Source organism: Nicotiana tabacum, chromosome 12, assembly GCF_000715075.1.
Source record: "Nicotiana tabacum cultivar K326 chromosome 12, ASM71507v2, whole genome shotgun sequence".
NCBI lineage: Eukaryota > Viridiplantae > Streptophyta > Magnoliopsida > Solanales > Solanaceae > Nicotiana > Nicotiana tabacum.
The window spans coordinates 116016624-116088712 of record NC_134091.1 but is presented as its reverse complement, the minus strand read 5'-3'; the positions used below and the strand labels follow the sequence as shown (position 1 = coordinate 116088712).

The 72089-nt window shown below is 36.6% G+C and overlaps 4 protein-coding genes and 1 long non-coding RNA gene across 5 annotated transcripts in view; 3 read left to right on the top strand and 2 right to left on the bottom strand.

Moving 5' to 3' along the window:
- Positions 1 to 16845: 16845 nt before the first annotated feature.
- Positions 16846 to 19268, bottom strand: LOC142166948 (uncharacterized). The gene is made up of 2 exons (XR_012697462.1): positions 17430 to 19268; positions 16846 to 17083 (listed from the first exon to the last, which is right to left on the bottom strand). It is a non-coding gene; the product is annotated as an uncharacterized LOC142166948 (long non-coding RNA).
- A 2177-nt stretch (positions 19269 to 21445) lies between these two features.
- Positions 21446 to 23796, top strand: LOC107808957 (protein BASIC PENTACYSTEINE2-like). Its single transcript, NM_001325832.1, is given in 2 exon segments — positions 21446 to 21511; positions 22675 to 23796. A coding segment is annotated over 1 exon segment (849 nt). The 5' UTR covers positions 21446 to 21511; positions 22675 to 22681; the 3' UTR covers positions 23531 to 23796.
- Positions 23797 to 51353: 27557 nt separating this feature from the next.
- Positions 51354 to 53037, top strand: LOC107808954 (putative clathrin assembly protein At1g25240). The gene has a single exon (XM_016633512.2). The coding sequence runs from the start codon at positions 51436 to 51438 to the stop codon at positions 52609 to 52611; it is 1176 nt and encodes a 391-aa protein (XP_016488998.1). The 5' UTR covers positions 51354 to 51435; the 3' UTR covers positions 52612 to 53037.
- A 1383-nt stretch (positions 53038 to 54420) lies between these two features.
- Positions 54421 to 63000, top strand: LOC107808960 (IAA-alanine resistance protein 1). Its single transcript, XM_016633524.2, has 11 exons — positions 54421 to 55155; positions 56751 to 56834; positions 56935 to 56984; positions 58432 to 58483; positions 59449 to 59565; positions 60634 to 60911; positions 61626 to 61772; positions 61880 to 61987; positions 62367 to 62468; positions 62552 to 62596; positions 62688 to 63000. The coding sequence occupies exons 1-11, from the start codon at positions 54534 to 54536 to the stop codon at positions 62841 to 62843; spliced, it is 1761 nt and encodes a 586-aa protein (XP_016489010.1). The 5' UTR covers positions 54421 to 54533; the 3' UTR covers positions 62844 to 63000.
- Positions 63001 to 70066: 7066 nt separating this feature from the next.
- The window catches only part of LOC107808961 (uncharacterized), a 2940-nt gene continuing 917 nt past the window's right edge, over positions 70067 to 72089 (bottom strand). Inside the window, exon 2 of the mRNA XM_016633525.2 lies at positions 70067 to 71470. Coding sequence (XP_016489011.1) covers positions 70280 to 71470 — 1191 coding nt within the window. The 3' untranslated portion in view covers positions 70067 to 70279. The remainder of the gene's footprint in view (positions 71471 to 72089) is intronic.

The following is a 72089-nucleotide window of genomic DNA, read 5'->3' as shown; positions in this document are numbered from 1 at the left end:
AAACCGAGCTCTCTAAGTCCCAAAATGAATTATGAATCAAAACCCTCGAATCTCATATTTCTGCCTAGCGATCCATGCATCTATGGCCTTTGTGCCGCTTCTGCGATGCCGCACCTGCCGAAAAACCATCGCAGGTGCGGAAAACACTTAAGTCCACAATTTCCTCTTTTGCGGACCATGGCTCGCACCAGCGAGCCCGCTTCTGCGGAGAACCTCACCACTTCTGCGACCATAGCCTAGGCCAGCCTTGCCCGCATCTACGATCTTCTCTCCGCACCTGCGGACTCGCAGATGCAGATAACTCCTGAAACCTGCGCTCCCAGCTAGGCTAAGCCAAATCCGCTTCTGCGACCAGTTGCTCGCTTTTGCTAGCCCGCACCTACGGCCAAACCTTTTGCAGGTGCGATGACACCAGAACAGCCCAGCTTTAGCAGAATTCAACAAGTCCAAATTGTTTCGGATTATATCCGAATCATACCTAGGGGCCCCCGGACCCCATTCGAGTGTACCAACAAGTTCCAAAACACATAACGGACCTAATCGAGGCCTAAAATCACATCAAACAACGTCAATTCTACGAATCGCAACCCAAATTCAAGTCTTTGAACTATGATCTTTCAAATTCTGAATCTAATGCTGATTCATACCAAATCAACTCCGATTGATTTCAAAATTCACAGAGAGGTCATAAAATGACATTACGGACCTATTCCAACTTTGGAAATCGGGATTCGACCCCGATATCAATAAAGTCAACTCCCAGTCAAACTTTCCAAAATTTTCCAACTTTCGTCAAATCACGCTGAAACGGCCTACGAACCTCCAAATCAACATCCGGACACGCTCCTAAGACAAAAATCACCATACGGAGCTATTAGAACCATCAAAACTTCATTCCGGAGTCATCTTCACACAAGTCAAACTATGGTCAACTCCTACGACTTAAACCTCCAACTTAGGGACTATGTATCCTATTTCACTTCAAAACTCACCTGAAACCAAAACCAAACACCCCGGAAAGTTACATAACCACAACATAACATAGAAAAAGCATAAATTAGGGAATCGGGACTAAAATAATAGAAATGATCGGTTGGGTCGTTACATCCTCCCCCACATAAAATAAATGTTTGTCCTCGAACGAGTATAGAGACATACCTGAAGTGGTGAAAAGATGAGGATACCGACTATACATATCATGCTTAGTCTCCCAAGTCTCCTCATCGACCGACTGACCCCTCCATTGAATCAATGTTCTTCGACCTCAACTTTCGAACTCGCCTGTCCAAAATGGCCACCGACTCTTCAACATAAGACAAATCCTTGTCCAACTGGACTGAGATGAAATCCAACATATGAGACGGATCGCCATGATACTTTCGGAGCATAGAAACATGGAATACTGGATGAACTGCATCTAGACTGGGTGGTAATGCAAGTCTGTAAGCCATCTCTCCAATCCTTTCAAGAATCTCAAAGGGTCCGCTATACATAGGGCTCAGCTTGCCCTTCTTCCCAAACCTCATAACACCCTTCATGGGAGAAACCCGGAGCATGACCCGCTCCCTAACCATGAATGCAACATCGCGAACCTTCCGATCCTCATAACTCTTATGTCTGGATTGGGCTGTGCGAAGCCGATCTTGAATCAATTTAACCTTTTTCAAAGCATCCTGAACCAAGTCTGTACCCAATAGTCTAGCCTCACCCGGTTCAAACCAACCCACCGGAGACTGACACCATCTCCCATACAAAGCCTCATATGGAGCCACCTGAATGATCAATTGGTAACTGTTGTCGTAGGCAAACCCTGTGAGTGGCAAGAACTGATCCCAAAACCCCTGAACTCCATCCCACACTCACGAAGCATATCCTCCAATATCTAAATAGTGCGCTCGGACTGTCCGTCCGTCTGAGGGTGAAATATTGTACTCAACTCCACCTGCTTGCCTAACTCATATTGAATAGCTCTCCAAAACCGCGATGTAAACTACGTACCCCGATCAGAGATGATGGATATCGGCACAAAATAAAGCCTGACAATCTCGCGAATATAAACCTGAACCAGTTGCTCTGAAGAATAAGTAGTCGACACTGGAATGAAATGAGCCAACTTGGTCAACCTATCCACAATCACCCATACTGCATCGAACTTCCTCCGAGTTTATGGGAGCCCAACAACAAAATTCATAGTGATCCGCTCTCATTTCCACTCTAGAATCTCTAACCTCTAAAGCAATCCACCTGGCCGCTGATGCTCATAATTCACCTACTGACAGTTTAGGCACCGAGCTACATATTCCACTATGTCCTTCTTCATCTGCCTCCATCAATAGTGCTGCCTCAAGTCCTGATACATCTTCGCGGCACTAGGATGAATGGAGTACCGTGAACTGTGAGCCTCCTGGAGGATCAACTCACGCAAACCATCCACATTGGGCACATAAAGCCTGCCCTGCATCTGCATTACACTGTCATCCCCAATAGTGATCTCCTTGGCATCGCCGTGCTGAAATGTGTCCTTGAGGACAAGCAGATGGGGGTCGTCAAACTGACGCTTTCTGATACGATCATAAAGAGAAGATCAAGAAACAACACAAGCTAAAACTCGGCTCAGCTCTGAAATATCCAATCTAACAAACTTGTTGGCCAAGGCCTGAACATCCAAGGCTAATGGCCTCTCTGCTACCGGTAGATATGCTAAACTGCCTAAGCTCTCCGCCTTGCGACTCAAGGCATCGACCACCATATTGGCCTTCCCGAGATGATATAGACTGGTGATATCATAGTCATTAAGTAACTCTAACCACCTACGCCGCCTCAAGTTAAGATCCTTCTGTTTGAACATATGTTGTAGACTCCGATGGTCGGTGTAGACCTCACAAGGAACACCGTACAAATAGTGCCACCAAATCTTCAGGGCATGAACAATAACTGCTAACTCAAGGTCATGGACAAGATAGTTCTTCTCATGGGCCTTCAGCTGTCTAGACACGTAGGCAATCACCTTACCGTCCTGCATCAACACCATGCCGAGATCGATACGCGACGCATCACAGTACACAGTATAAGGTCCTTAACTCGAAGGCAACACCAACACTGGGGCTTTAGTCAAAGCTATCTTGAGCTTTTGAAATCTCTCCTCACACTCCTCATTCCACCTGAACGGCTCACCCTTCTGGGTCAATCTGGTTATAGGTGCAGCAATAGATGAGAAACCCTCTACAAATTGACGGTAATACCCTGCCAAACCAAGAAACATTCGGATCTCAGTAGCTGAAGACGGTATGGGCTAACTCTGCACTGCTTAATCTTCTTCAGATCTACCTTGATCCCCTCACTCGACACTACATAACCCAAAAATGCCACCGAATCAAGCTAGAATTCACACTTTTAAAATTTTGAACTTCTTTTCTCTTAAGGTCTGAAACACGGTCCTCGGGTGCTGCTCATTATCCTCTCGGCTCCGGGAGTACACCAGAATGTCATCAATAAACACAATGAAGAATGAGTCGAGATAAGGCCGAAATACACCATTCATCAAGTGCATGAATGTTGGTGGGGCATTGGTCAGCCCAAAAGACATCACAAGGAACTTGTAATGACCATACCGAGTCCTGAAGGCAGTCTTCGGGATATCTGGCTCCCGAATCTTCAACTGATGATAGCCTGAATGTAAGTCAATCTTGAAAAACACTCTGGAACCCTGTAGCTGATCAAATAGGTCATCAATATGTGGCAATGGATACATGTTCTTCATTGTAACCTTGTTCAACTGACGATAATCAATGCACATGCGCATAGAACCATCCTTCTTCTTTACAAACAAGACCGTAGCACCCCAAGGTGATACACTAGGCCGAATGAAACCCTTATCAAGCAACTCTTGCAACTGCTCCTATAACTCCTTCAACTCTGGTGGGGCCATACGATATGGAGGAATAGAAATGGGCTGAGTGCCCGGTAACAAATCAATACTAAAATCGATATCCCTGTCGGGCGGCATGCCCGGAAGGTCTGCCGGGAATACATCCGGATAATCCCTCACTATCGAAACTTACTCAATGGTAGGAGTATCAACACTGACATCTCTTATATATGCTAGATACGCATCACATCCCTTCTTAACCATTCGCCGAGCCTTTAGAAATGAGATAACCCTGCTAGGAACATAATCTAAAGTACCTCTCCACTCTAACCATGGCAACCGGGCATAGCCAACATCACGGTCTTGGCATGACAGTCAAGAATAGCATGATAGGGCGACATCCAATCCATACCTAAAATAACATAAAAATCTACCATACTGAGCAATAATAGATCAGCTTGGGTCTCAAAACTACTAAGAACAACTAAACATGACTGATACACATGATCAACAATAAGGGAATCTCCCACAGGTGTGGACACACAGACAGGAGAACTCAAAAAATCACGGTATACACCCAAATATGGAGTAAAGTAAGATGACACATAGGAATAAGTGGAGCTTGGATCAAATAAGACTGATGCATCTCTATGACAAATCAGAATAATACATGTGATGACTGAGTCGGATGCAACTGCCTCCATCCTAGCAGGAAGAGCATAATATCTGGCCTGGACTCCCCCTTAGGGCGACCTCTACCTGCCCAACCCCCACCTCTAGTTGGCTCCGCTGGTGGAGTGGCAACTGGTGCGGTAATCATGGCTTGAGAAGTCTAAGGACGCGGTGGAATACTTGGAGCCTGAGTAGTATGTGGAGGTGCACCCCTCCTGAGTCTGGGGAAATCCCTCACCATATGACGAGTGTTACCACACTCAAAACAAGCTCGGCGTGGCTGTTGTGGCTAGTTCGGGCCTGATCGGCTGGACTGACCGCTGAAAGCACCCCGTGCAGGAGGTGCACTAAATAATGGCGGTTCATAATAGGGAGTCTGTGGCCTAGAAGTGGCCTAAACACCGCTGAAAGTTGGAAGTTCTGAATGAACAGGGCGACTTACATAGCCCCTACCATGACGAGCTACAACTGGGGCACGGGTACCACTATATGTGCCAGAATCTTGAGGCCTCTTGTCCTCCCTGCACTCTCTCTCTCTCCCGGGACCATATACCCTCCAACCTCCTAGAGATCTCCACTACCTGCTGGTATGCGATGTCCATCTCCAACTCTCAGTGTCACGCCCCAAAATCGGGGAGCGCAACCGGCGCTTAACCGAGTGAACCCGGCCGAGCAAGCCTATTAGATTTTCTTCTACCCAAACTCATCCATGAATGGAGATAATACATATTTTTGATAATTAGACAAAAGGGTGTTCCTGTCTACAATGCCAATTCACTTACCAATAGTTTCATCATTTTTAGAGTCTCAAATGGAACAAGTAATACAACCACAACATAGCATAGTTTGACTTTTCTAGCACCAATCCACAACCCACACTATGTATGCGGAGCCTCTAATAGATACAAAAGAGTACAATGATAATGTCGGCAACAAGGCCCCGGCTATACCTCAAATAGAATACACAAAGTACAAAAGATACATGACCCCGAGATAAAGTGGGGCTCACCAAGTCAGCTGGGAAGAAGGTGTACTGCTATCACTAATCAGTGTCTCCTGCTGTGGAACTACTTGCATCCATTGAAGATGCAGCGCCCCCAAAAAAAGGGACGTTAGTACATATGGAATAGTACTAGTATGAATGACAAAACACCCTTTCAATAGAATGATAAATAATATAAACAAGAATATCATAATATCAATTGAAGCCTTAAACAACATCAAACCTCAGTTTAGGATCAAGACAGTGTTCAAATTAATTTCCATATCTCACATTGAGAGATTTTTAGTATCGATATACCATTGTTCACAATACTATTATTCACAATACCAATACCACCGTACTCTCAGCACGGAGTCCGATCATGACCTGATCGTCTAGGTTATCTCATTAAAGACATTAACCACAATTACTCTCAATATCAATACCACCGTATTTAACACGGAGTCCGATCACGACCTGATCGGCTAGGCTATCCATTAGGGACATCAACCACAATCATAATTTTAATTACAATTTCCCGCACAATCACCACCATGTGTACGGCCTGGTGTCCGATCACGACCCGATCGGCTAGGCTGTCTTATTCGAGACATCAACCTTTTTATATCAATCATCGCATTTAATACTTCTTTCACATCTTTTCAGTTCATTGGCACTAGTGGCCACAATTATAAAATCATTATTGGCACGTTAGCCGTATTTAGTATTCTATGCTCGCATTTTCAATTTCAAACATCATCATCATCAACAACAACAAATACAATTCAATTCAAGGTTTTGTAGTACACATGTGAGCAATTAAGAGTCTTAGGCACATAAAGATACTTCACAAAATTTGGCATAATAGCCTTCGTTTGAACTTGACTTGAAGTCGAAACATTATTAAAACGCAACCCATAATTTGAACACACTCTCAATTGATAACATAACATGAATAAAGTATTTGGGATACTTATTGAACATATATCTTTCGACACAAACTTACTCGGAATATCCAATTTATAATAATCCGCTCGGGTCTTACATAATTTACATGAATACTGTGGGATTCAATTCTAAGAGAAGAGTTTAGCCAACACACCTCAATTGAGCTTCCTTAACTCTAAAATTTTTCGGAATTCTTAGCAACTTCAACCTATTTTAGAAATATAACAAATTGACCCAAAATTAGGAAGATGATCATGGTTTTAGCTCATTTGAGCATTTTATCAAACACTAGGTGTGTATTAAGGTTTCAAGGTTCTTTTATGGAGGATCCCATCATCCCACAACCCATTCTTTACCATTCTTAGCTCAACAATCTTCTTACACCCTTTGATAACACATGCATGCAAAATAAACAACTCTCATGCCCAAAAATTATCTTGTTAATTACCCTTTTTCAGAAAATTTTGAAATTAGGGGTTAGGGTGTAGAATTTTACCTCTAGGATGAAGACCTTGTGGGTTATCCTTTTTAATCTTTCAAGATTCGAGCAAGAATTGAAGAACAATTATTGAGGAACACCTTGTCACTCTAGGGCACTCTCTCTCACTCTAAAATGTCAAATTTTAGCTCAAAAATTGCCCAAAGCGTGTATTTAACGAAGTAGGGTTGGGTTTTAAAAACCCAAAAATGGAGCTCCGGAACAAGGTCTGCGATCGCATAATTGATATACGGTACGCATATCGGCCGCATAATTGATGTCCAAAACTGGCAAATATTTGCCTGGGTCTGCGGTCACTATACCGCCCGCAGACCTGTTCTACGGTCGCATAATGAACCGCAGAACAGTTCTACGGTCGCATAGTCGACCGTAGAATGGCGTCCAAAATTGACCCGTACCTGCCTCACTCTGCGGCCATTATGCGGTCCGCAGAGTGATTCTGCGATCGCATAATGGACCGCAGAGATGCATTTCTCTGCCAAAAAGTTTCTTTTACTTTTCAGTACATTGTTCAACCCAATAATGCTAAATCTGATAACCATCAGCACCACGAAACATTATTTTTTTGTAAAAATTTTACGGGGCCTGACACTTGGGCCATGCTAAATCTGATACCAGGGTTGAGCCCCTCGATAAATTGACGGAATCACTCTCTAATAGTAGCAACCAAAGTTGGTGCATGCCTGTATAAATCACTGAACCAGACCGCATACTTCGATACGGTCATAGAACCCTAGCGCAACTGCTTTAACTACGCGCGCCATGCATCTCTGAGACTCTGGGGAACAAACTCCTCAAGAACATATCCGAGAACTTAGCCCAAGTGAGTGAAGCTGCCTCGGCCGGACTACCCAACTCATATGCTCACCACCACTGATAAGCCGATCCCTTAAGCTTGAACGTTGTGAAAACAACCCTACTAGACTCCACAATACCCATAGTACAGAGGATACAATGTCACTCCTCAAGATAACCCCGGACATCCTCTGATGCCAAACCGCTGAAAGTAGGAGGGTGGTACTTCTTGTACCTCTTGAGCCTGAGTTACTCCCCCTCAAGTTGCTGCCCTAACCTCGGGCTGAACTGGAGTGACCGACTGCACTGGTATGACCTCTAGGACCTAGTCAACCTGGACCCGCTACTCTAGGGTACGGGCGGCGGGAGTCTGTGCTCCTCCCTCGACCTGAGATATGGCAGGAGCAAGTGGGATCAACCCTGCCTGAGCTAAAGTGCCGAACATACTCAGAAACTAGGCGAGAGTCTCCTGGAGTGCTGGGGCAGTAACAGGCGTCTCAGATTCCTGCTCTCCAACTGGAGCTACTAGTGGCTCCTCTATAGCAGCTCGTGCAGGTACTCTGGCTGCACCACGTGGACGTCCCCGGCCTCTACCCCGGCCCCAGCCTCTCGCGGCTGTAGTAGGGGGTGCGGGTGTCTGGTCATCCGATCCGATTGTGCTTCTCCTCACCATCTATGAGAGAATAAAAAGACAAAAGTTTAGAATCTCAAAGTCAACAATTTCGCACGATAAGGAATCAAAGAAGTGAAGATTTTCCCAACAGTTCTATAGCCTCCCGAAGATAAGTATAAATGTCTCAGTACCGATCCGCGAGACTTTACTAAACCTACTTGTGACTCATAATACCTAAGAACCTAGAGCTCTGATACCAACTTTTCACGGCCTCAAGTTACCTCACGGCCCCAAGTTACCTCCGTAGGATATCGTGATGACACCTAGTCTCTAGGACTAGGTAAGCCTATCAACATGCAGAATAAATTAAATAATAATTTAGAGTCTCAAAACTTCATCAACTACATAAATAAAATCTGTAACTCAATATGTACAACTCCCAAAACCTGGGATAGAAGCTCTAAGTAACAATACCGAACTAATCCTATACATCACTGTCTATAATAGGGTAATAAAATAAGGAAAACAAGATAGAAGGAGACTCTAAATCCTGCGGACGCGGGCAGGTGTACCTTGAAGTCTCGAAAGCAAACTCAGCTCACTAGTGCCGGGACTGATAGGAAGTACCTGTATCTTCACAAAAAGATGTGCAGAAGTGTAGTATGAGTACACCATAACGGTACCTATTAAGTGCCAAGCCTAACCTCGGTAGAGTAGTGACGAGATCAGGTCAAGGCCCTACTGGAGATAATAAAAAATAAGACGAAAGATATAACGATATAATGATAATGAAAATGGAAGTGAAACAATAAGGAATTTACCAAAAGTTAACAACATAAAATCAAGGCAGTTAATACAACATGGAAGGAAACAAGGATTAGCATGTTAAGGAAAACAAATAACCAAGACAAATACAGCGAATAGAAAAAGATCAACAAGGGCCACTACCGAGGTACTCCCTCGTAGTCCCAAATCATAAAAAGTAACTCACAGTCTTTCCTTAAATCACTGCGGGAGCCTTTACATTTAGTTTTGAAAATTAATTTTTCCCAAATATCATCCAGTGTTTTAGCCCACCTTATTACATCGCATGGCTTCTAGTAGTTCCCCTACTAGCCACGCATATCAAGCCCACCTTATCTCACCGTATGTGTTTCAATACCCAGATCTTATACCACCATATACGTATCAATATCACAACGTATCACAAATCGCACCTTAAATGCCCGATATCATAATTTGCTAGAGTAACCAAACAATAACAGAATTTCACAATATAGAGCCTGCGACTCAACCACAATGTACACAAAGTCTCAACAATAATAACCGGAAGAATAAATCAATAGAATGATATTTCACAACTTAATACTTTGCCTCAATAGGAATTACGGCATTTGCAACTCAATACTAGTTTAAACAACAAGATGTTTCAAGGAATAGCAATTTCAAGTAAAAATTCAATAGTTAAATAGTGAATATGGAATAAGGAAACAAGAATTTTAACTAAACAAGTATAGCAATTAGCAAGTAAGAGATAGGACAAGTAGACATGTGAAATTAGACTAAATATGATGACTATAACATGTTAAAGTAATTCAATTAAAGTATGATAGGAATCTACATAGCTAAAAACCGAAAATTTCAACATTTAGCCCGTGTACACACTCATCACCTTGCGTACACGGCTTTCACATATCACAATTATCACAACAATAACAAATCCTAAGGGAAAATTCTCCCACACAAGGTTAGACAAGTCACTTACCTCAAACCATGCTAAATCAATCAACTAGAAAGCCTTTCCCTCAATTTTCCAACTCTGAACGGCTCAAATCTAGACAAAATAATTATATACTATATATATAACTATAGGAAACTAATTTAAACAATGAAATTACGATCTTTGCAAAGAATTGAAAATTTATCCCAAAAAGTCAACTCGAGCCCGCGTCTCCGAACCCGACCAAAATTATAAAATTCAAATACCCATTCGATATCGAGTCCAACCCTACAAGAATTACTCAAATCTGACCTCAATTTGCTTTTCAAAACTCAAAATTTTAGCCTAAGGAGTTTATACCATTTTTCACGAATTTTCAACTCCAAAGCACTAATTAAATGAAGAAATTATCAATAAATTCATGTGAATTAATCAAAAATGAGTAAAAATTCCTTACCCCAAAGTTCTCTATGAAAATCCCTCAAACGTTCGCCTCAAACCGAGCTCTCTAAGTCCCAAAATGAATTATGAATCAAAACCCTCGAATCTCATATTTCTGCCTAGCGATCCACGCATCTGCGACGCCGCACCTGCGGAAAAACCATCGCAGGTGCAAAAAACACTTAAGTCCACAATTTCCGCTTCTACGGACCATGGCTCGCACCTGCGAGCCCGCTTATGCGGAGAACCCCTCCGCTTCTGCGACCATAGCCCAGACCAGTCTTGTCCGCATATGCGATCTCCTCTCCGCACCTGCGCTCCCAGCTGGGCTAAGACAAATTCGCTTCTGCGACCAGTTACTCGATTTTGTGAGCCCGCACCTGCGGCCAAATCTTCCGCAGGTGCGATGACACTAGTACAACCCAGCTTCAGCACAATTTAACAAGTCCAAATTATTCTAGATTCGATCTGAGACCCCATCCGAGCATACAAACAAGTTCCAAAACACACAACGGACCTTTTCGAGGCCTAAAATCACATCAAACAACGTAAATTCTATGAATCGCAACACAAATTCAAGCTTACAAATTATGAACTTCCAAATTCCGAGTTTGATGCCGATTCATACCAAATCAACTCTGATTGACTTCAAAATTCGTACACAAGTCATAAATAATATTATGGACCTATTTCAACTTTCGAAATTAGGACCCGACCCCGATATCAATAAAGTCAACTCCCGGTCATACTTTCCAAAATCTTCCAACTTTTCAACTTTCGCCAAATCACGCCGAAATGACCTACGGACCTCCAAATGAACATCCAGACACGTTTCTAAGATCAAAATTATCATACGGAGCTATAGGATCCATAAAAACTTCATTCTAGAGTCATCTTCACATAAGTCAAACTACGGTCAACTCTTACGACTTAAACCTCTAACTTAGAGACTTTATGTCCCATTTTACTCCGAAACTCACCCGAAACCAAAAGCAAATACCCCGGTAAGTTACATAAGTACAACATAACATAAAAGAAGCATAAATTAGGGGGTCGGAGCTAAAATACTTGAAATGACCGGCCAGGTCGTTGCAATAAGAAAGGAAAATCAGACCGACAAGAAATTGTTGCCTCAGGAAATGATAGTCGAGCTCAACATGTTTCATTCATTCATAAAACACAGGGTTTTTGGCGATGTGTATTGCATCCTGACTATCATAATGAAGTGGTATTGGAAGGGATATAGGGACAAAGAGATCGTTGAAGAGACAAACTAACTAGGTGAGTTGTGCCACCACTTGTCTCATAGATCTTTATCCCGCTTCGGCTGAGCTAAATGAAATTGATGTCCGTTTTTTTGATTTTCAGGAAATGGGAGAAGAACCAAGTGAAATATAGAAGCCCTTGACAAATTTGCGTGAGTCTGGGCAAGACCCCCAATCAGAATCACAAAATGCTAGTAGTTTAAAGGAGGAAGAGGAAGACATAAGAGGCCCAGATCTGGATCTTTCAACAAATATATAAGCACACTAAGTGCAGCTCGAAGGTGTGGCTAGCAAGGGTCTGGCTCAAGTGCTGGATTGTGAAGAAGGGATCGGGTCTGGTATGTGTTAAATAGTTGAGCTTCCCTAGAAGATGACATTACAAAGTGAGATCAGCAATAGAGTCACCTGTTTTAGCAAGAAGCTTCATTGTATGATATAGGGGACAGGAAACAAGAGGCAAGTGAGAGGGATCAAATTCTTGCAAAAGGTCCAAGGAGAACTACTGCTGGCAAAGGATTAAACCTTGAGCTTCTCTGATAGCTTTCATACCAAAAAAAAAATGTAAATCACCTAGATCTTTAATTATGAATTCTTGATGAAGAAAATCTTTCAATGTATTTAATATAGCATTGTCATTGCCTGTTAACAAAATATCATCTACATAGACTGCAACTACATAAATAGATGAGTATGTCTTCTTAAAAAATAGTGAATAATCGTTTAAGAGAGTGAGTGAAACTCTTGAAATTGAGATCAGTTATGAGCTTGGCATACCATTGTCTGGATGCCTGTCGAAGTCCATAAAGTGACTTCTTCAGTTTGCATACATGATTATGAGTAGGACTAACCTCGGTTGAAAATTTTATATAGACCTCCTCATTTAAATCTCCATGTAAAAATACATTGCTTACATCTAACAGATAAAGTCCATACCCTTTATTTACTGATGTAGCCAAGATACACCTGATAATGGTCATTTTGACCACCGGTGAAAATGTTTTAGTAAAATTTATCTCTTCTTATTGTATGTCACCTCTAATGACCAATCTAGCCTTCAGTCTTTTTATTCTTCCATCTGAGTATTGCTTTGTTACATCCCGTACCTTAGCATAAGGATGTGCCGTAGTAAATCCACATGAGTTCGAAGGGATTATGTCTATTAGGAGGTTATAGAGGGTTTAAGACATTATTATTATGAGACCCTGTAAGTTTACAACCTTGATACCGTTAGATGTTATGTTAGTGTGATATTTTCTTTTAAGTGGAGTATTTTAGTAAAAGTTTTATAAGTATAATTTTGGATAGTTACCATTATTACTACTTTCGGATATGGTAAATTATACACATAATATGAGAAAGTTTATAAATAAGATTTTCTTTATTGTAAAAAAATAGAAGTTATTTTCTCACAAAAGAAGGTTATGTTTTTACCATTTTTAGAATTAAGCGTACGAAAATTTGTACTCTTTATACGAGATTAGCAAAATTAAAAGTTAAAAAAATATATGTATTTTTACATGGATGTTTTAACGAAATAATAGTATATGTATTGATTTTATATGGTACCATGATTTATTATTTTAATATTATAATAGTAGTACTTTAAGACGAGGGCAAGACTATCTTTGAAGTTATAAGTGCTTATGATATTTATAACAAGTGATAAGTAAAGTCACGAAGGTAAGAGGGTAAACGAGTTGAAAAAAATGAGGTTGGTCGAAGTTTGACATTTGGAGATAAAATACGGTTCAAGCTGTAATACCCCGTATTTATGGACTAGTAATACACCACATGACCATGATAGCAAGATGTATAAAATGTGTTAAAAATAAGTAGTATGATAAGTAGTTTGAGATAATTCTTAATTATATGGATAATTGGATAATTATTAATTTTAGTGGGAGATTAACTAATTAATTAATATATTTGGATAAGAACTTCAACGTGGCAGTAACATATGATCCACTAAGTGACTATTAAATCACTTTGCAAGGTGGCAAAGTTACCTTTATCTCATTTTGATTGAGAAATGTTATCAAAAAAGGCAAAAAGAGATGTACAGCCTTTGATCTCTTTTCTTGTAGTAAGAAACATCTATTTCGTTAGTCCGTTCTTCCTTCTAGATACTTTCACATACTTTTTGTTTTCTGCTTTGTTATATTTAGTTGATCGATTATTCACAAAAAAGTATGCTTCTGTATGTTCTTCATTTTTCAAAGTTTCTTCATTACTTGCTGACATTCCAAGAGAATGGAATAGTAGAGGACTAGGAATATGTGACACATAAAACAATAATAAGTTGGTGAAATGGCGGAGTGCTACAGGATTGATATAAGACCAGCATTCTTAGATTGGAGTAAATGTTGAGACTCTAAGCTCCACAAGATTAGCCTAGATTAGAACTGATCGCATTCTATTAAGAACTAAGAACCAAAGTACATTTCATTGTAAAGATAGCACTGTTGCTAGAGGGAACTCAAAACTGACGAGATTGAGAGTTCAAATTCTATCTACTTGGCAAGTTAGACACTTCCTAACTAGTCAGGATCAAGACATTGGATTGGGATTCAAGCAACTACACTCGAAGACCTTACCAAGTGCATTTTCTTTGGATAATATCGCAATAATGATACGTAAACGTAATGATATTCCATAAGTGGTTTTACTCTTAACAGTTAAGGATGTCTATGTTATTCCCGTAAAGTAATATTCAAGCATGTCTAAATTTGTATCTAGTTCCCTATTGAGGTATTTGATAGAGATGTTAATGTTTATAATACAGAGATACATGTACATGCATCTTCATGAATTTACTATCGTGTTACGGCCGGTCGAGCAGTTACTACCGGTTGGGCAGTCATGCATATTCATTTACCACCGAGCTACGGCCGGTCGGACAATTATATATTTACCACCGGGCTACGGCCAGTCGGGCAGTTACACATTTACCACTGAGCTACGGCCAGTTGTGCAGTCATGCATTTACCACCGTGCGAAGGTCGGTCGAGCAGTTACCGCTGATTAATTGGGTAGTCATGCATCATACGATATGGATAATAGTCTCAAAGAGAAGCATTGTATATATGTAAATATAATAAGTATGCATATACGGTGGCACTTTAGAGATTCAGGTTGATTCTTATATGTTTTTAATTAATGTTGACTTACTGTTATGTTTCAGTTCTGCCTTACATACTCAGTACATTATTCGTACTGACGTCCTTTTGTTGGGAACGCTGTATTCATGCTTGCAGGTATATATAATCAGTTTGACGAGCCCTCATAGTAGACGAGATTGGCATTCAGCAAAGGATCGGTAAGACTCCACCTCATTCGAAGTGCAGTCGAGTCGATGAGTCATCGTGTCAGAGTTTTTCTACAAACTTATGGGTAGGCCGATACCCTGTCCCATTTGATGTCAAATAATCTTAGAGGCTTTGTAGACAGAGGTTCATTTTGTACAGTATGTCATAGGCCTTGACGGCCCAAATGTATTCATATTTTATGAAAGATGGTTCATTGATACAGCGTTTGCCCACTTATAGTTATACATTATGAGTTGTGGCCATGTTGGCCCTTGATAGTTACAGAAGAAAAAACAAATGAGTTATAGAGAAGTTCGCTCGAGCTAGTACGGCACCGGGTGCCAGCCATGCCTCCCCAGGTTGGGGCGTGACATGCTTGATCTTATACAGGCATTTACATGGCAATGCCTTTCTACCTGGGGGTAATTCAACTACATCCCGGATTTTATTGAGCTCAAGAGCCTCAGTTTTCTTTGCCATTGCTTCCTACCAACCTGGATGATGAGCAGCATGTGCATAACTGATAGGCTCTTAGATATTAGACAAAGAATTAAGCATATGTTGGTTAGAAGAGGTTAGACCACTAAAGGACACACATTTAGGAGTGACTGGAGCTAGGAAACATGACTTAGTCACATATATAAGATAAAGTGCATTACAAACCTAGTCCTTTAGATAGGCACGTGTTATATGGCTCTGGTGGATTTCCTGATAAGAGATTCCATCATAAGTTCTGAAATATGAGTAGGGGAACAAAAGCTAGGAAGGGTAGACTGTAACTAAATATGAACCTGGGGAAGAATTGATAGACAAAGGAGTATGTGGATGAGAGGAAGAGATATGAAACATAGAAGAGTAGGTAGTAGTAAATGGTGTAGAGGATATAACAGGGAAAATATGAGGTGGAGGAATGATAGGTGAGGAATCATAAAAAGGATTAATGGTGGTAACTTTAGCAAAGGGCATATAAGGATTAGGAGAAGAAGTAGAGTTCACATAAGCAAATGGAAAAAATTCTTCATGAAAAATGACATCCCTAGAGACAAATTTCTTAAGAGTCCTCATATTGATCACCTTATATCCTTTCTTCCTATGTGGAACCTTAAGAATACACAAGGTATAGCCCTTGGCCCAAACTTTGGTATATTATGTGATATAGTGGAGACAAAACATAATCAACAAAAATACTTAAGGTTTGTATAGCCGGGTTTGGTTTTGAACATAACTTCATAAGGGATTTTGAAGTGTAATATCTTTGAAAGCAACCTGTTAATTAAGTAAGTTGATGTTAATAAATAGTCTCCCCAATATGTGATAGGTAAATGTGATTGGTATATTAAGAGTCTGAATGTTTCTAGTAAGTGTCTATGTTTTCTTTCCATGACTTTATTTTATTGTGGTGTATAAATACGTGAGGTTTGGTGTATGATCCCTTATGAGTAAAAATAATCCCACTATCCAATTCAAGGGCATTATCTCACCTTATAATCTTCACTTTGGTGTGAAACTGTCTCTCTACCGTGTTTAAATAAGATTTCAAAACTGTGAAAGCATTAGACTTAGTGCTTAATAAATAAGTCCAGGTACCTATGCTAAAGTCATCAACAATGGTGACAAAATATTTATAACTCAAATATTGATTTTGTTGAAATAGAACTTGAGGGAAAAGGGAGTTTAGATTGTATTTTCATAGGACAAATAACACATGGAGTAGAAAATTTAGAACAAGAAGGCATTGAAACTGAATAAATATTTCCCATATTACTCAAAGGCATGTGGCCTAACCTATAGTGCCACAACTTTTCTTTTACATTGGAATCAGAAAGACTAAAACACTTAAAATAGGAATAGAACTAGATTTCTATCTAGATACAAAGGTATTTCTAGACTTAGGTAAACTCCTAGAAGCTGCAGCTAAAACTCCTGGCTTGAGGATGTAGAGACCTCCATTTTTTTTACCAATCTCTAGAGGGCTCTTCAATGAAGGGACATGCAGCAGAAAATAAGAAAATGAGTGAAAATGACATACTTATAAAGTTGTGTACACAACGTGTGTATAGATAACAGATTAAACCTGAAAGAGGGCACATACAAGACATTATGTAGTACTACATTAGGTAAAATTGATACTGAACCTGAGTGTGTAACTTTAGCTCAATATGAATTAGGAAGTTTAACTGTGAGAGGTTTAGGTAAAACCTTATATTCTGTGAGAAATTGTTTGTTGAAAGTCATATGCTCAATTGATCCAGTATCTAATATCCAAGACTCATTATCAATTTGAATGAAACAGATATGAGAGTTGAAAATTTTGGCTATACCGGCACAACTGAGGTTTGCAGAAGCATCAGAAGTGGAAGCTGGTTGTTGTCCTATATTTGCCTGATGGAGAAGCTGCAGAGCTGAGTTACATTTTCCTGTGTAAGTGTCTGAATCCCTACATTGTGTGGTGTTACTTGATCTGCTTCTTCACTTGAGTTGAATGTAACATTTGCCTGCACAACTCCCTGAAATTTTCTTTGTTTTGTGAACTTAAAGTCTGTGGGAAATTCATGAATCTTGTAGCACTTTTCAATATTGTAGCCTGGTTTCTTGCAATAAGCACAGATCAATGAGTTTCTCTTTGCATCAAAACCTTCCTTGTTACCTCTCTACTCATTGTATGTCTTACCCCCTGCCTGATTAAGAGCAATGGAGGAGGCTGAGTCTCCTGGGTAAGTATGGCTAGCTTGGATTTTCCTATGTTTTTCATCCTGCATTACTAATGCATATGCCTGTCCAATGAAAGGGAGTGGAGAGGACATCAATATGTTGCTCCTAACTCCTATGAAAGACTCATTCAATCCCATAAAGAATTGCAAAAGTCTTTCATTCTGATGAGCCTTCTAGTTCTTTGCCTTGGCTCTACAGTCACATTCACACACACATGCAGAGAAGGTATTGAGAGCATCTAGCTCATCCTATGAGCTCTTCATTTTAGTGAAGTAAGTAGACACACTTGAACTTCCTTGCACCACATAACTTAGTTCCTTCTGTAGTTGGAAGAGCTTAGCTGCATTAGTTTGACCAAATCTATGTTTCAGGTCACTCCAAAGGTCTTTTACACTCTGGAGATATAGCACACTCTCTACTATTTCCTTTGAAAGTGAATTAAGAAGCCATAAAAGCACCATGTCATTGATCTGGCCCAAGCCTTTTGAAAACCTGAGTCTGCAACTGGAACAGCTAGGGATCCATCAATGAACTCTTAGCTTGTTCTTTGCTGATTAGGCTATCACCACAGCTCTTCTTCAGTCTTCATAGCCCTTGCCATCAAACTGAAGAAATTAGATTCATGCCTGGATAATCTGAAGGGTGAAGATAGTAAGAGTATGTTGAATCAACAACACCACTAGCCATATAACCTGCTGGGACAAATCCAACTCCAACATGAGTGGAAGAAACAAACTTAAGGATTGCTATGAGATTCAGTGCCCATTGCAGAGAAGAACAGGAGAATAGAGATCTAAAGGATTTGTAAAAGATGAAAGAAAATGTAGGTCGCAAGTAATTCAAACATGCTCTTATATCATGATAAAATAGAAGAAAGATTGAGAGAAATTTTCTATATTTTCTGATGATTAACGCCTGTGCAAGCTATTATATAAATATGCATAAATGAATCTATTGTATAACTACATAGCCAACTGTACATTCTTATTAGCCGTATTGTAACTGACTAAAGGATAAGTCAAAGAATAATTTAATTTATATATACAGAAATTAAAATATGTAGCTTATGTTCCCTTCTACTTCCTTCTAGTAGGTCCAAAGAATATTGTTCCAATTTGGGTTTAAAGTTGTCAAGACCAAAATGAGAAGAGAAGCCTGAACCCAAACATCTGATGATCCGATAGATCCATTTCTTCGTAGCCGTCATATTATCCCATTCAATTGCATCTCTTCCGTTCATTGACATTAAAACCTAACTTCTTTCTTTCAGACACAAACCTTCAAACTCGACCTAAATAAGAGAACTATCCAGAATCATCGTCAATGAACCTTTGCTTCTCCATCGATACACCTTCATTTCTACTAGTATCAACTCCAAAATTTGTATCATCACCAACAGTTTCTATCTTACTTAGTATACATCTCCTCCTTCAAATTTTGTATTTTTTTTCTTTTGTTTATCGATCTATATTATAAATATAAAGTTGGGAATTAGCAAGGTGATGTGGCACCTTTATTTCCACAACAATTATAATTATCCTTTTTTTTTTTTTTTTGCATTTTAACTGCCTTTCTCATTCAGTTATTACTTTTAAAAAGTCTAAAATTCTGTATTAAATAATAAACAATTGTTATGTCTTTTACCGGGGAGTCCAAAACGTTACATCAAAGCCCGATAAAAGAGCTGTCCCTGGGATCTCTCTTTTCTTCACCACACTACTTTCCCCCAAATAGAAGACGGCAAATCCCAATAATGTTATTCCTTGGGAGTAATCTTTTTTGATTTTATATATTTTTACTGAATGTCTTTCCATTTGCTTTACCATTTTAGTTAATGTGGGTTCACCACTCATACTCAATTTTTTTGTCCATTTAAATAGTTTAATGCAATTGCAGGTACAATAAAGAAATTAAGTGTGCCACTATTATTCAAGGTGCTTATTTTGACGTCCAATGGGATGCTTCATTCTTTTCATCTTTGCTTATATTATTGACGTTAATCAGCTATTTATGATATAAATATGTAAGTAAAGGTGGTATATATCATGTTATGTAACTGCTGCCTTTTGCTATTGATGCCCATAATGCAAGGGTTTAACTTTAATATATGTTGGAAGAGCTCAAATGGAACAATCATAAACATTCTAAATGGTGATTTTAAAATATTTGCTTTATTTTTCCTGGTTGATGGCATCTCTAAACTATGGCTTACCTGAAAATAGTATCTGACCAAACATGCATCAACATGTCCGAGGTATTGTTGAGTCTTATACTTACTGTTGTCATCCTTTATTTAGTTTATTTGAACATATATGATAAGTTGTATAATTGGCTTTTTTCATCTTTTCTATCAGGTTGGTCTGAACATTTATATGGACATATTTATGGAGATCAATATCGGCAACTGAAATAGTTTTTCTCAGAATTAGCTTTGACAAAGTTAATCCTTTAATTGTTTTGTACCTATTTGATCGTAATGCTACATGTTTATTTGTATTCTACTCTGATTTTGTTATGATTAGGAATATTGTCCTAATCCAATTAGAAAATATTTTTTTCTTAAACGCAATCCTTTCTGCAATGCCGGTCGAGTAGATGTATCCATGTATAACAGAGATGAGGGTTTGTTTAGATAATAGATGTTATTCATTAAAGTTAACTAACGAAATTTCTTAGACTTCTACACACTATTCTGGTATCACTTTTTTTCTATTAGTGTTAAAATAGCCATTTTCCCATTTTATTTGATGTAAAACATTTGAATCATACTACCAAAAGATATAAAAAAGAAAAAGATATTTTATCTTTTGTTCTCATTTTTTTTCTTTTGCTTTGACAATCATTTTCCCACTGATGTGCTATATTGCATGCATTCACGATGGAATTTAAAAAGATTAAACTAATTCATAACATAGATGTTTGAACTAATTATATATATTTTTTATCTCACACCACGCGAAGCGCGATTAATTCACAAGGTTGACTTCTTGGTATTTGAATAAAATCATCCATAATTAAGGTGTTTGTAATCTTCTAGGATAATTATTACTGAAGGTAAAAAAGAAAAAAATATAATCAATTTTGTCTTGAATTTCTAAAATGACAAATAATTTGAAACAACTATTTTTAATAATTACGACTGTTAATATGAGACAGAGGGAGTACTAAAATGGCAAACCCCACAATGTTGGGAACAAAACTTTGGGACATTAGCTTCTCTTATTTTTTAATTTTTCATTTGGTATTCGATATTCGCTTTAAATTGTTTTTAGGAAAATAGAAAATATTCAATCCAAACACAAGTATTTCCAAAACAAAGAAAGAAAACAATTATAAAAAAAAGAATGTATTGACAAAAAAATTATTTACTGAAAAATGGCTCATAAAAGTATATCGAAATCATTGCTTGCGATAGGATAAGAATTGGGATTCCGAGTTTTATTAATTTATATAAATTACACTTCAAGGTATCAAGTAGTAAACGTAAAGATAATATTCGGCTGTTTTTATTTTACTAATTTTATTAATTAATGCCTTCATTGGAAGTTTTAGAAAAAAAATCATAGAAGGGTCTCTCTCTCTGCTCTCTTTCTTAAAAGGGTTTCTGTCATCTCTCTCCTCTCCCCTCTTCTCTCTCTCTTCCTTTCTCTCTCCTGAAGGAAAAAAAAACCTAAGAACTGTTTACCAACAAGTAAGTTTCTCTCTCTCCTCTCTCCTCTCTCCATCTCTCTCTATTTCTCTTTCTCTCTCTCTCTCCCTTTCTTTAAAAATCTGAACTTTTCTCTCTGTCTCTCTCTTTCCTCATTTGATTTTTAAAAAAAAATAGAAATACTGTCTTTTTGCATGCCATTTTCATTCTGATAGTTTATTTTGAGCTTTCTGTTTATAATTTTTGGATCTGGTTTTTGTGCCTCTATTTTCTTATCAGATCTATGTTGAAAACCACAAAGATTCAATTTTTATTTATGGGTTTGCTAGTGGATTCTATGTTGAGGAATTTTGAGTACCCATTTTCTTTTTCTTTTTTTCCCTTCAAATATTCGTGTTGGAAACCATAAAGATTTAATTTTTATTGGTGGATTTTATATTGATGAATTTTGAATACCCAATTTTGGTATTTTCCAAATATTTGTGACCGAAAAGTTTCTATTTTTATTTGTGGGTTTTTATTTCTAGTGGATTTGATCCTATGTTGATGATTTTTGAGTACCCATTTTTGAGTTTATCGAATCTTGTATTTAATTGTTTGATAGTTGATTTGGAGATCCCTAAAGATTCTAACTTTATTTGTGGGTTTTCATTTCTAGTGATTGCAATGTTGAATTTGATGAGTTTTGAGTGCCTAATTTGTTTTGGGTTCAAATATTTGAGTTGGGGTTATCAAGATCTGTTAAATTTTCCAATTAGTAATTTCATTGCTGTTGAAATGGTGATGAAATGTATGTTGCCGGACTCTTTAAAATGCTGCCGTGCCCGTGTCGGATCCTCCAAAAATGCACTACTTTGGAGGATCTGACACACACCCGGCAATATTTTCGGAGAGTCTGAGCAAAATAGGATGAAATTGTGTCTGAATTGGAATGTTGACCAGGGGTATGGCTAGATTTCCCATTTGCTACTGGCATTGACTGGTTTACTTTAGGCTTGAGTTTCTGGATCTGCTCATATTGTGTTTTGGCTTTGTATGCTATTTCCTGTTTTATTTCAATCTTGATGGTTCTCTTATGTTTGATATGTTGCTGTTGTGTGTATTTGAAGTATATGGAGATTAGAAGGTTAATGCACTTCTGTTTGGAATTTCTAATTGTGGCAACAAAATTAATGTTAAGTGGTGTTGTTTGCATTCATCTGTAGCTTATTGATGGATGACGACGGTTTGAACATGAGGAACTGGGGTTATTATGAACCTTCCCTTAAAGGGCATCTAGGTCTTCAGCTGATGTCCTCGGTGGTTGATCGAGATACGAAACCTTTCCTAACTAGGCGTGAGAATCCAATTATGCTTGGCGCTAATGGGATGTACCATTCTCGGGATTCCATCGTTCCAGAAGCACCTTTATCTCACATAGATTATGTAAGGGACAGTTGGATAAATCACAGAGACAAATTTCTTCATATGTTTCCGGGGAACCCTTACACTACAGTTCTCCCCGAAACTTCTGCGAGTCATTCCATGCAAATGGTACAGCAACCTGACGTAACTGAGGATGTGAGGGTGAATGCAGAGGAACCAAGTGTCAAGAACGAAAGTGGTCCTTCAAAGAGGAAGACAGGTGGTGCCACTCCTAAAGCTCCTAAAGCGAAGAAGTTAAAGAAAGGCTCATCCGTACCTAAGGAAAATGGGAACCCCCGTGTTCAACGAGCAAAACCAGCAAAGAAGAGCATGGACATTGTAATAAATGGAATTGACATGGACATTTCTGGCATTCCTATACCAGTTTGTTCCTGCACTGGTGCTCCTCAGCAATGTTATCGATGGGGATGTGGGGGCTGGCAGTCAGCTTGTTGCACCACTAGTATATCAATGTATCCGCTGCCAATGAGTACTAAAAGACGCGGAGCAAGGATTGCTGGAAGAAAGATGAGCCAGGGTGCATTCAAGAAGGTTTTAGAGAAACTTGCTGCAGAAGGATACAGTTTTGCTAATCCAATTGATCTGAGGACTCACTGGGCTAAACATGGTACCAACAAGTTTGTGACAATCAGGTAGAATTGCATAAAGGGTACCACCACAAACCGCCAATGCATCTTGTTTGTTTACTTGTATATCCCTGGGGCCGTTTGCAGAGGTTTACTTGGTACCTTTTTGTATTCCGTGACAACACATGTTTAGACTCTGATATTTAAATTCCCAGCAACAGTTGTTTAATCTTTCATTTTGTTGGTTTGGTGGCTGGCACTCTGTTCTGGCCACCAACAGTAGGATGTTGAAAATTTCTTTTCTTGTTCGGATGTTTTTTAAGATGAGCACGTTCAATCCATTTATTTTTACTCTTATCAGTTATCTTTTTCGAATACCTGCTTATCCATAAAGGAAAAAGATTCTCTTTTGAAGACATTTCACTCTGTTTGATTTTCTTTTCTTTTTTCCTTTAATCTTATAATTATAATAGTTTTCTGTCATGAGTGATTTATTCAGATGAATTTCTTTAATTGCTTTTGCAACATTCTGCTGAAGATCTTCTATAGATGACTTGCCCAATCCTCTTGAAATGTCATGGATTATTTTTTCCTCCCGTGGTTTGCGGTTCATGGTTGGGGGATTGGATGGTGGTGATTTGCTGATTTGTGGCTAGATTGTTTGGCTCTAATGTTGCTCTTTCTGTGAAATATATATCAGTTAAGTTCTTTATCTCTTCGGAATTCTTATCGCAGATGTTCTTGGTCTAGCATTTTGATAGTCTGAGATGCATAAATGACAGGCTGTTGGTGACAATTTGTAGTGTTACTCCTGTGCCTTCTCTTATTAGGCTTTGTGTGGACTATACTGTTCTTTCCTTATCATTCTGTCTTAATTCTATAAAGCTTATTACTCACCCTAAAGTTTAAGCAGTAAATTTTACTCATAAAGGTCGCATTTTTTTTTTATAAATGCTGATGAATCTAAATTTTACAATTTCAAAAATATTACTCACCACCTTTTAATTCATGGGTAGTATAAGGTTTCTTAATTAGAGGAGACTGGAGTCTGCAAACTCCAACTTTCCAAACATGAATTCAGGTTTAGGCTGTCTAGCTTCTCTTTTGGTGGAAGTTAATCATTTCCTCTGCCTGTTAGAGGCTTGATTACCTTTTGCAATCAACTTTCATGTATATGTTTTCTAGTTTTCATGTGCATTTTCCGTTATGGTAAGCTTCATGATGTCTGAAACAAGCCTAGCAATTAGGTATTTAAATGTTGTACAATATTCTGATGTTGTTCCAAATTATCTTCTTATTAAACTGTTGTTGCCTTTTTGGGAAAGACTTCTGTTTTCTTTATATCCAATCCAAGTGAAGACTGTGAGTCATAATCATTTCATAGTAAATCTTTGAACAGTTGGTGTTGGAGCTGTCTTGTATTCTTTAAGGCTTGTCTGAAAATTATTCATAGTTCGAAAGAGAATGCAGCCATTGTGTGTAGATAAGATTCAAGATGTGCAATTCTTGCCTGCCAACTCAGGGGTCGTTTAGTTGGGAAACAAGTTAATTATGTTATCCCACCCTCTCATAGGGATAAAAATAACATTACAATCTATCCCGGGATCCGCAATTTTATCCTCAACCAAACGTAGGATAAACTCATCTCAAATTTAATTTCGAAATAAACTCATCTCAAATTTAATTTCGGGATTAATTACAGTTCTTGGCACTGAGCTATATGTTTGCTCTTCAGCTCATATATAGTACTTACTAGTTTATAAAGGTTATCTCATTGCAGATGTTCTTGGTTTAGCATTTTGGTAGCCTGAGATGCATAAATGATAGGTACTAGTTTATAAAGGTTATCTCATTGCAGATGTTCTTGGTTTAGCATTTGGTAGCCTGAGATGCATAAATGATAGGTTGCTGGCAAGTCTGAGTACTTTTTCGGTACAGAGCGCTTTACCTCTGTTAGTAGGCTTACCTAGTGCAAATTCGAATTAATTGTACTAGTAGTCTAGCTAGGAATACCGGATGGATACACCGAAATTTGAAAGAAAAAAAAATAATAATAATAATAAAGATAAGACTATTGGTGGCAATTTGTGGTTATAGTCCAGTAAAAGCTTATTCGCACCCGTTATTTACACCAAATTAGTGAATGCAAGACATATATATTTCTTATCACTTAGCCATGATTAAATGATATGTTTTCTCAATTTCAATTTTAACTTTTCAAGTTAAATTGCTTGGTTTGGTGTAAATATGGAATTCTTCCTGCTGTTTATACAAGCCAATGGATGTAAGACATGTATTTTCATACAACTTTTTCACTTAACCAATGATTAAATGACCTATTTTTTTCTCACTTTAATTTTGGACTGTTCAAGTTAAATTACTTGGTTTGTTATAAATATCATATGCGATTAAATATAATTAGAAGGAGAAATTGAAGATATTTTTGGTTCCTTGAGCAGTTCTTTTTTTCAAGAGACTCTTATCAATAATTTTATAGTTAAACATCTTTATTGAATTTTATTACTTAGCTAATAAAGGGAGTCGCAATTACTCATGTATATAAGGGCATTATTTTTGGAGTCAATTGTTATTACACGTTAACTAAATTCTTCAAAATACGGATAAATTTGCATTTCCATTACCTCAAGGTGTATTTTACCTATTTTGGATAGATTAGTCAATTAGTGAGTGTAAATTATCTTTGTACATATTTCAAATGAATCATTTGTCTCTAGATTACACTTTAAGGCTCTTTTCAAGAATAATTAAAAAAAGTTTATCCTACTAATTAAAACCGTGTACATATGGATAATGTTTAACTGTCAATCGAGAACTTTTCTTCTTCTTTTTTCCCATTAAGCTGAGGGTTTGGCAAAGACAATTTTAACCTTTATAATAAATAATAATTTTTAAGGAAAATAAAGTATATATTTTTTGGACGAATCAGGACCATTTACTATGCCAAACCTATAATATCCAATATTATAACATATACCTCGAATTAGATTCCTGTAAAAAGAAAAGAAAAACTTACCTTTCTTTAATTTAATTTTGCCCTGTATTTGGGTTCCATTATCAGCCAACTTCATTTCCCTCTATTTTCTAAGTACTTCCCAAAATGTTTGACTGGTATAGCAAAAATAGGAAAATAAATATTCCTTCGATTTATGTGGTATGATAATGTCTACCTGAACAAAATTGAAATTTTAATTTTGTTGATAAAGTTAATTTATTTCAAAAGATATTTTGGACTAGTACGTGGCTTCTTGCATAAAGTCATATGTTCATGTGACAATATCTTCAAGAAAAGGCTAGACCCTTAAACTTGTCTATTATTTTCATCTAGACCCTTAAAGTAACCTCATGACCCATTAGGCACTCCATCTTTACACAAAGTGTGCCTATCAGACACAAGAAGCTAAAGTAGTACAGGAAGGAATATGCGTGTCGTTCAACCTTATGTGACATGGCAAAAAACCAATGAAAAACCGACGTGTGGCTCTTACCCAGAAAAAACTTTGAAGCAATGTCCTTTTTAACTGTTGAGCATTAAAAAGGAGAGCAATTATGTATTTGTTTTTTTCAACTCTATTCCCCTGTTCATCTTCTTCCTTAGTTGCTCTCAAATCTCAAATTAGTTTATAGCTTATTCTGTTAGCTTATAATTTTTTTCTCTATCGTCATCTTTCTCACACAAATTTCTTTCCCTTTTTAAGACTTTCCTCTATTAAACCAGATTGAAGATTATCTCCGCCGGGATCGTCGTGTGTTATTCACCAAATTATGATCAAGTTCTATATATTCTGGCCAAAGTTTCATCCTCTAACTCAATTAACAATACCATGTTATGGAATAACAAACAACTAACTAAGAGAAACACTTTTGGGAGTTAGTTTTTTGGGAATAAACCAATAAACCTCACATCACTAGCCCCAAAGAGAACAACAAGAATTTGTCAACAATTGTGAAAGTAAAACGAAAATTTAAAAGTGTGATTAGCTAAAAAAAATTCTTTCTTTATTGCTAGGTATATACTTCGCATTCTCTGTGCAACTTTGTGTGCTGGGCTTCTGTTTGTGTGTTTGTTTTGGTGAAGTTATGGTATTGTTGAGTGATGACTCATGGTCATACTTATGTTGGTTTGTAAGTTTTGAGAGAAATTTTCTGTTTTGAGGAAAATAAAATGAGTGCAAGAAGAGAAAAATCAATGGGACTAGTCGTGCTTCTTAACAGAAATTGAGATGAGGGAATCTGGTTGTGAAAAAGAATATCAGGAGGGTGACTAGGCTCGTTTTATGGATGAAGAAATGGAGTTTTCCTGTAAACAATGAGGGAGAGTACAGTGAGGTATGAGGTAATGGCGGTAGCTTCATTGGTGAAGAAGAAAACCATTTTAGTTTTTTTTTAAACTGGTTGACGCGCTCAAAATAGGTGAGATTCACCTTCTATGCCATGTCAGTTTCTTATGTCTGATAGGCACAATTTGTGTAAAGATGGAGTGCCTAATGGGTCATGAGGTTAGTTTAATTGTCTAGATGAAAAAAAGAGACAAATTTAAGGGATGTCTATGTATTTAGCCTCAAGAAAACTTAGCCAATTGTCATACTAAATAACAAGTGGCTTCTTGCTTGAAGCCTTGTGGCCAGTGCCGTCGTAGGTAGGATTAATGCTAAGGGGTTCAAAAGAAAAGAAATGTGGCCAGTGGGATTTGAACAAATGACCTTACAAAGGTTTTAAACCCCCTTGACCACTAAACTATACTTTTGGGATGTGTTAAGGGGATTCAAAATATAATATATAGAGATACAAAATAAATTTTACCTTATATGCACAATATAATTTTTTGACAAAGGAGTTCGGGTGAACCCCTTCCGCCCTTCTAGATCCGCCCCTACTTCTTGCCAAATACTCTTAGAAGATTGTTGCATGGCAAGATTTTTACAAGTGGAAAGAAGACAACATGCACTCTTGAACAAATGACAAAGCTCAAAATACTTGGCATACAACCTTGGACAAGTATCAAGTGGCTACTTCCCTTAAGGCTATCATTATCACCCGTAAATAGTCATTTCTTATAGTGATTCTTATTTGTACATTCTTTGGTTACATGACTTACTGGTGTATTATTTAACTTTGTTGATTCTTGTATCATCTAAATAAATAGAGGTATGATTGTTTAATCTTAAAAAAATATTTTACATTGCTGAAATAGTTTATTAGGACAGTGGCCAGCACGAATTAAGTCAATTCGTGTATTTCTGCTCATAAATAATATTATTACAGTATTATTATTTTTATTTTCCCGTACTCATTTTCTTACAATCTAAGAAACTATATCAAGTAACACCACTACAAAATTTTTTGAAAATGCTACCAATTTTGATGTTGTCCCCGCACCTACTGTTCTAGTTGTCTAACCAGATATCCATGGTGTTGTAAATCCGTTATTGCATTTACAACTTGAACAGACACTGATATCAAAATACATACCTCAATGCAAGAGAACAGTTGGGATAAATGACAATCTCGTTAAGTCAAAATTAAATTTAACTAAAGCAGATAATATAATTATTGCGGTCATTTTTCAAATAAATAATGTGGCAAATGTGAGAGATTGGATGATAGACTCTGGTTCTATTAGGCACGTTTGTGCAAACAAAATAATTTTTTGTCTTACATCCAAATTGAGGAAGGAGAAGAAACTATTTATCTTGCTAACTCAAGAAAGACTCGCGTTCTTGGAAAGGGAAAAATTCTTCACAAACTCACATCTGGTAAAACTCTAACATTGAGTAATGTGTTCCATGTTCCTAATATCTAAACTAATTTTGTTTATGTGGGATTATTAGGAAAAGTTGGAGTGAAGGTCTCTTTCGAGAATGATGAGGTCGTATTGACCAAAAATAAAATTTTGGTGGGCAATGGATATTGTAACCATGGTTTATTTGTGCTTAATATTTCCGATACTAGCAATAAAAATGTATCTTCTTCTGCTTATATGGATGAGTCAATTTCTTTGTGGCATGCTAGACTAGGACATGTTAATGCCGCGTATATAAAGAAAACGCAATCACTAGGATTAATATATGATTTAGACTCAAATAATATTGACAAGTGTAAAATATGTGTTGAAGCTAAAAGTATTAAAAGGACTTATTTTTCGGTAAATAGAGAAACTGAATTATTATCCTTGATTCACACTAATTTAGGCAATTTAAAGCAGATTATGGAGATGGTAAAAGATATTATATGACTTTTATTGATGATTTTTCTAGATTTACTAAGTTGTATATGCTTAGAAATAAAGATGATGTCTTTAATATTTTTATTTCTTATAAAACTGAGGTTGAAAATCAACTTAGTAGAAAAATCAAGAGATTAGATATGATAGAGGTGGAGAATATTTATCTTTAAATGATTATTGTAAAAAGAATAAAATTATTCATGAAGTAAGTTTGCCTTATTCACCCGAGTCTAGTGGATTAGCTGAAAGGAAAAATAGAATATTGAAAGAGATGATGAACTCCATGTTAGTTATCTCTAATGCTCTTGATAATTTGTGGGGTGAAACTATATATCTGTATGTCACTTACAAAATAGAATACCATATAGAAGAACTGGCAAAACTCTGTATGAATTGTGGAAGTGTTATAAACCTAACTTGAAATATTTAAAATTGTGGGGTTCTCATGCTATAGTTCTTTTGCCTGAACCTAGAAAGAGAAAATAGGTTCTAAAATTATTGATTGCATGCTTATTGGATATGTTGAACATAATGCTGCATATAAATTTCTTGTTTTAAAAAGTGATGTGCTTGATTGCAATACTATAATTAAGATAAAGAATGTTGAGTTCTTTGAATATATTTATCCAATGTCAGAAAAAATTTCTCATACACCTGTTGAAACAAATAATGAAATTACATCTAACGAGGAATTGAGAAGGAGTAAAAGGCATATGAAAAAATATTTTTCTTATGGAAATGATTTCAAACTTTTCTTGTCGATAATGAACCATCAAATTATTTTGAAGCCATATCTTCTTCCGAAACTAATTATTGGAAATAGGCAATAAAAGTTGAAATTAATTTTATTTTGAAAAATAAAATGTGGATTTTAATAGATTACCTTTTGGTACAAAACCTATTGGTTGTAAATCGATTTTCAAAAAGAAATTTAATTCTGATGGATCTTTAGATAAAAATAAAGCTTGTTTAGTAGCAAAAGGATTTTCTCAAAACAAAATATAGATTTTTTTGATACATTTGTACCAATGGCTAGAATTTCTTCCATACGAGTTTTAATTGCATTAACTTCAATTCATAAGTTTTTTATCCATTAAATGGATGTCAAAATTACTTTTTTTTAAATGGTGATTTAGAAGAAAAAATTTATGTGGTTCAACCTGAACGTTGTGTCATTCATGTACAAAAAAATAAAGTTTATAAATTAATTAAATCTCTTTATGGCCTTAAACCAGCTCCTAAGCAGTGGTATGAGAAAATTGAACAAGTCCTAATGAGAGACGGTTTTTCTTCAATTGAGGTGGATAAATGTGTTTATACTAAAGTGGTAGTTAATGAGTATGTGATAATATGTTTATATGTTAATAACATGCTTATATTTGATACATAGTTAAATATTGTGCAAAGTACTAAATTATTTTTGTCTGCTAATTTTAATATGAAAGATTTGGGTGAAATAAATACAATATTGGAAGTTAAAGTTACAAGGAGTGAAGATGTCATAATGTTTTCACAAGAACATTATGTTGAGAGACTTCTAAAGAAGTTTGAATATTTTAATAGTACACATGTGAGCACTCCTTATGACGCTAACTCTCAATTGAAAAAGAATAACCGTAATTCAGTTGCTCAGTCTAAATATGCTCAGATTATTGAGAGTCTGATGCATTTAATTAATTTTACAAGGCCTGATATAACTTATGTTGTGTGTAGACTGAGTAGATATACTCACAATCTTATTAGAGAGCATTGGTCTGCATTAGTTAGACTAATGAAATATTTAAGAAAAAACATAAATTATGGTATCCTGTGTAGTGGATTTCTTTCTACTTTCGGAGGGTACAATGATGCAAACTCGATCTCTGATTTAGATGAGACAAAATACACTAGTAGTTATATATTCACCCTTGGTGGTGGTGCAATATCATGAAAATCAGCTAAAAAAAGATCATTGCTAGATCGACTATGGAATCAGAGTTTGTAGCTCTAGAGTTAGCTGGTTTTGAGGCTGATTGGCTAAGAAACTTCTTAGCTAATATTCCTTTAATAAAGGACGTAATGCCTCACGTGTCTATGCATTGTAATTTTCAAGCGGCAATAGTTATTGCAAAGAATAAATCTTATAATTATAAAAATAGACACATGAAATTGATACATGATGTCATATAGCAGCTGCTGAGAGATGGAATAAATTCAATTGACTATGTGAAGTTAGAAATTAATTTGGCTGATCCTTTGACTAAAGCAGTGGGAAGAAAATTAATTCTTCAAACTTTAAAAGAGATGGGGTTAAGACCGTCATGTTGTCAATAGAGATGGTAACCCAACCTATGTGATTGAAGATTCCATGAAGTAGGTTTATATGGAAAATAAGAAGTCGATATTGACACTAAAGCACTAAAAGAGTGCTTGACTGCTACTAATTAAGAGGCTGAGTTATAACTCTTAATGAATTCATATTCCTTATGGATGATGTATTTAAAAGAAGTATACACTTGGTGAATTCACCTATATGAGAGTGGAGTGGGTCCGCTCCTATGAGATTTTGGCCTAGTCTCTAGAGCTCTTATGAATAACCAGGCATGCGCATGGCCTAGTGGCACAAAATCGCGTTGAACAACAAAAATTGTGATTGATAAAATCTCACTTACAATAAGAATTATTGATTCATAGAACTATTATATTTCACCAGTAATCCTGTGAGTTAAATTTTATCGGTGTAAGTTTGATTTATAGTTCAAAAGATATCAAACCTATTGCATTTGGACCACACAAATCCAGCAAGTCTTACTTTCATATTCTTTACTCTTGCATTTCTAAAATGTCTTTTGATACGGGAGATTGTTGATAAAGTTAATTTATTTCAAAAGATATTTTGGACTAGTATATGGCTTCTTGCATAAAGTCATATGTCCATGTGGTAATATTTTCAAGGAAACTTAACCAATTGTCATGCTAAATAACAAGTGGCTTCTTGCATGAAGCCTTATGACAAACTTAGAAGATTGGTGCATGACAAGATTTTTACAAGTGAAAAGAAGACTACATGTACTCTTGGATAAATGGCAAAGCTCAATATACTTGGCATACATGCTTGGACAAGTGTCAAGTTGTCACACCCCTTTTCTACCCCAAAAAGATAATGTGTGTTGATTGTGGGTTAAAGAGTTTTTCCAATTAAAGTGACAAACTTGAGTAGGGATTATTTTATTATTGAGAGTCGCCACTTGGAATTGATTTTTTTTGGGTGTTCCAAGTCACCTTTTATTTGAATCCCTAGTCAAAGGAAGGTTTGACTATATTATTATTGATCTGCGAAAACAAAGTTCAGGTAAGGAATTCTGTTGACCAGGGAGAAGGTTTAAGGCATTTTCCGAGTCCCGTGATTCTAGCACGGTCGCTTTATTGACTTAAAACTTGGCTTGAATTAATTTTGGACAAACTGTGATTTGTATGATTTTCATATTTTACCTATCCGCTTTTAATACTTGCTTTATTAGAATTGATAAAGAATAACAAGATATCGTAACCATACTACGCAAGCGAATGCGTAGTCATGACAAGGATTATTAGCACACTATGACTTTTGAAAAAATTACTACATTTGAGAAAATTAATTTTTTTTTGAAATTTATTAAAAGTTAACTATCACGCTACGCAAGCGAATCAGCAATTTTAGCAAAGAATTAACTAAAGCTAATGGTTATGGTGTGAGATTATTGAACTAATTTATGAATGTTAAACTTCACGCTACGCAAGCGATTCCGTGAAGTTAAAAACACGCCTACTAATTGCCTAGCGTTTAAATTAATTCATTTGTTAAAATTATTTATTTAATAAAGAAACCTAGTATTTAAAAGACTGGGTCAAAACTTGTTTACTACTTTAAACTTGACAAATTCAAATTTTCAAGTAGCCTTTATGTTAAAAAAAAATGGCCAGCAAATTTAAACCAAAGGTAATAGTGGCCTAAAATATTCTTAAAATTAATGTAAACCCAACTAGGACATGTAGCTAAAAATAATGCATTAATGAACTTGGACTTCTAGACATATAACTGAGAAACAAACATATGCATCAAGCTCAACCAAACAGAAGTTCAAAATAGCAATAACACATTTAAGAAATTCTTTCACTGGTACTCTCCTCTCTCCTGCACACTCATCACATACTATTCCCCAACTTCATTTCAACTTAACCAAGAAGAGAAGTATTACTATCAGTTATTTTTAGCAATAAGAGAAAAATTAAAATAATTAAACCACAAATACATAAAACCAAGGCAAAAGGAAACTAAACTCTACATAATAATTCTAAAAGATGTTTCTTTTCCTTAACTAGATACACTTAACATAATATTATTTGAGCTACACATGTAAAGAAAAATGGAAGATCAACCAAATATTACAGATGTACATGCTGAAATATGACTATATGAATAACATGTTAAACATTCATTTATTCCAGTAAAGCACATCAAGCATATCCATAGAGCTGAAAAAGAGTCATATCCTCATCCATTGAATATAAAAATCTGCATTGTAAAGTTTAAAAAAATACCTGGATTGCAAAAATAAATACAGCAGTGAAGAAATAGAGCTCAACAGGAAAAAAAAAATAGCAGCAAACACAAGCAGAAAATAGCAGCAGTTTCATTTTTAAACAGCCCGAAAACCTTAGAAGAAACCCAAAACCAGCTCTAAAGAAGACTTATACTTTTCTAAAAGTTTACACTCTAAAATTTACTCACAAAGCTCACCATTTCAGCTTACTAAAGGGTGCTTTAGTTGCTGATTATTTACTCTCCAAGTTGTATTTTTAGGGTGTAAAGACTGCCCAATAAATGTGTGATCCTCGTCCTCAAGTGAGGAAATAGCAGCCCCTTAAATAGGCAAATAAAGTATCTTTTTTGGGATAGATTTTGGTTCACCAAAAATCTGTCCAAAAGACTGACTTTGTGTGCTAAACACTGTTCAAGATCTGTCCCAAAGATGAAAGAACAGCCTGAAAATCTGCTGTGTCAGAAGCAAGGAGAAAAAAATATCATTCCAGCCACCCTACTAGTAAAAGTAGGCTACTATTACCCTATTTTGTGATAAAATAAATTAAACTTCAGATTTTAACCATCAACAACAAACTAATTGCTCAACACAAATCAAACTTGATCAACTATGAACTGACAAAGCATAAACGAGACTAAAAACGTAATTGAACTAAGTATTCAAACCAACTTGATTGGAATGAATTCGATTTGTGCAAACTAATTACTAAACAAACAACTAAATTCACAAACTAATGCTCAAAACAGAACGAGCATCATTAACAATCGGACAACGACTAACTATGTGAACGATTTAACTAATACACTAAAGATCATGTTTAAATCAATAACAAATCCAACAAACCACTAAACTAAATAGAGATAACTAATTAAATAAACCTAACTTGAAACTCTAATTAACAAGAAATAACCAAAACAGAAAAATCAAAAATCAGAAACTAATCTACTAATATAAAAAATCAGAAATTAATTAAAGAGATGACGATTATACCTAACAAGTATGCTTGAAGCTGTTCGAGCCACGAGAATACGCCGGAGATGCTAAAAGGCGACTGTCCGACTCCGAAACACACGTTTATTTCGGGTAGATGCTAGAACTAAATGAGTTTCAGCATCTCGCCAAAAGAAACGAGTGTCTTTGAGTCGAAAAATAGCTAAGATGAGGGTTCAAGGCATTTTGGCGGTGTTGAGGCAGTGGAGCCACGGCGTCAGTGAGGAGCGGGCCGGTGGCGGCGGGGATTTTGGGGGTGAAATGGGTAGGAAAAGATAGGTCTCGTGGAGCTCTATCCATTCATGTATGTGTTGTAGGGTGGTGTTGGCCGGAGCTTCAAGAATTTGGACCAAAAAGTGGCGGCTAAAGTTTCTTAGATCTAAAATTCAAGGAGTTTGAGGGTTTTTTGAAGGAATTGGTTTGGAGATATGGGAAGAGGAGGTTGTGGAGATTATATGGTGTTAATTTGGAGGTGTTTGGAGGTGGTCCGCCGCCGGTGGGTGATTTTCGGCGGCGGCGACGGCGGTGGAGAGAAGAGAGAGAGATGGGAGAAATGAGGGAATTTTTCAGATTTTTGAGGCTTTAAATATCTCTTGAGAGATCAAATATGGACCATTAGATCAATGGATGATCAATGGGTGAGATTTGATCTTGGATCACTTAATGAAACGACGTAGTTTTGATGCAAAACTACGTCGTTTCAGACCCTTTCAAGGGCAGGCCCTTATCTTGCACTTTTGGCCACTTTCTTTTTCAAATTTGGCCCAATTTCTTTCTTAATCCTACTTATTAAACTAAATTTATACAAATAAATAAATTAATTAAGTAACTTATTCAAATAATCAACTAACTAGATTAATTCACCAATTGAATAGTTAGTTAATTCCTAAAATACATAAATAAAGAAAGAACTATTTTTTGGTATTTTCATGATAGGAAATATGAAATTAGAGACACAAAAATTGGGAAAAATAATTAAAGCAACAAAACACTAATGACTTTAGGAGGTGTTAAAATAATACAAAAATTAGGTATTCACAGCTGCCCCTCTTTGCTCGAGAACATGAAGAGTTTTCATGCAAAGAAAAGTGAATGCCCTGGCTAATTTTTGATCACATATCACTCCAATGAAAGTATTTTTTTTTAAAATGGTGACCGAACCCTGCTTCCGAGGTTGCCTACATATCCTTGTTTAGAGGAATCAGGTCAGTATAGTTCTGAAAAAAATTGGTAGCTGAGACTACCAGACACTAGATTTAAGATTGCTGTTGTTGTTGTTGTTGTTGTTGTTGTTGTTGTTGTTATTGTTGTTGTTGTTACTGTTACTTGTTGCTTACATCAAAAGAAAAAGAGAAAGAACTACATATGTTTGCAAACTAAGAGTTACAAAATTCCTAATCTATATGTCTTGTGGAGTCAAATCTTGATTCTTGACCTGCTCGCTTGTGTTGACCTTAGATTGGATCTTAATGCTCTTTGAGGAAAAGATCATGGCTCATTCTCGATTGCTTGCTTTCCGGATCAGAATTCGAGAAAATGAAACTCGAGAAGTTGGATTGCTGACACATTATCCAAGCTAACTCCAACTATCTTGTGACCGAAAATCTTCTTTATTCTGATGAGAAAGCTAAAACTGCAAGCTTTAATCGTCACTTGTGCTATGCGGTGGGGCCTGCAAAGCCATCAAAGACGAACAAAATGAATAAAAAATTTCTGCCCCAGTTTGGCACTAGGAAAATTTTGTGAGTTAGAGAAAGCTATAAAGTATCTAATTTGTTGAAATGAAGACAACGGGAGTATTATAAACTAACTATGTGAGGATATGCAACCACGGGGGGAAGTAACTTATGTTACCAGAGGAAATGGAATTAGAGGATGGTACCTTGTATTACTGAAGGGAATGTAACCAGGGGTTGGTACCCTGTATTACCGAAAGAAAATGTAATCAGGGGTTGGTACCCTATATTACCAAAATGAGTGTAACCAAGGGTTGGTACCCTGTATTACCGAAAGGAATGTAACCAGGGGTTGGTACCCTGTATTACCGAAATAAGTGTAACCAGGAGTTGGTACCTTGTATTACATAAAGGAGTGTAACTAGGGGTTAGCACCCTGTATTACTGAAAGGAGTGTAACCAAGAGTTGGTACCCTATATTACTGAAAGGAGTGTAACAGAGGCTGGCACCCTATATTACTGAAAGAAGTGTAACCAGGGGTTGGCACCCTGCATTACTGGGAAAGAATGTAACCAGGGGTTGGTACCATGTATTACTGAAAGAAGTGTAATCAGGGGTTGGCACCCTGTATTACTGAGAAGGAATGTAATCAGGGGTTGGTACCCTATATTACCGAAATGAGTGTAATCAGGGGTTGGTACTCTGTATTACATAAAGGAGTGTAACCAGGGGTTGGCACCATGTAATACTAAAATGTGTGTAACTAGGGGTTGGTACCATGTATTACTGAAATGAGTGTAACTAGGGGTTGACACCCTGTATTACTGAAAGGAGCATAACCAGGGGCTGACACCCTGTATTACTAAAAGGATGCTGAATCCCCTATGCAAAAAGGTTCTACCTAGGTTAAATTACAAAAAGCAAACATGGGCGAAGGGTACTTCTACCCGAAAACATGAGCTCGAATCCTCTAGGAGAAAAAGTTTTACCTGGGTTAAGCTACGTATAACAGCCTGAGCCAAGAGTACTTCTACTCAAAAATATGAGCTGGATCCCCCTAGGCGAAATGATTCTACCTGAGTTAATCTACTGTAAAACATCTAAGCGAAGAGTACTTCTACCCGGAACTATGAGCTAAAATCTCCCTAGGCAAAAAGGTTCTACCTGGTTTAAGCTATGAAAATGGGAGGTATGGATAGTAATGATGCACGCTGCAAAGAAAGGAAAGTGGAAATTTTGAGGAAACTTACCTTTGGTGACATTCGCCCTTTGAGAATCGCCATTCTGCACTGCTTTGATCCTGCTTCAAATAAAGAAAAAATTGTGAGTTTTTAAAGTGGTTGTCGGTTTGTGGCCTTGATGCCCTGAGTAGTTTGAATTCATCCATCCGCTGTCGAAGAACTGATTTTGCCAGTGTGGTACCGAGGTTTCCGGATACTCTGTATCGCTTTCTAGAGATATTGTCTTTCTGACGTTGCCCCTGGCTGTTTCATACCCGGATGTCCATAATACTGCTAATCCCTGCCCCTAAGGCAAGGCAATTTTCCTTTAAAATCAAACTTAGTTGTCTTGCACCCAAAACCAATTTCTGTCTGTAGTGTTTATCAACTTTTCCCATGAAGCAAGTCTTGCTTAGGCGACCTTTTCAGTTTCTTTGAGACACTTTGTCTGCCTTATCAAAAGAGATCATAGATGGATTCCTGCCTTCGTCAATGCCGTATATGCTCCAAATTGTGCTCGGTATTATGGGAAAACTGTAGCTAGTTTTGCAGCCATTTTTTGCTTTGCTTTTGATTCAAGATTAGACCGAAAGGGAATCTAAGAAAAATTATGGAAAAGAATAGAAGAGCAATTGGAAGTGAAAAAGGAATTGTGTCTAAATAAAAGGTGTCCCTTTCGGGGAGAGAAATAAGGAGACTTATCTGGAGATATGTGACGACTTCAATGAATCATGATATGCATTTTGGACTGGACGCCTGATCTGTCTGAGCTGTCTAATTCTAAAAATACGTCACAAATATTCATCTTGAAACTGCCTTGGTTGTGCTCATGCCGCAGCATCGAAGACCCTCATTCGGCTAGTAGCGCCCTTTGCGGGTTTTCGCTAACTGACCTCTCTCATTTCTCTAATCATTGTTGCCTTATGGTGCCCATCTGTTTTTCACAATAAAACTCTCGCATTTCTCTGCTCACTGTCGCCTTACAGTGCCCATACGGGTTTTCACCGATAAGACTCTCTCATTTCTTCTTTTCTTTCTTTCTTTTTATTTTTTTAATTTTTTTTTTACTAAGATACGACATGCGGAAGGTTGAACAATGCCACTGGCATGGGGACTTCAAGTATTCTAAAATATCGATTAGAAGTTCTTAACAGGAAAAGGCGAAAAGAACCTTGAACTGAATTACAACTTTTGGAACTATTTCTATAGAAAAAACCGTAAGATAAAAACAAACTTCTTCCCCAGTTTTGGAGTACTGGGAATATGAATTTTTTGTTGCGATGTGACCGAACCCAGGGTAAGGCTGCCTACGTATCCTTTCGGAATCAGGTCAGACGTAGTTCAATGACTCAGAAAATTTGTTGTTTGACTTTTTTTTTGTAAGTGCAGAGGTTCCAAAAAGTGGAAAACAAGGAAGAAAAATACAGCTTAAAAGGGGTAACAAAAGGGTGACACTTGTGTGGAATAGCGAGCAATGGTAGCCTTCGTCATCTCGATCTAAGAAAATCATGCGTGAAAGTTCCACAGTGGGTATATATCAGACATAATATTTTTTGACTGCATCTGCATTAATAGTCATGTCTGGTACCCGTCCTTCTTCATCTACCAAGTGCAAGGCCCCTTTTGGTAACACTTTCTTGATGATGTAGGGTCCTTTCCAGTTTGGGACGAACTTTCCTTTAGCTTCTACTTAGTGTGGAAGAACGCGTTTCAGAATGATTTGGCCTACCTCGAAGTGCCTTGGATGCACTTTTTTGTTGTAAGCGCGTGCCATTCTTTGCTGGTATAACTGGCCAAAGCACACTACTGCTAGCCATTTTTCATCAATCATCATTAGTTGTTCTAATCAGGCCTTTACCCATTCTGTATCTTCAATCTCCGACTCCACAATGATCCGAAGAGAGGGAATTTTGACTTCAGCCGGTATTACAGCTTCCGTTCCATATACCAACAGATAAGGAGTTGCACCAACAGATGTGCGAGCAGTCATGCGGTATCCCAAAAGAGCAAAAGACAACTTTTCATGCCATTGTCTGGAAACTTGGATCATTTTCCTAAGAATCTTCTTGATGTTCTTGTTCGCCGCTTCAACGGCTCCATTGGCTTTTGGCTGGTAAGGGGTAGAATGGCGATGCATAATTTTAAATTGCTCGCATACCTCCTTCATCAAATGACTATTGAGATTGGCTGCATTATCAGTGATAATGGTATTTGGGATACCAAAGCGGCAGATGATGTTGGAATGAACAAAGTCTACCACTTCTTTCTTGGTGACTGCTTTAAAAGTGATTGCCTCCACCCACTTGGTGAAGTAATCAATTGCAACCAAAATGAATATATGCCCATTTGAAGCCTTTGGCTAAATTGGCCCAATAACATCCATTCCCCAAGCAACGAAAGGCCAAAGAGAGGACATGGGATGCAACTCCGAAGGTGGCGAGTGAATCAGGTCACCATGAATCTGGCATTGGTAACATTTGCGAACAAAACTGAAGCAATCTCGCTCCATTGTAAGCCAATAATACCCTGCCCGCAAAATCTTCTTCGCCAAAATATATCCATTCATGTGAGGTCCGCATACCCCCAAATGCACTTCACTCATGATCCGCTCAGCTTCTATGGCATCTATGTATCTCAACAAGTTCAAATCTGGGGTCCTTTGGTACAAAATTTCCCCATTCAGGAAGAAACCGCTGGCGAGCCGCCTTATAGTTCTTTTTGGATCTCCCTTGGCATGCTCTGGGTATTCTCTTATTTTTATGAATTGTTTTATGTCATGATACCATGGTTCACTATCTGGTTCTGTTTCAATTGTATTACAGTAACCGTGTTGATTTCGAACTTGGATTTCTAGTGGATCGATATGAGTGTTTCCCGGATAAGGGAGCATCAAGGCTAAAGTAGCCAAAGCATACGCTAGCTCGTTGTGAAACCTGGGAATGTACCTGAAGTCGATGGATTTGAATCTTTTGCTCAAATTTTGTACACGTTGTTTGTATGGAATAAGCTTGATGTCTCGAGTCTCCCATTCGCCTTGGGCTTGCTGGATAAGCAAGTCAGAATCTCCCATAACCAATAGTTCATGCACATCCAGATCGAGGGGCATTTTCAAACCCATGATACAGGCTTCGTATTTCGTCGTATTATTGGTACAGAAGAACCGAAGCCAGGCTGTTGTAGGGTAATACTTTCCAATAGGTGAGATGAGGATTGCCCCGATCCCAACTCCTTTTATATTAACAGCTCCATCAAAATACATTTTCCATACAGGGTTGTCGTCTGGAACTACTTCCTATATTGAGTTGACCTCTTATTCTGGGAAGTATGTGGTAAGTAGCTTGTACTCATTATCAACTGGATTCTCTGCCAAATGATCGGCCAAATCCTGTGCTTTCATCGCGGTGCGAGTGACATAGACGATTTCGAACTCTGTGAGCAGGATTTGCCATTTTGCGAGCCTGCCGGTGGGCATTGGCTTTTGGAAGATATACTTCAGAGGATCCATTCTGGATATGAGGTAAGTAGTATAGGCCAAAAGATAATGTCTCCATTTCTGAGCGACCCAAGTCAAGACACAACATATCCTTTCTAAAAGGGTGTACTTAATCTCATAATTGGTGAACTTCCTGCTCAAATAATATATTGCTTGTTCCTTTTTGCCTGTTGCATCATATTGCCCCAGAACGCATCCAAAGGAATTATCCATCACCGATAGATATAAAAAGAAAGGCCTACCAGGTTCAGGTGGGACCAGTAAAGGGGGTTTTGACAGATAATCTTTGATGCTGTCAAAAGCATTTTGGCAATTGTCCGTCCACTTGATAGCATCATCCTTTTTCAGCAACTTAAAGATGGGATCGCACGTGGTTGTGAGCTGAGCAATGAACCTATTGATGTAGTTCAACCTCCCGAGCAAACTCATGACTTCCTTTTTATTCTTCGGGGGTGGCAGATCTCGAATGGACTTTATCTTAGATGGATCCAATTTGATGCCTCTTCGGCTGACTATAAAACTGAGGAGTTTCCCAGATGGAACCCCAAATGCACACTTGGCTGGATTAAGTTTAAGGTCATACATTCGAAGCCGTTCAAACGTGATCAGCCTGTGTCTTTGATTTTATGATGACATCATCGACAAATACTTCAAGCTCTTTGTGCATCATGTCGTGGAAAATGGTAGTCATGGCTCTCATGTAAGTTGCCCCTGCATTCATCAAACCGAATGGCATGAACCTGTAACAATAAGTACCCCATGGAGTGGTGAAAGCGGTCTTTTCTGCGTCATCCTCATCCATTAGAATCTAGTGATACCCAGCATAGCAATCCACGAACGACTGTATCTCATACTTTGCACAATTATCTACAAGCATGTGGATGTTTGGTAAAGGAAAAATTATCCTTCGGACTTGCTTTTTTCAGGTCTCTGTAGTCAACACAGACTCTAGTTTTCCATCTTTCTTTGGCACGAGCAAAACATTTTCCACCCAGGTGGTGTATCGTACGGCTCTGACAACATTGGCGCTCAATTTCTTCATTATTTCCTCTTTGATTTTATCACTCATGTCCGTTTTAAATTTACGTTGCTTCTATTGGACTGGTGGAAAATCAGGATACGTGGGAAGCTTATGAACCACTAAATCAGTGCTTAAACCCGGCATATCATCATAAGACCAAGCAAACACATCTCTATACTCAAATAAAAGTTGAATCAAGGCATCTCTAGTTTTTTATTCAGTGTGAATGCTTATCTTTGTTTCTCTGACTTCTTCATGACCTCCGATATTAATTAGCTCAGTTTCCGATATTAATTGGCTCAGTTTCATTGAGGTTGGGCCTAGGCTTGTTTTCAGATTGTTCAAACTCTCTTTTTATTTCCTCAACAACCTTATCTTCATTATATTCGACCTCTTGATGCATTATTTCAAAATTAGACAACCTTTTGAGATCTTGGCATGAATTCCGCATGCATGTCATGTTATTAAAGCCGGCATTAACAAAACTGAAATGGAAATAAAATGGCAGGAATTAGGAAAAGGAAAAGATACAAAATTTAATACGAAACTGAACTGCATTTCATTGAATTTAAAAGGATAGAAGGGTTAATGTCAAAATAAAACAATCATATTAAGATATTTGGATTACAACCCTGAAAGTAACCCAAAGTACAAAAGAAAGAAGCTGCAAAAGTCAACTACCAAGACTCCTTCCTTATGGGGAGATGAGTTGCTTCCCAGTTATTGAGCATGGTGTCTGGGACAATTAGTTGCATATCGTCACGACTAGTGCCTTCACCAGCTTGGATCATATTCACTTCAGAAAACATCTGGTTGAGGCCATGGCAAATTTCATCAATGTTTGCATGCGCCGAGGAATTTTGACCCTGTTTGAATCGTGGCTTGACAAAAGTGTAGAAAATGTGAGGGATAGGTTGCTGCAAGACCCACCCATGCTTTTTGCGGTGCTTGGCTTTGTCTTCGTCTGCTTGTGTTGGCCCAAAGCCTAAACCCAAAGTACCCCTGTTACTGAACGGAGAAATGGGTTCTGAAATTACTTGCAATGATGCCCCCAAGCCTTTTCCTGGCTCATAACCTTGTCTCATCATAAGTGCAGCCACCATTACAGATGTGGCGGAGAGACGAGGATGCAGAATGGGCTTTCCTTCCTCAACATGGTCCACAACAACCACTTCGAAAGCCTGATAGACAATAGACTCACATCCTTCCTTGACCTTAATATATGGGATTAACAGGTCTTTATAAATGGATGACTCGTCTTCTCCGTGAACAATAATTTCTTGCCTATCGTGCTCGAATTTGAGCATCTGATGCAAGGTGGATGGCACAGCTTGGGCCGTATGGATCCATGGCCTTCCAAGAAGGAAGTTATAAGAAGTTTCCATGTCTACTACTTGGAAGACAATTTCAAAATCAACATGCCCAATCGTCATGGTGAGGTTGATTTCCCTAATGGTATCTCTCGCTGAGCCATCAAAATCCCGGATGCGAACATTGTTGGGTCGGATCCTGTCTGTATTGATCTTTATGCTTTGCAAGGTAGAGAGAGAGCATACATCTATACTCGAGCCTCCATCAACCATGACTCACTTCACATAATGCCCCTTACATTTGACAATCAGGTGCAAAGCCCTATTGTGACCGGCTCCCTCCTCAGGAAGTTCATCATCACTAAAGGATATTTTGTTCCCCTCAAAAAATCTATTGGCCATCTTCTCTAACTGATTCACAGTGGTATTCTCTGAGACATGTGCCTCGTTCAGGATTTTGATTAGTACACGGGCATGCTCACCTAAGTGAATGAGCAGAGATAACAGAGAGATTTGGGCAGGAGTCTTTCTCAGCTGGTCAATGATTGAGTAATCCTGAACTCTCATCCTTTTCAAAATCTCCTCCGCCTCTTCTTCAGTGACCAGTTTCTTTATTGGCATTTGGCCTTCTCTGATTTGCTTAGCCTTCCTCAACTCTTCTGGAGAGTAACACCTCCCTGATCGAGTCAAACCTCCAGTTTTCCCCAATTCTTCTATGATTTCCTTGACTTTGTAGGTTACTACAGTTTTGTTGTAGTTCTAAGGAATGGTTTTCGTATTTGTTATACGGTGTTGTGTGGAAGGATTGATTATGATCGGCTCTATTATACATGTCGTACCATCCTGATTTTGCTTTGTGATGGGGTGACCTCCAAGGACGTATACTTTGGGCTTGGAACATTGGAGCGAACTTCCAACCTCGAGATTTTTGGAACAAATAAAGTTGCCCTCTATGAGCTCTAGCCGCCTTTCACAATCAACGGTGCATCTCGGCTTGGACTTACTTCCAATTTGGTTCCCTCTTGAATCGTTACCACTGTCATTTCTGCTCGACCAACCTGCTTGTATTCACGATCTTGACCAATCATTCCCACAAAATGAACATCATTGTGTGCTGGCAACGGGTTATTGGTCACATTAGGAGGGTCCTCGCCATTCGTGAATACAATTAATTTTTCAACAATGAGTTTTTCTATGGCTCTTTTCAGGGTCCAACAGTCATCAGAGCTATGCCCCAGAGCACCTGAATGATATTCACATCTAGCATTTGCTTGAAATCCATGTGAATCGGGATGCATATGATGGGAAGCAATGGGTCCAATCATGTCTATTTGTTTCAACTTCTGGAACAGACTAGAGTATGTTTCAACCAATGGAGTAAATTTTTCCACCGGCCTCTGCTCTCGACCATAATCCTGCCTAGGACGAGCATTGTAGGGTGCCCGGAAATTTTGCTGCTGAGGTCAGGGAAATCTTGGAGCTGGTGCCCGTACCTGTTGATTGGGAGGACGAGCATAGGACTGAGCATTAAACATTGTATATTGTGGCGGTCCCATATAGTACTGAGGAATTGGCAGGGGATAGTAATGTTGAGGGTAGCTGGATTGCCCCTGCTGAATTTGCACATAAGGGTGCGATGCCCCTCTTTGAACTTCCCTAGATCCTGAAGTCATCATGGACCCTTCATCTCTCTTCTTTCTATTTGCCAAACTTCTCGACCCATTTTGGATAGCTTGGGTGGTGGCTTTGAGAGCAGGTTGACTTACAATTCTGCTAGTCTTGAGGCTATTTTCGACCATTTCTCCTATTTTGATCGCTTCCACAAAAGGTCTACCCATTGTGGACATCATGTTCTGAAAGTAATCAGCCTCTTGGGCCTCCAGAAAAACAGTGATCAACTCGTGGTTATCCAAGGGTGGCTTAACTCTAGCCTCTTGCTCCCTCCACTTGATTGCATACTCCCTAAAGCTTTCAGTCGGCTTTTTCTTCATACTGGACATGGAATTGCGATCCGACGCAATATCAATATTGTATTGAAATTGTTTGACGAAGGCCTGAGCCATGTCGTCCCAGACATACCAGTGAGAGATATCTTGGCCAATGAACCATTCGGAGGCTACCCCCACAAGACTTTCCCCAAAATAAGCCATCAACAATTCTTCTTTTCCACATGCACCCCTCAGCTGGTTGCAATACCTTTCAAATGGGCGATAGGGTTGCCGTGTCCATCATACTTCTCAAATTTTGGGGTCTTGAACCTTGGTGGCAAATGGATGTGAGGGAACATGCATAAATCACTGAAAGAAACATTTTTCTGAGAACCTAATCTCTGTATGTTCTTTATGTTCTGTTCAAGACTTTTTATTTTCCTCGCCATCTCATCCGGCTCAACCGTCTTGGCAAGCTTTTCATTTTCCATTGGTGACTCATACTGAGGAGTCTGATTGTATGGAGCTGAGACCCCAAAAGCCATATTTGGAGAGTAGTATTGCCCATCATAAGCATGAGATGGTGGCTCGTTGATTGTCCTTGTCACAGGAGGTGGAGGCGGGATTGTGTATACCGGTGCGCCAGACATGACTAGAGGAGTGTTCCTGACCGGTGCGACTGGAGGTCGCACATTAGAGGTACCAGGAGCAGCTTGGAGGCTGTAGTTTGGCACATACCCTGGTGGTAGAATGTGGTCACTTGTTGCATGGAGCGGTGGTTGAGTAGCAAGGGGTACGGTGGAAGTTCCCTCTGAGGGACCCCGAGGTAGAGGCTGACCAGACACCCAAGCTTGATATACATCAAACAATTGTTGTCTCAATTTTCTTATTTCCTCTGACTCTTGTTCAACTGACTGACCCTGGGGGTCGTCATTGATCAGCTCGATCTCATCATCGTTGGCCATTACTACTGTTCCCTTAGATCTGGTGAAGTAATGGTGTGTTGCCAGTTTCACCACAAACCAACCACCTTAAGATTACTAAATAAGAGACATCAAACGTGTTAGGGTTAAGCATTTTATAGATATGAATCACACGTAATGTGCCATGCTCCTATCATTGTCACTATTTCTAACATGCTTTTGGAGGCTTCATGTTTCATTTTGGCTTATGAGGTTGCTTCTTATTGACGCTCTTATCTTCTTTTCTCTTTTCACTCATGCCTCATTTTGATCCCTCATCTTAGAATCATTGAAAAATATTTTGATCGAACCTTTTGTGGGCTGCCTACGTATCATGTTGCCGCATGAATCAGATCATTACATAGTTCAGGAGGAAATAATAACAATTTTGATTATTTTTTTTATTATTATTATTCAAATTGACTCTAAAGACATAAGTATGATTGAAATGCGACAAATATAAAATAAAAAATGCGACAAATGAAAAATGAAACTAAAAACTAATTGACTGCACTAAAACTTTAATCTTCAATGGCATTCTTGCTTGAACTGATATCATCAATGGTCTGCATCCCTTGGCCTCCACTCTCCCCCCAACATCTCGTACAAATTCTGAAACACTGTCGGCAATTGTGAAACGAGGGCACGTGCCTGTTGACCAACTTTCTCATTGTTTAGATGATGATGATCGTCATGAATATATGCTGCTTTCTCTGCCAATTGAAGTACTTGCTCTCTGGCTTGCCCCATATTCACGTGACAATTCTGCAACCATATCTGGATAATGTTGAGGGTGTTACCCATCTGAGTCTCGCGTCCCTCGTATTCTTCAATACGACGGTTTAGCACAACTCTCTCAATCATCCACTGACGCCGCTCTACTTCAAAATCTGCATGTGATGATCTCACTTATGCCTTTTTATTTCTTCCAATTATGCGTGAAACTGACCCTTTGAACGTATCCAATGGGCCCTTTCTCTTTCAAATTGCTCTCTCTGCTGATCAAACTCCAATTGTTGTTAGTGCACATCCTCTTCAATGATACTCAAGTCTTATTGCAGCTTATGCATTTCAGCATTTTTATTTGCCTCAACTCTTCTGACTAAACCAATAGTGATTGCCAATTCTTCTTCTAAGCGGGCCGCCTCATTTTTAGCATGCTTTAGATCTTTCTCCATGCCACGTAAGGCCGATTGATAATCTTTCTCAATATTTAAATGAATTTGGGCGACTTCGGCTTACAGTTGGGCTTGTTGTTTGGATATGGTCATCCGGGAACGCTCCAATTCCTCTTTTAGCCTTTCTATAGCTCATTGATCATTTCTCTTCCTATTGGACCCTTCAGGCCTATCTCTAAGAGACGAAGGGTCATGAAACCAGGTAATATATTCAGGGATCACCTCTCCATGATCTCGGTCTTCTACCATATCATTCAACTCCGAGACTTTACTTGCATACCAAATTTTCATAATTTCTTCTTCGTCATGAGGTTGATCTTTACCAAAATCATAACAGAACTTGCTCATATCTCGTATTGGTGGAACCTCCTGTAGTCGTGCAAATTGGCGCATTACCCGAAGTGGAGCATTGGCCTGAACACCATCCAATCATATAAGTACAAAATAAGAATGGTATGCAGACTCACAAATGACCTCTTTAGAGGAAAACCAATTGTAGTTCCAAGTGATCCGTTTGGCAGACAGAGTAAGAAGTAGTTCTTTCCAGGCGCCAATCCCCTCTGGTAAGTCACATTCGTCAATTCTTTTCTAGTGATCATAAGTATGATTGGGCCATAGCTCACTAAAATCAGTGATCATAGGATGACGATAGAAATGCTCCAAAAACCATATCTGTAACAAAATGTTGCAACCATCAAAGTTTCGCGTGCACATTTTACATCTAGTTAAAGCACGAAAAATGCAAGAACGAATCATAGGGACCAAAGTATAATCATCCCTTTCTGAGGTTAGAGCCTCAACTACACCTGCCAAGCAGATGTCAATGCGTCCCTCCCTTTCCGGAAAAACTACATGTCCCAAAGTAACCATAAATGCAAACCTTCTATGTTTCCTTATCTTCCTTTGATTTCAATTTTCCTACATTCCTTTCGAAATTGCATTCTAGGCCATACAATTGAAACAAAAAGCCCAACTTGACCTACTTGCCTCCTAAACCTTCATATTATCCGTAATTTATGTTCAAGAGCTTCAGAAACCTACCCTCATTCACATTTTTGGCACTATGGGCCTTTGGCGGCGAAGATTGCAGCCCTACCCCTGGAAATGGGAGATTTTCTCTAAGGTCGGGGTCATTTCACAGTCGGTAAAATGGAACATATTATTTTCAGGATCCAGTGCGGAATTAATTTTCAAGGTTGAGATATTTTTATTATTTTAAAGTTTAAAGCATAATTTTTGGAACAATTTAATTTCATTTATTTAGAGGGCCAGTGAAATTAGAATTTGATTACCTTACGGGAGAATTTTCTTAGTAATTGAAATTCATGAGTTTTGTCAAGTGAAATTGGTGACGAAAATGGAGAAGACATCGGTAATGGAGAAAGCGGATAAGGGAGAAAGAAAAGGGAAAAAAAGAGAAGAAAAGAAAAAGGAAGAAAGAAAAGAGAAAGGTAAAGAAAAAAAATACTAATAAAAAGGAAATAGTGTTTGTAATACACTTTAATACAATTAACGAAATAACTAATTGGTTTGGGTGAATTTCGTTTCGAAAAGGGTATATATGAGCCAACTGTGTAACTCTAAGGGCATATATGGACCAACTATGTGACGATAAGGACATATTTGAGCTAAAGTATTAACGAATGGCAAATGTGCTCAATTTCACATAGTACAAGGGCATATTTGGACATTTGCTCTTAAATTATACGTACACTGGTAAAAATGGAGGGATACTATACTGGAGATGAGCCAAATCCATCATTTTTTATCTCCAAATTTTATTTCCAACTAAACCAAGAAAAAAGAAAGTAAAAGAAAAATGTAAGAGAGGGGAAAGAAGGAGCAAAAGGAGAGGGGAAAAGAATGAAAAGAAGTTGATTCTTTTTTTTGGGGGGGGGGGGGGTCTTTTTTTCTACTTTTATATTTGATGTGTTTTATTTTACGTCGTCTTTTATGTTGCTGATTTGTCTATTTTACAACAAAATTACAGCATTCACGACTCCTTAATAATTGGCACACACTATGACAGCATAAGCTAAATCAACGCCACATAAGTATGATCAATGGTCAAAATTATTATTTAGCTTCGAATAGTGTTACCAAGTAAAGGTTTTTAGCTTCGAATGTTAGAATATATAATACCCTGTATCAAACAATTTTAAATCGACCAAAATATAAATAGTGTTAGTAGGGGTGTACAAACTAAACCGAAAAATCACACCAAATCGATTAAAAAACCCGACTAGGTTTGGTTTGATTTGGTTTGGTATTGAGTAAAAAAACCCGAACCAAACCGACATATAAATATATAGTTTTTATATATACTTTTGAGTTTTTATATATAATTTTCTTTAAAAATGTATAAAAATATTTGAGATTCTCTTGCGGGAGATAATATTTAATATTATATGAAGTGCTCCATATTTATTAACCTTAAATAATGGGTTGTATGATCACTTTCTCATCAAGTGTTACGTACTCAAATGCTTCAATCTCTTTGTTCTTCCATATTCATATCATATGTTAAGATCTGTTAAATTCTTATATCTTTTTCGAATGTGAAGTGATTATTATTATTTAGGTATCATATTAATTTTTATGTTTAATAACTAAATTCGGTTAACCTTGAAAGTGTACATCAACGAAAAATTATTGTCAGACGACTAAAAAAATAACTATTATGTGTTACTAAGAAAATTCTCTCATAAGAAGATTTTAATAGATAATATGTTTGTCAATTTTTTATATTTTTACTAAACATATATTTACTTATAAAAAATTTAACAAAGTAAGATTGAAATAATATTTAAGTAACAAAAAACTCGAAAATCCCGACAAAACCGAACCAATCCGGTCCATGTACTCCCTTAAGTGCTATATCACATCCCTTTGGTGCGAATGTGTATTAGTACATGCTGATTTTATAGAATTATTTTGATGAACTTCGATTGATCTGAAATTTTGTAGGTCCATAGGAAACGACTTAGTGATTAGTATACATCGCTTCGCCATAACTTTGGGGTTCATTTTATGGCGTTTCGTGGTCATGCAATACCGCTTTTATGATTATATATATATATATATATATATATATATATATATATATATATATATATATATATATATATATATATATATATATATATATTAGTACATGCTGATTGACCCTTACTCGGACCCTGCACGAATGCGGAATACTTCGTGTACCGGTCTGTGCTCCCTCCTTTACATATTAGAATAAAAGGAATACTAATGTAAAATAAATAAAAAACAAAAAAAAAAAAAAACATGTAGAGCAATTGATTACCACCGCAAAAGCTCTACCAAAAAGAAAGAACATCAACAACAAGAAAAAAGAAGAAGAAAAAAAAATCGAGGGGAAATCAAAGAATGAGGCTATGGAGAAAGGTTTCCGGATTGGTAAAAGATCAAAATAGCATATTCATTGCTAGCTTATCAAGAAGAACACCTCTCCGGAATCCAGACATCGAGGCTGCTGTTATTAAAGCAACAAGCCACGATGAATTCTCGATGAATATGAAGAACGTCGATCGTGTTTTTCGTTGGTTACGTTTATCATCTTGTAATCTCAAACCTTTAATTTGGGCTATCACGATTCGAATAGAGAAAACTCGAAGTTGGGTTGTTGCCATTAAAGTTTTAATCTTAATGCATGGTCTTTATAGCACTAGGCTTCCTTGTGTTCAAAGAATTGGTAGGTTACCTTTTGATCTTTCCAATTTCGAAGATGGTCATTCAAGAAAACATCAAATGCATGGGATTAACGCGTTCATTCGTGCTTATTTCGCGTTTCTTGATCAGAAATCGTCCCTCCTTTGCATGGAATTGCATGAAAAGAGAAGCAACAACAACATGATGATTATAATGCATAATCTCGACGTTGAAGAAAAAGAAAATTATTCTATCGTTCAAGATCTTGTTGTGGTTCAAAAATTGCAATCTTTGCTTGATGTGTTGCTTGAAATTAAGCCGTTATCGGATTCTGCTATTGTTCCTCTTGTTCTTGAAGCTATGGATTGTGTTATGACAGAAATTTTCGACCTGTATAGCAGGATTCGAAATGGGATTGCTCGAGTTTTATCAAAGATTAATTTATTTGGGAAAGTTGAAGCAACTATGGCTCTAAAGATCATTAAGAAGGCAAATATTCAAGCTGAAGAGTTGTCTCTATATTTCGAGTTTAATCGCGATATAGGGGTGAGAAATGCTGAAGTTTGTCCAATTGTAGAGCAAATCTCAAACGAAGATATCAAAGAAATTGAGGAAATTATCAATGGAGTTTCAGATACAGCACAAAAGAGTGATGAAATGGTTAGAGCAATTGTGGTGCATGAGAATTTTGGAGAAAAAAAGGACTTAAAAAGCAATTTAAGGACAATAATTACTGATCGTTGGGAGACTTTTGATGAAGAAAATGGTGGCTGTTCTGCTATAGTAAAATATATACCAAGAACAAATCCTTTTGAAGCCTCTTTGGTACCTACTAATTCTACTAATAATGTACCTATTAAACCTCAAGAATTACCGGATTTAATTAGCTTCTAGTAAATGGCTTCACCAAATGCAATGTCGAACAAAAGCTTATAGTCAAACAAGAGAAAAGAGGCATTATGTTACCTCCTATATATGCATATTTATATATATAAATATGTAGATTTATAGATTTTTCATAGTAATCAAAGGAAATGTTTTATATATGTTTTGAAAAAAGATTCTTTCTAACTTGTCTTTGAGAAAAGTACTTGAAACACGATTTGATTTTGGGTTAGATTTTGACAACGTTTGTAGTTTAAGAGGTTTTATCCTGAAAAAGAGCATATCACGAGTTTTCTTCCAAATATAAAAAACCATAGAATGGTAGATTGAATCTTCATACCTGTGGTTCCAATTTTTCAGTAACTTAGCTTCTTGTTATATGTTGAGCATATTATATGATGTTTATCACCCATATACACTTACGATTTCAACTTCTACTGATTGCTTCCAAGTATATCTAGACATGTTTGGTTCTATACACGTAGAGCTTATTCAAGTGAAGCACTCCCTATCAAGAATTTCTTCATTCTCAAGGCTGAACTCGAAATTTTTAATTAAGGGTAGATGAATCGTATCTATTCGACGACATTCCGTGGTGGTAAAACATTTATTCTTCATCTGATAATGAGAGTAGGGAATATGTCTTGTTGAAAGAATAATGAAGTCCGATTCCAATATTTCCTGAACACATAATTTAAAGAGATGGAAGCTACAAATAACAATTTTTATTTTTCATTTTCGCTTCGAGGAACAAAAATCATTTGTGCGAAGGAACTCGATTAATTGAAACAAATTTGTAGACCAGCAGTCAATGTCTCTTTAATTTGTTTATTTTGAATTTTGAATTTATTTAAGTTCAATTTATTCCAAATATAATCAATTTGACCATTGAAAAATGATATGGCTAGACATTTGGGCAAACGGCAACCCACCGTTCTTTGGTTCAGGTATTTATGAGTGTGTCTATTTCGAAAGCTTGTAATGTAAGGATTTACTCAATCAGCATATATTATTATTGATTTTAGCAAGTTATTTATCGTATTTTGTAAATTATGATTAGTTACACTAAACACCTTGTAACATCACTTATAGCTTGTTTGACCAAGCTTTTTTATGGCAAAAAGTGCTTTTTTTCTCAAAATTAAGTTGTTTGGCCAAACTTTTTTAAGGAAAAAAAGTGCTTTTGAGCAGAAGCAGAAAAAAGTAGCTTCTCCCAGAAGTATTTTTTTGAAAAGTATTTTTGAGAAAAATACACTTAAAAACACTTTTTAAAAGCTTGACCAAACACTAATTGTTACTCAAAAGTGCTTTCCAAATTAATTAGCCAAACACAAACTGCTCCTCACCAAAAATACTTTTTTAAAAAACACTTATCAAAATAAGGAAATTTTAGAAGTTTGGCCAAACAGACTATTAGTTACAAATACACTCCTATATATTTCTAAATCAAACACTTAATATTTCTATCTTAAAATTAGTTTAAGAAACTATTTTTTTTAGCGTTTATAAGTTTATACATATTATGAGATTTATGTGACAATAAAAATATATTATTAAAAGCAAAATATTTTTAAAGTTAAATTATATACGTGTTTATATATATTAGACCCAATCAATAAAGAAATAATGTCAGATACAATAGAATGAAATCGAGGAAGTCAAGTACTATACACTTTTTTTCTTGTGTGAGTATAGTATTTTACACCCTAACTAGCATATACTTCAAAGAAACTCTCATTACATACAATATCAAAAGGTTGTGATGGAGTTATTAGTATTCTCTCGCTCTTAATCTGAAGTTTGATATTTTATTATTGTTGCGGAATAATAAAAAAAATTCATTTGTCTACCAAAGTCTAATGATTAGTGATTTGACCCTAGCACCCAATTCTCATAATTAAAAGACAAAAACCATAGTACAATCACTCACTATGTTATCCTTAAATTCAGTACAACTTTTCTGCAATTCTCAGAGGTCCAAACTCCATTTTTGTTACACCCTTGAGGCCCCTCTTTCAAAGTCAAACTCCTTATACTATGGATGTAGTAACATTCGGCATTATAATAGGCATAATAATACTCTTCTTCTGCGCTGTTTGTGTCTTCACCATCGAAGGCACTTGCAAAAACCGCAATTCTTGATTCCAAACATACTTTCCCCAAACACGCCCTTATCACCCACTGTCTCTAAACCCTCCATAAATTTAGGGGTTTTACCTGATTTTGTTGTTGCCCAGATTGAAAAAATGTCAAAGATTGAATCTTTACTGAAACAGATCTGTTTCTGTTTAATCCTTTCTATTTCTTTAGGGTTAGTGATTTTTGGGTCTTCTGTATCAGCTGAAGTTCACCAATGTAACCATGGTCATGGGCATAACCATGACCATCAGGGGCATCATCATCATCATGGGTTGAGTGAAGTTAAGCAGAGGAAGCTTCCAGAAGAATTAGCAGAAGAAGAGGATCTAAAGCTGTTAGGATTTGGGTCCCATGATGACGTGGACGTGCATCATCATCATAATGGACACGGAGCCAAGGATCTTACTGGTCTTGGTATATATTATATTCATGTTTCTATTGCTTATCTGTGTCATTTTCATTTGTACTTGGAGTTTAGCTCAATGGCGCAGCCAGAAATTCATACTCGTATCACATGATTTGAATTCGTGACCTAAGGCAATTTTTGAAACCCCTTTACCTCTACAGTACACTAGAATTTTTACTTATGTTAAGGGGGTTCAATGAAAAAAGGGAAGTACAGTGCACTAAGCTCTCGCTATTTGCGGAGAAGTACAGTGCACTTACCTTGCATTTATGCAAGAGGTTATTTCTGCGGCTTGAACCTGTGACCCGCTTCCCATCATTCCCTTCGGTCGAGCAAATCCTGTTGTTCCGGTCCGAAAATCCCTAGGTCTGAGGTCGAGCAGCTACGCTCTCATTGGTCGAGGTTAGATCCGCGTATGCCACTACTCTCTGGTCACTCAACGACAACTTTTACCATTGCGCTAAGGTTCCCTTTCATTCAAAAGTTCATATATAATCAAAACAATTTGTTTTTACCCTATTTGCACAGTATAATTTTTCTGCCGAATGGTAGTCAGTTGAACCCTCTTGGCCTTTTAGCTCCACCACTGCTTTAGCGAACCCTAAACTATTAAATATTGGAATGTAAGTGTCCAAATGGAGTGAAATTGATAGTAAGCATTCATACAACTGATCCCAACTAGCTTAGGATTGAGGTAGTTGTCGTTGTTGGATTTTAGCATACATCCCATTTACTAGTTGTGTTTCCTATGGTTTTGCTTAATCTGTTTATCAAGGGGTTAAAACCCAACTTTTCTCATATTTAATATTGAAATAAAATGTCCTTATAAGTATGTTGAAAAAGGATGTTGTTTTGCCAATGCCGGAAGAGGTTGTCCATACCAACTATTATTGTCCTGTAAAGGCTATTATCAGCAACAATTTGAAGCGGGAGAGGTATCGAACGTGTCTGATAAGGTTTTTCTCTTAGTATGTTAGGACAATTTGGTGCTAGCATGTTCTTTTAGCTATTATTTCAGTGGAAAAGAAGGCAAAGATGGAAATGAATCACGTCTAGAATATAAAATGCACAATGTAAAGGTGATTCATGGTTTTCCATAGGGCTGAACACTGCCATAGCTTGAACAAATGTCGCTTTATGGAAATTTGATCATCACATTATATATGTCTTACAAACAGTTTTAATTGAAAGGTGGATATCACGTGTCACATTATTTAGAAGTCAACTCACAATGCAAACTTCAATAAATTATTTTGGCATTCTCTTGTTTTGTGTGCGTACAGTTGAACTTGTACGATCCATAACTTGTTACTGTCATCTAAACAGGCTTATTTTTGCATCAGGATGCAAGATATTTTGTTTTAATTGCGTGGTTGATTGGATGATAGGAATTTTTCGATGTCACATCTCTTTGCTTGAACCTTTTTCTTGGGTTATAAAAATGCCCATGTAACACCTAATACGCAAATAATTTTTCAAAATCATTGAGCTCTCAATGTAAAAAACCTTTTTATGGCGCACGTCATAGGATCCTTTTTGATAGATCTCTGTAATGGGGTGTCTTTAGTTGTCACTGAGAGCTTTCCTCTGGGTTCATTGACAGGTCTATGGGTCAATGCAATGGGTTGCTCACTTTTGGTGAGCTTGGCTTCCCTTATCTGCCTGATTATTTTGCCTGTAATATTTTGTAAGTAGCTTAAATTCTTTATGTTTCTGCCCTTGTTCTTTCAGATTCATTGCTTATCTTCATTTGGAAACATCTAATCAGTATGTTCTGTCTCCTGCAGTAAAAGGGAAGCCGTCAAAAGCTGTTGTAGATTCTTTGGCGTTATTTGGGGTGAGAATGATCTTTTATGGGTTAGAATTTCCTGAATGTCTTCTGTGGTTGGTTCAAATTCTTCTGTTTCTTTGTGTTCAAGTTGAAAAAATTATTTGTGGAAGGTGAAATTGTGTTCGGGTATAAACTTTACCTAGAAAAAAGTTTGTGAAGATTGAAAATTTGTGAGCGGAAACTAATATTTCACTTGAAATACACCTTCAAACCAGTACTTCTATGTTTAGATACTGAAGTTCAATTATTTTACAAATACTCGCGATACTAGTATTTGCAAATAATGAAATATATTTATGCCATACTGACAGTGTTCTTCTAATCGATAATAAAATTTTAAGTCCGGTGGTTAACTTAACAATTAGGACAAGTTGTTTTTTCATAAATAGAAAGCTTTATTTCGTATTATACTAGAAATTGCTTTTCTTTTTTGATTTTTCCATAGCTACTTATTTTTCTACATAATTTTAACAGCTTAATCAGAATTATCACTTTTATGTCTCCTTGAATAGTTTATTGTATGTTACAACCAAAGAGAATTTTTATAAAATGATTTTATTGATCAATTATTTGATAATCACTTTCTTAAATAACCAGAAGCAGAAAGGTCCTCCTGTTGCTCATATTCCCTCCATCCAATATTAATTGTTCTAGATTTACTAGGCAGAGGTATCCAAGGTGAAAAAAAAAGGTTTTATTGCTTTTAAGAAAGCGGGTGCAAAACTGGAGACAAAGTTAACTTGTTTGTAGTCTTAACTTTTGAAAACCTAATGTAGGTGGTGTTTCTTGTTGTCAGTGGCTGATGTTGAAAAGTATTGAAGAAAGTAGGAACAATGTCTTTCTTATCTGGATTTGCCTTTTCCAAGACAGCTTAGAAGGAAGTAGGATAATTGGTTTATGACGAGGAAGCGGTGTATTAGCTATAATTATATTTCAGTTGCTTATACTCTATAGTTATTTGAAGCTAAATCTTCTCTGAAGGTTCTGTGGATTAAAAGGATGATCATACACACGCACCCCCATAATTTGTTTTTTGAAACTTGCTCCCCCATAAGTTAATGATCATTCATGTAATATAGGCTTCAGTTGGTGAGATGATTATCAGATACAAAGTGACGAATTCGTATCTGAAGGTCTGGAAGGATTTGTTTGTTAATTATGAATAGACGATCTTCTGCTTGTGAATTATTTTATTTGTTATAGTGAATAATGAACTGGCAGTTAGATTTTGAATTGTAATTTTTCCATATATCTGAAAATGGTCCTTAAATTTATCAGGATATCTGTCTTACCATACATATGAATGCTGCCTGCCAAATGAATTCTGTTTCCGATTTAGAAGTAACACTAATTCATTTATATATTCTTAAATAAAGTTATTGGAAGGTTGTTTCTAAAATTATATACTAGGATAAAAGTTTTCTCATTCTTTCAGACTTCATGACTTACACAGGCAGGAGCCATGCTGGGGGATGCTTTCCTTCACCAATTGCCACATGCTTTTGGTATGATTCTTAATCTTAAATTAACGAAGAAGTAATATTGCATATAGGCTCACTTACCTTTAAATATCAGAAACTCTTGGTTCCACCCCAGCATAATTTTGTTTTACTTAGCTTGGTAACTGTTAAAATGACATAAGCGAGATGCCTCTACATCAGGCATGCTTCTTGGATGTGTAATCCTGAAGCTGCCAGCCTTACTAGAACTCACTATCTTACACTATCAAAGGTAGGTTTGTCTATCTTGCTGCCCCTGAGTGCGTGGGTAGCTCCCTTTTCCACTTTCACTACTTTCAGTTCACTTGTCTAGTTCATGTTAGAGAGGCTGAATAACGTTGTTGTGCTCTTGTCTATGTCCCAATGTTGTGCTGATGCATGTTACTTAGCATGAATATTATTCTCCTGAGATAAAATGTGAGTTGGTATGAGTATTGTTTTTCTGGAAAAATAACTCTCCTTCTGTCCAATTTGTTTGGCACTATTTCCTTTTTTGTCCGTCCTCATAAGGTTGGCACTTTTACAGTTTACTATTGAGAACCCTGTTACTTCTTGCATTCCTACTTTGGCATTGACATGACTCATAGTGGACCCCACTAAATATGAAAAACAAATTTATTGGTAGAAGGCTGCCTTTGGTATCTTATGAATACTTATCCGATTCATCAAAGATTCTTCCTTCTTTCTTAAACTCATGTCCCGTCAAACTTTACCAAATTCAACAATGTGCCAAAAGTCTTTATTTCTATTCGATGTCCAGTCAAACTATAGCTAGCAAATTGGTATGGAGGCAGTAATAAAGTAATAAGCAGGTATGAGTATCCTTAAAGATGCTGGTAGAATATAGCTATTCGTCTGGGGGAAGGAACATGATAGATCAGACGTATATGCTGCCTATATCCACCCTTATTGTTGCCTTTAACTATTTGTGGCACTGAATAGTTTTACCAAAAAAGATTACTTTGTTTTAGGTGGTGGACACTCCCACTCACACGATCACCATGTGGAATCTGATCATCTTCATGATCACTCCGGTCATTCACATGCGCATTCGTTGGAGGATCTTTCTGTTGGATTGTCCATTTTGGGTAAGTTCTTCGGCTTGATTCTATTTTTAAATTTCATTGTTCATTTTTGAAATTTATATGTTTAATTTTTTTTTTTGATTGGTAAAGTAAGTATTTTGTATTGATGTAAAGTGTAGAACCAGCACTAAGGAAGTGCTGATGAAAAGTACATCCAAAAGAGTACTCAATGTGTGTAAAGAACTAAGAAAGTCAACTAACGCCTCTAGCTCTAAAACATAACACGGAGCTTTGTTGAACCAAAAACTAAGGAAGGATATACATTTAAGCTTACGATTAAACATTTAAGCTTAAGATAAAAAATGTTGTCCTCTTGTCTTCAAAAGCTCTCGCGTTTCTCTCTTTCCATATGACCCACCAAATCACCGCAGGGATTGTCTTGCAAATGCTACTGGACGATTTGGATAAATCCAGTTTATGCGAAGATAACAAGAAGTCCACCTTGTATTTTGGCATACACCATTTCAAGCCCAAATTGATTAAAAAGAGATGCATGAAACATATTGGGGAGGTTTTGCTTCCCATGGTTGCAAATTTGGAAATATTGGAATTTTTTTCTTTTTGCGTTAGAATATTCCAATGGAAGTAAAATGTTTATTTGTTATTATAAATATCATGATTCCACCTTTTAAATTGCAAGATTTTCTCTGGCATGAGCTTGATGGTGCTGACTAAGGATGACATGATGCCAAATGTAGAAGGATTTGAGTATCCAACCTAAAACTCAAAGCAATGTGTGGAGAGGCTCAAAACCTTTATAAAACCCTTTAAGAAGCCTCCACCAATGTGGGACAGCAATATAACTCAAAAGTTTTCATCATTTTGAAGGGGTGGTGTCTTTTTATCTTTTCTGAGGGGAGGCTTGAATTCTTATATTCCCAACTTGGATTAACTTCCTTCTACTGTATTTTGATATCTTCAGATAACTCCTATTTTGTATTTTCTAGCTTGTATTAAATTTAAATTCATCTTCTAAGTGCCTGAGATTTGATTCACTTCTGGTAATGTCATCGACTGTACAGCTGCTGTTGCTACCCTGCTGAATGTTTGATGAGACATTTGTGTTTGCAGCTGGAATTGTGCTCTTTCTTATTGTTGAGAAGATTGTGAGGTATGTTGAAGATTTTTCTGGAGGAGCAGATGAATGGAGTCATGGTCATCATCATCATCGTCATACGCGCACCACAAAATTGAAGGATGACAATGATGCTAATGACGATCTCCAGGAACTGTCTCAAGAGAAGAGCGGAAACCTATCAGAAAAGGCAGCTGGAGAGAGTGAAGTGGACGGTCTGTCTGCTGACTCTCCCAATGGAGGAAAACCAAGTGGAGGAGCTATTCTCCGAAAGGTAGAATCAGGACATGCCTGCTGTTCCATATTTTGCCAGACTTAGATCCAGTATTGTGTTTTTCTTGTCAGGATGATCTGCACTTGTAAATGTTCACATGATAGTAAAACAAATACTGGAAACTAAGAATATTAAGAATTTAGAGGGTCCTGTGACCCTTTACTCAACATAACATGCTGCGAGCTGACCAAAGGACAAACAACTACTTTGTCAAGACATATTGTTTCTTTCCACACTCCATTCTGACTTGAACTAAATTCAATCTTGTCATACAGTATTGCACATAAGCAATTGCTAGTTGCATACGGTAAATGTTGTAAAAATTTTGCAGCTTAAATTGGTCACATTAAACTAGGTTTTAATTTCATGCATGACATGCTCATTAGGAGTTCTGTAAAATTATTTCTTTGCATCTGAAAATTCTCTAACCACTAATTCCTACTTTTGTAATTAATTAACTAATTAACATAAGATTCTGGTTGGCTTTTGCTGCTTTTTCTGATATGGTGTTAGATTGAGTAAGACTAGGTCTAATGTATCTATCATTCATTTTAACTGTTCTACACTGTATCCATTCCCAGATTGAAATCTCTTTGAACAGTTTGTCTTTGCAGCGATTGAAAAGATTTAAAAAGGATATGCAGTCATTGAAATATATTTATTTGCTTGCAGTTATTTGTTATTGCTATTTGTCTCATATGCTAACTATTGCAGAGGAATACTGGCTCCAGTGCTGCTGAAGACAATACTGTTTTAGATGCTGCAAATTGCTCTACCAATTCTGAGTCAGTTGGAAAGGAACAAGCTAAATCACGGTCAAGCCTTGTCTTTGGTTATCTCAACCTCTTCTCTGATGGTGTTGTATGTACTACATAAGCCCTCATCCTTGTTTATGATTTCTCACAAACAACTAGACATATCTGGCTGGTAAACATTGATACATTGAGATGTTTTATGTTATGCTGCAGCACAATTTTACTGATGGGATGGCGTTGGGAAGTGCATTCCTCCTTTATGGATCAGTTGGTGGGTGGTCAAGAACTTTGTTTCTTCTCGCGCATGAGATCCCTCAAGAGGTCGTTTATATTTCTTTCTAGTATTTCTACATTACCATGTAAATACTGTTGCATGTTTTTAATTGATTGCCCATATAAGCAGTTGCATTTTAGCGGCCTGAAGTTACTCTCTTTCCCTGAACTACGAAAAGCTCTCTCCATTATCACAAGTTCCCTACATAAATTAGATAGCAGATAAATCTTCATAGGAATCTCTAAGGAAGGGTACTTTTGATCCTTTTAGCTTAGTAGCCACTTGGATAAAATTATCTTTCTCTCGTTTCTCACATCTGCTGCATCTTGTAATGTGGCAATTTTTTCACTCTTGTGTCCGTTACTTTATGTTCACTCTCATGTGAATCCAATGATCCCTAAACCTTATTATGTGTTTGCTATGCAGATAGGTGACTTTGGAATCTTGGTAAGGTCGGGGTTCAGCGTCTCCAAAGCTCTCTTCTTTAACTTCTTATCTGCACTAGTGGCACTAGCCGGAACTGCACTGGTTAGTATAATCTGTTGGCATGAGCCAAGGTTCTGCTTTCTTGTCGCATTTAATTAAACTAAAAATTGTCTTGCTATGTATAGGCATTGACGTTGGGACAAGATTCTGGTCAGTCGTCATTGATTGAAGTGAGATTCTTATTCAAGCTATCGGTCAGATAAACTTGAGTTCATAGAAGAGTGTGTTTCTTATTTCTAAAAATCTAATATAATGTTGCAGGGTTTTACTGCTGGCGGCTTCATCTACATTTCGGTTGCTGGGGTGTTGGCTGAAATGAACAGTGGTAGCAGGACTACATTGATGAATACATTTATACAACTTATGTCACTGTTATCAGGAATGGCTGTTGCTCTTTGTATCTCCCTTGTTGAATGACAATACATGCTACTTGTCGTGTTCGTAGAGAGGGGTTGAACTCTTCCCCGATAGGTATAAGAACAGCCTTCCGGTGTTACCTACATCCGGCCAGAGAATACACATTACTTGTCTGATATTGATGAAATTAATGAACATCGTGAAAAGTTCATCTTTATCATTTATTTTCTACTCTTTTTGCTTGTCATGTTGGTTCAATAATAGCCTCTTATTTTGAGAAGTGCTTTTACTCAAAAGTATTTTTGGTGAGAAGCAGTTTGTTTTACAGGCTATAAATAAGCAAAGTAGAAATTGGTTGAAGGTGAATAAAAGCACTTCGCCACTTGACAATTAGCTTCTTAGAAATCTATTTTATTCTGAATTAAAACGATGTTTAGCTACAAAGAACCGTATCAAAGCAGTGACAAAGAAAATCATGTGCGTAAGTACTTTTATAACTAAAACCAAATTAATTACCACAACGCGATAATGTATATATTAATTTTTCTTCCCCGTCAACCCAACTAGTAATAGTGGTGTCCACCTTATCAGATTAATGGATGATAGCCGACCCTACCTTGTTAGAGAGGGTCAGCATCTGGTAGGCTAGCATCACTAGACTAGCCCCACCAAGCAATAATAACGACATAACATACTAGTAATAACGTTATATATATATATATATATATATATATATATATATATATATATATTCTATTTTGAAGGTATTTATGGAAAGATGGTCGACCAGGACAACTACGTCATTTCAAAAAAAACTCATGTATTGTTTGCATTTTTTAAATGCAAACTGTCATTGATAAATGTGGACCTTACATTCCCCTAACCACAATACTATGTACTGTTGATTAGACTACTTTTGCGGAGAGTACTGCATGCGAATACTCATTTGGAAAGTTCCTTTTCTCATTTGGTAAAATTATTAATTTTGGTTTAGTCAACTAAAAGTTTTCACAGAGAAAGTAAAATTATTTTTTAAATAATAGAGCAACAAAAAGAAACATTGATACACATTTACAAGATTTTCATATTTACCCATACTGTTTTAAATCAATTTAAAAATTAAAATTAAAAGGTTTTCATCTATCCACACTATTTGAAGGCGATTTCAAACAAAAAAAAATTTCATATTCAAAAGTAATCTTAAAAGTATAGTTTGTTAAACCTCAAAGTTAATTTAAGTGATAGAGATGTGTTCCTATTGTATTAGGAGGCTATCTCTTATATGCTTAATTGATATGAAAATTTAATCTATATGGTTTGAACTCCATTCTTCAATGATAAGTTTTCAACTATCAATAAATTGTCTTAAAGCATTATTTGTTATAATTTTTATATTGTTTCATTATGAAAATTAACATGTGATAAATCTATAGAAAAATAAAAACATTTCTCTTATCTCCTTAATTAAGAAAAAAAATTAAAATCCCTATAATTTATATAGAATCGTGTAGTTTGTGATTGGATGTAACTGTTAAGATTTTCTCTAAAATAAATCTTTCTATTAATAGATATTTTCTTGTTCCTCAATCTTCGGAGAATACGGTGTTGTATTATTGCAAGTTCTCTGGTCCAAACATTTCCTGAAAGTAGACGACAAGTTTTAAATCTTTTTGGCTTCGGCCTAACACGTTTTTTCGCTGGTCGAGCTTTCTACAAAAAAAATGATGCAAGATCGTATTCTTTTATCTAAGCTTCTTCCATGTGCATTATCTCTCCCCATCGTAGATAGTTCAGCCACGCCTGGTGCCACGAAATGATTGAGAACTACGACGGGGTCGAAATGAATTTTTTTTCTTTGTATTCAATAAGTAATGCATGACCGAATAATTCAAGGAAGGGCGGACTACGGGGAGGGTCCTTTTAAGTAGATGACTCGTCGGGCGGTCGAAGCGGCACTTATATCAAATGTTTATTATTTTGTCACCAGCTAAGATCATTTTAAATGAGTTATAATAAAATATAATTTGAACTACTATATTGAATTACTACAATTTATATCACATTGATATTTGTTTTGTGCCTTTGGTTCTCGTTGTTTGAAGTAGTAAATTACCTCTTTTGGGATGCAAGTTCCCTTAGAAGTTCTCTTTGTTTACTGTATTAATAATTTATCTTGATTTTGTTGCATACAAGACATGAAGTAAATTATTTTTTTCATCTTTTATTGTATTGTAAAGAATGATGTTGTTCGTTTTAACTTTCATCAAGTAACTGATTGTTTCCACTGTTGAAACACTTGCGAAACCAATTTAGATATATTCAAGAATAGTTTACTGATAGATTGGTAAGTTTCTTATTCTAGAAAATTTGTTAATATAGATGACACTTGTAGCTTTAACGTATTCTATTATTAAATATTCAAATACAGTGAAAATATAATACCATTGAAATCAATTTATAAATTTGATGTTTTTATTTGACATAGATACTAAAAATGAGTATTATAGCACGTAGTTTTTTTTATGTTAATTGGAGCAACTTAAATAGGTTATAATTTATAGTTTAATTTTATGTAAATTATTAAAATAAATTAATTGTAAATTGTGATCCCCAATATCACTCTCTATCCGTGATTAAATGGATATAACAAGTATCGACTTATTTATGAAAATATTAACTGAGCCCCGAACAATAAATTTTAAGACTACAATGTTGGGCCCGTATACGGGCCTTTCTTCATCTAAAATATGTAGAAATAGCACGGGCTAACCAGTTTTCGGACTGATAATTGAAAAATAGCCAGCATTTGTAAAATCATTGAAAAATAGCCACTATTTTGCTGCAACACGGAAAGTTCTAGCATAATATACTGGAGATTGGTACACCTGTGTATGAACTTCCAGCATATTATGTTGGAACTCCAACACACGAAAAGTTCCAGCATAATATACTAGAGATTGGATCACATGTGTATGAATTTCCAGCATATTATGCTGGAACTCCAACACACAGAAAGTTCTAGTATATTATGCTGAAACTCCTATATTATCTTGGAATATTTTTCGAATTTTGGACAGTGTTTTCGTTCAGATTTATCTTTACATGAAAAGTGGCTAACTTTCAATTACTTTTGAAACTGTAGCTATTTTTCAATTACCACTTGTAAATCTTGCTATTTTGAGGAGTCAAAATAGAATATATATATATATATATATATATATATATATATATATATATATATATATATATACTAGTATCTATGAATGTGTGTTGCACGTTAATAATGACATGTGATGATTTAAATATTTATTTATATAAAAGAACAATAAAATTTAATTAATGAGAGAAATTTTATGTATACAACAATCATCTAAATGCCAAAAAATATTATTACATTAGCATAATACATGAATTTAAAATAAAAGGACATCATCAAAACTTACACAAATGATCAATTTTGTCATGTTAGATAGATAATTATGTATTATAATTTAAAGTATTTAATGTGATGGTCTCTTAACGAACCCTTCTTTGTGAATAATATTTTTGTGTGTATGTTTCCTCCTAATGCCTTGGTTGCTCTGCCTTAACCAGAACTCTTGTTGTCGATCTTGATATTCCTCTTGAAAGTGCAACATACAGTTGTTCGTGCAAGAAAATATATTGTGGCAAATATAGTCCAATATTTAGGATGTTTGTCCTTGTCCTTTATTTATTATATTTGTAAAATATAAACATACTAAAAATTATTTTCACACAAATATAAAAGGATATTCCTTAGTTTCGAAAGAAGAAAGTTGAATTCACGGATAAGAATATACTTAAAAGCACATTGACCAATATCATAATTTTTGCATGTATGACATTATTATCAAAACTTCTATATACCATCTGTGTGCTATTACATAAGCTATTTAGCGTATCTAAGTTTTTCAGTAGCATGACGGACATATTTTTCTTCAAAATCAAACTATATACAATGGAAGATCAATTTTAACTTAGTCTATTATATATACGGTGACACTAACATACGTAAGAAATAATAAACTTGACAACAAACATGTATGGCAGAAGGTCATTTGGTATTTAAGTATTCTTCTTGGTAGTAATTATTAATATCATTTTCTGCTAAGTCAAAAATAGAAAATATTTTATTTTTACTATAAAATTTTGCAATAAACCTTTTGTTTAGTTGATCAACATATTCATTTCTGCTAGCTAAAATATCTTTTTAATTCTATCGTGTGATTTGCACAAATTATGTTTTAATCTAATGATAGAAATATTTCTCTTATTAAATGCACTACTATTACCATTGGGATTGATAATCAAATGTTCATGAAAAATCAAATCATCTTTTATTGGATGCTCTTCTTCGTTTCCGACGTAAAGCAAGAAGACACTGAATACTGGATCTGTTCTTACTTTATATTTTTTGCCAGTTGAATCTTTTTCATTTGATGCCAGAAGTATAACTTTGTCAAGCTAGCTTTTACAGTCTCTACTTTTGTCAATTTTGGAATTACTGGTAGTACTTGATATAAATTACCTCCCAAACCATTAATTTTTCACCAAACGGTTCATTAATATCCAATATATATCTAGAACTCCGGGCAATTATTTCGATCGTTTGGCATTTAGCCATAAGTGCTTCATCCCATATTATCATTTTTGCTTTCCTTATTAATTTAGCACCATTGCTCTGCTTTGATATATTTGTGATGGTTATTTAAGTTGTTTGAAGAGGTATATCAAATCTAAAGTGGGTGGCCTCACAATAAAATTCTTATTGGTACATCACTTGCTATTATTGCTAACAATGTCATGCCTCTTGATATGATATTTGCAAGTAATGCATGACATAGAAATATTATTTTGATTCTGCCGGAGGCATCTACAAAGAATAATCATGTTATAGTAGAGTCAACTCTTTATAATATAGTCTTGAAAGCTTGTTCTTGTTTAGGATTTAACTTTGATTGTGCTTTCTCAGACACATGTATATCATTTTGATTCTTAATAATATACTAACATTTTTACTTTGTGTTCTAACGCTCTTTTTATGGAATAAATTTATGTACCCTAAGATATTTTTTTAACTTGAATAAGAATTTTACTGATGAATTTAAAAAATAATTGAATTGGGTTCTCTTGCTAAATAATTAATTAAAAGATTTAATTATTTGGTTTTAACATAAAAAATAATTTATTCTATGTTGATTCAAATCTTAATATTAGTCCATCTCTTGTTTTGAATATTTAATCTTAATTATAATTTTATCCACCATAAATTTTATTTTCAAAGCGTAAAAGATTGATATGACATGTCACTTTTAGATCTTTATGTCTGTAGAATCATTAGTGGTATTGACTTTTACAAACCATTTTTTCTCTTTCTCACACATTTATATTGCAGTTATGTCATTTCCCTGTGAGTTCTTCTGTTTAATATTTTAGGTTTATTTTGGTATATTAATATTGTATTTATACTTTTATAATAATATAAGCTCTCCTTTTTTTAAAATGAATTTGGACAATATAATACATTCTTAAATTAAATTAGTAATAGGACATTACAATATGTTTTCAAATTAAATTAGTAATAGGAATTTTTAAGAAGTAGATCCTAAAAGTAATAAGATTACATGACTAAAGATATTTACTTGTTCAATTTTATATGAATTAGATAGTCCGAAAGCAATTATACTAATAGGATTCCTAAAGGTAATTATATAGGATTCTTAACGTGTAGTATTATGTCCTAAAACTAATATGATTATAAAGCTAATATCTAGAATTCCGGTTATATCCTTTTATTATGAGTTATTATGCTTAATATTATAAGGTTAATTTTGTAAACCGACGTGGTATATCAGCTTGATCACCATCCTATAATGATGTCAGCTCGAAATCTTCCAGCTTGATCACCATCCTATAATGATGTCAGCTCGAAATCTTCCATGGATAAATCCCATAGACGTGGTGAATGGGTCTCCACCACTCCATGGAAAGTAGTACTTGATCAGCAATTTGTTGTGGTTGATGCCTCGAAGCAAAATTTCCAAGGAAGGTAGTCCTTTTTTCTTCATTATGATGCCCATTCAACTTCATGTGTATTCATTCCATTTTGTTGCCCATGTTTGACTTCATTTTGTTGCTCATACAACTTCTTCTTCTTCTCTTCTTTAACAACTTCTACAGCTTTTTCTCCTTCTTTTCCTTCCGCCGCCGATTCCACCTTCCCTTCCTCTTCTTGGACTTCCTCTTGCTTTTTGTTTTTGGATTCAGGCTAGCTATTGTTGCAACCAGCAAGCAAAAAACGCCCTCCTCCGTCAATCATAAGAATTTCACCATTTTCAGCTTATGCTTTTCATTTGCAATGGCAAACTTTTCACCCCTCAAAGCATATACTATAATCTATATAACACCATATTCACCCTCAAACCTTTCTTCAGTTTCAATTCCTCTCTCTTCTTCAGAATTTCAGTTTCTTGTCCATTTCATTTGTCCCCCTTTTTACACTACATTTCTACAGCTTCACTGAACCTCCTTCTCCTTTTTTTCTTTCGTTATATAAAAACATTTATAGAGTCATTATTATATCAGAGACAAAATCTCCTGCACTCTTACTCTTTTTGGAGTCACTCATCCCCTAAAACCAATTAGCTCCATAGAAAAAAAAAAAAAGGGCATTCCGGTGCACTAAGCTCGGGAATTGCATGCAGCCTTACCCTACATTTCCGCAAGAGGCTGTTTCCACGGCTCGAACCCGTGATTTCCTGGTCATATGGCATCAACTTTACCAGTTACGCCAAGGCTCCCCTTCAATTAGCTCCATAGGAAGAGAAAATTTTCCATGGCTCCACCGAGACATGTTCCAGCAAAGGAGGCAAAATCATAGGTGGTTCAACAGCTAAAGAGATGCTACCAAAGTGAAATAGCCGAACCGAACCAGAAACTCCATTCTACTTCAATAAACCTTGAACAATCAAAGCCTTCATCTTCCACACTAACTCCATGATGCAGCAAAAGAGACATGCAGACCTTTTTGGTAAAATAAAGCATTTCATAAATAATTACAGCACTCAAAATGGCTAAGCCTGTAGAGACTTTACAAATTCTATCAAGGTCTCTACCTCATAGAGATGTAATACAAAAGCTTCTAAATCGATTAAAAACCATGTAACAACTTCCTTTTCTCAGATTAATTCTTCATTGCTTGATTACTCTATTATAACCTCCACTTTATAGAGCAAAATTTAAAAAGAAAAGAGAACTACTAGTGATTAATAAATAAAGTTATAGCTTCTTTTAAGTAAGTATGTCACTGCTATTAGCTTGAATTACTATATTGTACCACTACTTTACAGGGCCAAGTTTGAAAACATAAGAGAACTACAAGCAACTACTGTTATTCACTAACATTTGAACTTCTGGGATTTATCTCAATTTATACCATTAATCATCTTAAGATTCAAGGAACTGCAATTCTCACTTTACTGTGTCTTCCTAGGCCTTCCTAGACTTCGACCATTTTGTTTCTTCTTTGAGTTCTTAGATAATCCCAACTTCTTCAAAACTGTAGTACCTGGTTTGGCCCCGTCGTCATTGCCCTTGGGGGTCCTCCCACAACGCTTTTGTATTTGTTTCTTGAAGTGCACCTCATGCCGAGGATGATTCGAACATAATACCTCCTCATTTGTTCTTTTATCAGGCAACACCTCTTCATTTGTTGCCAGCGCCGAAACTGTACTAGTACCTAGTTTGGCCTCATCCTCCTTGTACTTAGGAGGCCTCCGACGAAGCTGACTTTTTGGTTGCTCCGAATGCACATTATGCTGAGGATCAGTCAAATTCAGCGCCTCCTCACTTGTTGCCAATGCCAAAGGTTCTTCCATTTGTACTAAATGTTTACCCGTTGAGGCACATAATGGCAACGGTTCCACTTTAGAGGCACTTACTGATTTAGGTTCAGATCGATCTCTGCTCCAGCTCTTTAGTTGTCTTTGTTCACGATCTGTTTGAGATGACATCTCAATCGACACTGCCTCAAATCCTGTAGAATCATCATCCTCATTGAGCTTCTCCGGGGTAGATGTCCCTTCTTCCAGTTGCTGCTTCTTTTCAGTTGATGGTTCAACTGTTGCAAGTACAATCTCGTGAGATTCTTTCATCTTTGAAAATTCTATCAGCTGCTTTCCAGCTACACCATTTTGCCTCTCACTTAATAGCCCTTCTTCTTTATCTGTGTTCGGTTGATTATGATGCCCATTCAACTCCCTGTGCATTCCATTTTGTTGCCCATGTTTGACTTCATTTTGTTGCTCATCCAACTTCTTCTTCTCTTCTTTAATAACTTTTACATCATCATGCTTTTTCTCCTTTTCCTTGCGCCGCCGCTTCTTTTGTTTAATCTCCCAACCCCACCTTCCCTTCCTCTTCTTGTACTTCTTCTTGCTTTTTGTTTTTGGATTCAAGCTATTGTTGCCACCACCAGCAAGCAAAAAGCGCCCTCCTCCGTCAATCATAAGAATTTCACCATTTTCAGACAGCTTCTGTAGATGATGTTTCAGCAGGAACATATGAGCCATTGGCAAATTGTCATACTCTTTCTTGATAAACTCAGATATCGAGTCTTCACTCGAACCTCCTCTTTCATCCAATTCCTGCAATGCCCTTTGAATCATCTATAACAAAAAAGAAAACATTTGATTAGACCATAAAGGAAAATCTTCAACTATGTTGGAACTGAGGATTTAAAACTATTCACTGTTACTCCTTAAGAGATGAATGGGAAGAGAAATTGCTTATCAACTCCCCTAGAATTCATTTTTTCCAGCAGGTCCACATGATAATTTTTGTCCAACTAATTACCAATCTTAATAATACAAACACACAAACCCCCACACATACATACATCTCATACAATGGAACCCCTACCCATCATTAAGTAAAACAAGACAATGTATCTTTATTTACAAAAGAAATCAGAACTCGCTTTGGTGCTATATTCCAGAACTTGGGCACCCCAAATTTACTACTCGTCCTTAAGTAGCTACAGTTTCAATAGCTTAATAACTTGTGTCACCTAGCCCCTAGGCTTTGGTCTAGTGGTATAAGCAATCTTGTAATGTGTGGGTTAGGCGCAGGTCACATGTTCGATCCCTACGTGGTATTTAACTGGAGAAGGACCAAGAGGCCGCCCCATTAAATGGGGGAGCCAGAAATTCGCACTAGGATTTGAACAAGTGACCTAAAGCAATTTTTGAACCCCATTTACTACTACACTAGCATCTTTCTCTATGT

Coding starts and splice junctions, on each gene's coding strand:
- LOC107808954 (XM_016633512.2), top strand. CDS start 51,436: ATGAGGCTATGGAGAAAGGTTTCCGGATTGGTAAAAGATCAAAATAGC.
- LOC107808960 (XM_016633524.2), top strand. CDS start 54,534: ATGTTATCCTTAAATTCAGTACAACTTTTCTGCAATTCTCAGAGGTCC. Junction 55,156..56,750: donor CAAGGATCTTACTGGTCTTG/GTATATATTATA, acceptor GTTCATTGACAG/GTCTATGGGTCAATGCAATG. Junction 58,484..59,448: donor CCAATTGCCACATGCTTTTG/GTATGATTCTTA, acceptor ACTTTGTTTTAG/GTGGTGGACACTCCCACTCA.